At 39.0% G+C, this 72089-nt stretch overlaps 3 protein-coding genes and 3 long non-coding RNA genes across 11 annotated transcripts; 5 read left to right on the top strand and 1 right to left on the bottom strand.

Moving 5' to 3' along the window:
* The first annotated feature begins 15293 nt into the window (after positions 1 to 15293).
* Positions 15294 to 20150, top strand: LOC102080842 (myelin protein zero-like protein 2). 2 transcript variants are annotated; one of them, XM_005464574.4, is made up of 3 exons: positions 15294 to 16125; positions 17767 to 18111; positions 18819 to 20150. In XM_005464574.4, the coding sequence occupies exons 1-3, from the start codon at positions 16062 to 16064 to the stop codon at positions 18971 to 18973; spliced, it is 564 nt and encodes a 187-aa protein (XP_005464631.1). In that variant the 5' UTR covers positions 15294 to 16061; the 3' UTR covers positions 18974 to 20150. The 2 variants fall into 2 exon arrangements, with proteins under 2 accessions (XP_005464631.1, XP_019212410.1); XM_019356865.2 differs by having other exon boundaries at positions 15405 to 16125; positions 18350 to 18926.
* A 2269-nt stretch (positions 20151 to 22419) lies between these two features.
* LOC112846010 (Fc receptor-like B) lies at positions 22420 to 23084 on the top strand (the record flags this gene model as incomplete). The annotated part of the gene is made up of 3 exons (XM_025905209.1): positions 22420 to 22464; positions 22583 to 22778; positions 22858 to 23084. Coding segments are annotated over exons 1-3 (468 nt in total), but the record flags the coding sequence as incomplete, so codon positions are not given.
* Positions 23085 to 23279: 195 nt separating this feature from the next.
* Positions 23280 to 27174, top strand: LOC106097145 (uncharacterized). Of its 4 annotated transcripts, none has more exons than XR_003218917.1 (3): positions 23280 to 23340; positions 23489 to 23582; positions 26775 to 27174. It is a non-coding gene; the product is annotated as an uncharacterized LOC106097145 (long non-coding RNA). The 4 variants fall into 4 exon arrangements; XR_001223466.3 differs by lacking the exon at positions 26775 to 27174 and adding an exon at positions 24995 to 25123; XR_003218919.1 differs by lacking the exon at positions 26775 to 27174 and adding an exon at positions 23795 to 24032.
* A 4939-nt stretch (positions 27175 to 32113) lies between these two features.
* On the top strand, positions 32114 to 34292 carry LOC109201270 (uncharacterized). The gene is made up of 4 exons (XR_003218903.1): positions 32114 to 32207; positions 32338 to 32461; positions 33314 to 33406; positions 33771 to 34292. It is a non-coding gene; the product is annotated as an uncharacterized LOC109201270 (long non-coding RNA).
* A 2888-nt stretch (positions 34293 to 37180) lies between these two features.
* On the bottom strand, positions 37181 to 41167 carry LOC102081085 (uncharacterized). Its single transcript, XR_268015.3, has 2 exons — positions 41023 to 41167; positions 37181 to 37478 (listed from the first exon to the last, which is right to left on the bottom strand). It is a non-coding gene; the product is annotated as an uncharacterized LOC102081085 (long non-coding RNA).
* A 5798-nt stretch (positions 41168 to 46965) lies between these two features.
* LOC102081137 (programmed cell death 1 ligand 1) lies at positions 46966 to 51069 on the top strand. 2 transcript variants are annotated; one of them, XM_005464576.4, is made up of 4 exons: positions 46966 to 47342; positions 47417 to 47568; positions 49086 to 49430; positions 49669 to 51069. In XM_005464576.4, the coding sequence occupies exons 2-4, from the start codon at positions 47505 to 47507 to the stop codon at positions 49767 to 49769; spliced, it is 510 nt and encodes a 169-aa protein (XP_005464633.1). In that variant the 5' UTR covers positions 46966 to 47342; positions 47417 to 47504; the 3' UTR covers positions 49770 to 51069. The 2 variants fall into 2 exon arrangements, with proteins under 2 accessions (XP_005464633.1, XP_005464632.1); XM_005464575.4 differs by having other exon boundaries at positions 46966 to 47568.
* Positions 51070 to 72089: the final 21020 nt, after the last annotated feature.

The raw sequence follows: 72089 nt of genomic DNA, 5'->3' as shown, positions 1-72089 counted from the left end.
CATAAAGGGCTTGGATTGACAGCATTATGAATGAAATGTGCTCTATTTGGAAGCAGCCCACCCTTTCGACAGGTTGTGTGTGAGACTTCAGCACAGCAGCAGCAGTAAGCAGGCGCACCGAGGGTCCTCGCGCTCAGTTTTCCTGTATATGTGTGTGAAGGAATTTAGAAAACACATCGGTGCAAATTATAAGTCTTTATCAGAATGTCTTCTGGTTTTTGTGTTTGTTGTAGGGCTGTCAACGTTAACACGTTAACACCGTCATCACGAATAACGCTATTAAAATTTTTAACACAATCAAACCATCTGGAGCACAGAATGGATAAACTTTGGACAAACTGCCCGAAATGCGTTGACAGAGACATTTGAGGGATTTTGAGTCATTCTGTGCTCCAAATGGATTAATTGCCTTAAAAATTTTAATTGCGTTAATCATGATGACGGCGTTTACGTTGACAGCCCTAGTTTGTTGGTTTGTTTTTCTTTGGTTTAATTTTGCGAGCTGGTTATTAAGTGCCACTCCAGCCCGCCGTCCCGCCCCTCTCCTCCCTGTGCAGCAAGCAGCAGGTGCACCTGGTGAATGGAGGACACCCTTACTCCTTGCAAATGGGCAATAGAAAACCATTCAGTGCCTATGCAATCCCCAAAATGCGCTGGCATGATGTCGAGGCAGCATGGGTGCAAGCAACTTTTTTTCGCCGATACCACTGCAGGGTACATACGCCTTAGTCGCACCATAACATGGACTGCACCCCGGAAAGCACAGGGTACTTGTGCCTTCTTCGTGGGTCATGTGAGGCAGAGCGTTTAGCTTTCAGGCCCAGCTTGGATTTAGGAGACAGACACCCTCTCTTCTTTTAAGATGTGTGTTTTCTGATGCTTTTGGAAATTTTCACAAATTTCACAAAGTCATGTGAAATAATGTGTGACCTTCAGTTTTGAACAATATTTCAAAAGCTGTTACTTCTCCAAAATGTACCAGGACTACTGGCTAACTGATGATAACCATGACAAAGAGTTTATCTGCAAGTCAGGCTTAGTCATGGTCTTCTTGGTTATCTGTTTGTGTTGTTTGTTTAAGAAAACATAAGACAAAGGAAAGATCCAAGCATCAGACATTAATGCCCTTTGTTTTCTGAGCAGTTGTCCAGTGTTGACCTCTTAAAAGATTAGTGAAATGCCTGCAAGGCTTATCCAGGGTATATTAATATGGGACCACTCATAATTAGCTGATTTGTCTTTGAATCATCTTCAAGTCTTGTTTTGTCATTGTGTTATTGCCTGTACAACACTAAAATAGACACAGGTTTGGTATATTAGGAATATTGTTGGTGGATATCCACAAAACAGTACAAAGGTAGGCCAAAATGTCATCAGATGGCCACCTAATCTGGCAGCACCTCCCCATAGGCTTGCAAGATAAACATTAAATGGTAAAATATATTTATATTAAGTACACATTTTTGTATTAGTATTCATATTGTTTTCTCAATATGGTGCTCTATATAGGACTACTTAATGAGCTAGATAATGGAGCCAGAAATTAAAGATTAATAATTGCATACAAATAGTAATTAATATATAATATGACTATATGGTCAGATCCATGTGTACCAATGTTAAATTTACATCTTTTCTCTATATCCATGCTTATCTCCCTGCAGTGAAGCTCAGTGTGGCTGGTGGTGGTGTGATATGGTAGATGGACGTAGACATGGACGCTGTGCTGGACATGGCACTCCAGTATCAACTGGAGGTGGAGGACCAAACGGCAGTGTGGTAGTTGCAGCTCCTGGAGCTGGACCAGACAGTGACTTGGCAGCCACAGATGGAGAGCATACAGTTGCACCGGTTGCGGTGTAGCAGTCGCAGGCACGGCTCTCCAGAGCCCTGAGCAGGAACAGATGCAGGGCCAGCAGGTGAACACAGTGAGGCAGAGGAGCAGGCTCAGAAAAAACATGATTCATCAATTATGGACTTTAAATAAATATAACCTCTTTTCTTCCTTGTCTGTCCTGTCTTTCTTATCTTTCAACTATCTCTGATTGAAGTTATCTCACACTCTTTTGTCTCAATGTGAAATACAGCAGATGGACCTTTTAGTGCTGTGAAATAATAACTTCCCTAAAATGCTTTAAACCAAAAGTAACAAGCCAGTTTTGAAAATGTAAGGAGCAAGTACAGATCAGTACACATTTATCAAAAAAGTGAAAGGTTGTTAAAATTAAGTACCTGAACATTCCTGTCCTGTCTGGCAGCTTTCGCAATCAAAATCATGACCTGAATGTGCTGTTGTGCCAAACATATTTGCTTTTCAAAGACAAGCTCTATAAATTCTCTCTGGACTCTTCTTGTTAGTGTTTTTCCTTTTCTTTTACTTATTTATGCATTTCTATTAACATTTCAGTAATGACAGATCATTTGGAAGAACTGAACATGATTTCTTAAGATAGAGAAATTAATTAATGTTTTTGGCAAGTAGACTCCGGTGACCCGTCATGGGAGAACAGAATCCCAGTGGTAATAGGATTTAACACAGAGTCCCCCAGAGTCTAGATGCTGGTGAAGATGAAGAAGTAGGCTTAGGTGGAGCTCTGAGTGACTCAGCTGAGGAGGAGATGGGGAGGAGGTGGGTTGCACAAATAAGAGTCTGAAAGGGAGAATGACGGAAAGCACAGATTTAAACCACACAAAGTAGAGGCTGATTTGGTGAAAAAAGACAGGCAAGAAGATGATTGCTACAGTGTAATGCCAGTATTGACTTTGACAGTGTGGGAACGTGGTAGCGATGTAAAGAACAGACTAGCAGCGGACACCCAGGAAAGGAGGTAGATGAATGGGAAAATGATAGGAATAAGAAGACAGAGCAAAAATGGGATGAAAATAGTAATTATTTGCATAGCACTTTTTAAAACACAGAGTTACAAAGTGCTTCACAATTTTAATAAAAGCCACACATTAAAGATAAGTACGCTAGATGTGCCAGCTCCCTGTCATTTCAAACCATGTATCTCTCATCCATAAAAAAGAAATCTTTGCAACTATCCCTGCTAGTAAAAGTGTGTTGTTTCCACAACACTGCTTTCCTCCCAAGGTCCACAAAGCAACATGTGTCAGAATGTTCACTAAACTTGCATACGCACAGAATGTTTTTGTTCATCGTGTGGTTTAACTTAGCACAGCTGTATGCTTCCTTTCTATTGGTTGTGCAAAGGTACATCACAACATGCAGTGGTCAAAATTTCAATTTCAATTTTATTTATACAGCACCAAATCACAACAACAGTCGCCTCATAGCGCTTTATATTGTAAGGTTGACCCTGCATAATACATACAGAGAAAAACCCAACAATCATATGACCCCCTATGAAGAAGCACTTTGGCAACAGTGGGAATGAAAAACTCCCTTCTAGTAGTTAGAAACCTCCGGCAGAACCAGGCTCAGGGAGGGGCGGCCATCTGCCGTCACTGGTTGGGGTGAGAGAAGGAAAACAGGATAACAGACATGAAAGCAGTTATTGAAAAGAATTTGACCACAGCATGCACAAATACTGATGCACTTGCATTGTGCTTTGCTCGGCACAGCAGGACACCTTTATTCCGTGAAGCGAACTATAGAAAAGACTGCCATGTCCAGTGTGAAAGGGAACACTAACCTGCAAAAATTAGTTTTCAGCAGTTGTTTAAAACAAATAACAGATTCAGCTGGAGAAGACTGTTCCACAGTTTGGGTGCCACAAATACAACAAAAGTACCACCCTTCTCTAAATAATATTTGCTTTATTTTATTTGTTTTTGTCAGTGCTTATTATTCATTTATTGTATTTTAGTTGAGTTATTTTGTTTATTTCTGTGCAGGGAACTCACAGAGTAAGAATTTCATTGCACAACATAACCGCTGTCTTCTGTGGTGTAACTTCTTGATCTTGATCTTGATGTTTCACTAGCTTTTCAGAATCACTCTGAGAGAGGATGTTTTCAATTTTAGAGATATTGCACAAATGTGAGAAAGCAGTCCTGTGTGTTCAATATGAACACTGAAGGTCATATCTGCTCAAAAATGACTTAGAGATTCCTCAAAGTGTTACTAGAGAAAACTAGCAGTAGCTAACTGCCTCTATTTGAAGCTTAAATTTCACTCATTTTTAATCACTATACATGTTCAAATTTTCTACCATAAAACTTTCATGCACATCAGAGACAGTTGAGCAAAAGCCTGGATTGATGTGGAATGGAATAATGCAGGTGGATGTCTTGGATGTAAGTTATTAGACCCATAAATATGTAAGATGTGGAACAGACTCATAGACCAGTTGGATTCAATGCTTGAGATGTTAATGATGAAGATAAAAAAGTTCAGTGTGGAAAATAAAGATTTACTAATAGCATTCTTTCCATTACACATTCGGTTTGTGCCTATTAAAAGAGACAGTCGAGCTCTAGTTTATGTCACTTTTTGCCTCATTTCAAGCGAAAGAAAAGAAGCAAAGATGTAAAATGAGAAGCAGATTTTTCAAGGTGGGGTATTTGAGATTATTTGCTTCTTCTTCTTGTATCAAAAAACAACATTAACTGAAACCATGATCCATCCATCCATCCATTCTCTTCCACTTATCATTTTCAAGATCGCAAAGGGGCCTGGAGCTTTTCCCAGCTACCCCAGGTTACGAGGTAGGGTATTTCCTGGACAGGTCGCAAGTTTGTCACAGGATTAACACTTAGAGACAAACAATCATTCGCACCTATCGGCAATTTAGAACCAATTAACCTAACTCCAACAACTGGATGTCTTTGGACTGTAGGAGGCAGGGTTTTAATAGTTTTGCAATTTTCATTAGTTTTTATTTTTATTTCGTTTTGACTTCAGATTTTCAATTTTATATTAGTTTTAATTAGTTTTTACTAATTGTTTGCTAGTTTAGTTTAGTTTTTATTTTTTGGAAAATCCTTAGTTTCAGTTTAGTTTTGATTAGTTTCAGTTATAGTTTTAGTTGTGTTTGCAATAAAGTGTAACAAAATCCCAGTTTCATCATATCAGTCATTCTCTTCTGCTTATCCTTGGGTATGTTGCTATTCCAGCTACCATACTCTGCACCCTGCACAGGTCGCCTGTCTGTCACAGGGCTAACACGCAGAGACAGACAACTCACATTCCCACCTATGGGTTCTTTAAATAAATAAATAAAGGCAGATGAACAACCATTGATACCAGGCAACTATAAAATGTATATCTTGGCCCCAATGAGACTATTAACTCTTGCAGCACCGGGTGTTAAGGCAGTTGACTCACACAGTTATGTAGATATCCCAGTCCTGTTGTCTCGGGATGCATCACGCTGCCTTGTCTGGTGTTAGCTTCTGTTTCTGGGGATGAGGGTTGGGCGTGCTCCCTTACCTTCTCCAGGTAAGCTAGGTTAGCCTTCTTGTGTGAGCTTTTCAAGCGCACTTTAAGGTTTGTGGGATTTTTTTCCTTTTAGAAATGTCCCTCATAATTTGTCTCTTTCCACTACAAGACACTTGCTTTATCCAAAACACAGTCATATTCAAAGTAATCCCAAATTGGACTCTGGCGCTTTCTCCAGACTTTTCCTGACATGATTCTGCGCGTGGACGGAGCAGCGACACAGACGACTTGACTAACGTACTGCCACCTGCTGGCATAATGAGACACAGCAAGAAAAAAACCTGGAAACTAAACTTCATTTTCACCCTTGACTATTGTATGACACGCACACATCAACGAAAACTAAACACATTTTTGCTATAAATTCAGTTCATTTTAGTTAGTTTTGTGAACACTCATTACAGTTTTAGTTAGTTTTCCTTTTTTTGTTTTTATTTTATTTCCGTTAACGAAAATGTTTTTTCACTTCTAGTTTTCGTTATTTCGTTAGTTTTCGTTAACGATAATAACCTTGGTAGGAGGAAGCCAGAGTACCTGTAGAGAACCCACACAAACACAGGGTGAAGAGTTCCATCCATCCAAAACCAATGATGCTCCTAGAAAAACAAAACAAAAAGGACAATAATGCATTTAGTACTATGTACATAAATCCAGTATTATTAAAGTACAATGGTTAGATTCATATTTCTAAGTGAAAGCCTTTGTATTATGATCAGTAATATAACCTTTAAGCACCAGAGCCTCCAATCCATGTAACTGTGTATCTGTGTGTGGCACAATATATGACACTTTGAATCGCCTGGTACTCTTGAAGGCTGAGTACAGATGCCAGGTTTGCATGCATGGACTGACAGTGTCTCTACAGTGGCGATCAACTAAAAAAGTAAAATAACATTTTTAAAAAGGCTTTAACTTTTTAAATCCTTTAAATTTAAAACTTTTTAAATAAAGCTGGACTTTATAAAATATTAAAGGAAAGAAACACAGATGGGATAAATGGAAAAATCCAAATCATTGTTTTTACCTGAGGATGAGCCCAATCCAATCGCTTGCCATACCTAGTCCAACCTCAATACTTGCACCAGTGAAATAAGGCTTTCTTCTCAACAAGATGGTCTTCTGAAGTCAGGCAAATAATAATTTAGTAAAAGTGAATAAGGATTTAAAGTGTATATATTTGTTGGTGTATTTAAGATGAGATAAGATAAACCTTTATTAGTCCCCCACGTTGGAAATTTTTTGGTCAAGACAGAAAACACAAGTTAAGAGCAGAGAAAATAAGGAAAAAATATTTTAGCATATTAGTAATATGTATAAGTCCTTGAAATATTTTCTGTTCAGGCCAGATGAGTGTGAACAGTGTGTCCCAGACTTAGATAACAATTAGAAAACAACAGGCTGAGAATTGCTAGCTAATATTAATACAGAAAGGTTAGGGAGTGAGGTGTTTTTCTTTCTCTGTCTTTTTCCAGGAAAAGGAGCAGATGTGAGACGAGGTCTGGATAAAGTGCTTGAGAAGATCCAGTCAGGGACGGATGAACCGGCCACATTGTTTCCCAGCAGAAGATATTCATAATAACACTTGTTTTTGCTGTGGTATAAAACTGTATTGGCCACTTACTGCTGAAGTGTCTGACCTGAGTCTGTGCTCATTCATGGAGATTTTTTTTTTACTTCTGCACCCAAATCCAGGAGACACGAAAACTCAGAATTCATAACAGATGAAAAATAATAATTTGATGTCACTTTTTTTCTTTGCTTTTGTACAGTTACATTTACAGGACTGAAATCTGCTTACAGTAAACAGACAATTTGAAAGAAATTTATTTTTTTTCTAATTTTCTGCAGAGATTATAAGATAAAACTGTGGTAAATTCTTTTGTTCATTTGAACAGAATGAATATAGTGACCTGCGTTTATGTTTTAGTCTGAATTACTCTTACTCTACTCAATCAATCAGTCATTCAATCAATTAGTCAATCAATCTTTATTGGCAGACTTTATGTCCATTGTTTAAAAAAACAACAAGAAAACATAAAATATTTGTAAAGATATGAAACCATTATATATAAAAAAAATATACAATTACCTAAAAGAAAACAATAAATACACAAACACCTCAACCAGTGCTTCCTCAGATTGGATGAGTAACAGGAACCACTCACTGTCTCTGTAAGTGCTAAAATTATACTGTTAGAGCCATAAATGTTAACATTAAATTTCTTAAAAGTACTTTAAAAGTCCAAACACCCACAGCTACAAACATCTGACTGGCACTACCTCCTCTAAGTTTTCTACGAAGGATTCTTATTGCATCATTACATGCAACACGCAGCTTCTACAATTTTAAGATGACCACAAGGGGGCAGTATATAGCGGGGTGCAATACTCTTTAAACAAAGCCAGTTTAACTGGAAGTGAACAGAAGCTGATTTGCAATAGTATTTGCCTGCACATAGAGCTTAGATCGTTGTCTGTATATGTCATCATCATCATTCATTTGATGAGTAATAAATATTTCACCTTTTTATGAACCTCAGGAGTTTTTTGGCACAGTTTAAACACAGAGAAATGTAGCTGTTCATCCTGTTTGGTTCTACATATCAAGACAGAACTTTCAACAGCATTTTACTTTATATCATATATCACACCATAATCAGTACAGATATTAAGAAGCTGCTGTAATCTGGCACTACTTGGACTAAAAACAACCAGGCAGGGCCGGCCCGTGGCATAGGCCGTATAGGCAAATGCTAAGGGCGCCGTCCATCAGGGGGCGCCACGCCAGTGCCACAAATGTTGAAAAAAAAAAGAAAAAAAAGTTGGTACAATTATTTGTAAATACAAAAAATAATCCCACGTTAATTAAAATGCAAAGTAAAGCTTATTTAATAGAAATATTATTTGTTACAACATTACGCCCCCCCCCCCGCACGGTGCGCCCCCTCCCTTCCCGTATCATGGTTCCTTTTGGACGTCACCACATCAAAAAATCAACACAACATGTCAAAACGGCCAAAACTGTCAGGTGCCCAGGGAAGAAAAAGGAGAAAAGAAGAGGAGGAGAAACGAGAAAAAGACAGAGGTAGGTAACGTTAGCCTACATGAAATTATTTGTCTGAATGTGATAGTAACCTAAATTTTTAGCATTAAGCTAATGTTACATGATTCGCTAATTGCTAATCAATAAATAGCTAGTTAACTGTTTTAACGTCAGTTAATATTGTGGAGGGGGCTAAATTGTTATGGAAAATAATAATGTAACGTTAGGTAATTACAGTACTCCCACCTTTCCCACCATTCCTCATTTGTATTCATCTTTTAAGCAGGTGTTTTTTGTTTACATTGTTATTGCCTTCTGGTTAGCTAACGTTTACCCTGCAGGTAATAGTCACTTTTCCACCCCTGTATATATTATAGTTGTAACCCTAGTTGTTAAAGTGCACATCATTAATGTTAATTAAGCAATATCACATGAGAGGGAATGCTGTTTTTTAATACGAGCACTGCTGTGATTCGGTCAAAGATAATCATAACATAACATTCTCATATGACATTATACTGTTACTTTGCATTCTGCTATTCAGCATTTCACTGTAATGATGACAATAAATTGAATCTAATCTAATTTGCATATCAGTTAACATCATACATATATCTCTTTGGTTTTTCATTTATATTATATCATTTCATTTTATTCCTGGAATCATATGTTTTTATTATTAGACTTTAATACTCAGTGGTGTCACATACTCCTCTCTTCAGATGCACTGTTGAAGTTAATAAATCCCACCCCTGGGCCATCTACCACATCTACCGCTGCTGCCTCCACTTCAGCAGCACAACCCAGCCATGATGCAGCAGCATCAAGCGGTCTTCCTGTTGCCTCCACCTCAGCAGCACAACAAGTTTGGAGTACTCCTCAATTTCCACAACTTACAAAAAGAAGAGCTGCTACAGCAGTGCCAAACACTGAGTACTACTCTGACCCATGACAGCCAGCCGGACATTAATGGCACAGAACTTGCAATGGAAATGCAGAATTTCCCACCATTGCCATCAAAGAACATGACAAACATGGAACTCTTGACCTTCCTGCATGAGAAGAAGCTGGCAGAAATTTACCCCAACATGTGGGTTGCTCTGAGAATCTTTGCCGCTCTTCCTGTTACAGTGGCTGCTGCTGAAAGAAGCTTCTCTAAGCTCAAACTCATTAAAACCTACCTGAGATCTACTATGATGCAAGAACGTCTCAGTGGACTTTCCATCATAAGCATAAATCATGTGGTCTCAAATCAGTTGTCATATGATGATGTTGTAGATGACTTTGCTGCAAGAAAGACTAGGAGAGTAAGGCTGTAGCAGGTGATGTGAGGTTGATGAGGGGGTGGTGTACAGTAATTTGTAAGTCATTCTAGTTAATGCAGTATTAAAAAGCACAACTAGAGAACTCTGTAGGATCCCCTTTTTTGTAATATAGTTGTTAAAGTCATACTGGTTTATTTAATATCTTGTTTTGTGCAGTGCCTTATTTATATTGTATTTTTAATTTATTTTATCCAACTTGTTGACACGTTTTATTGTGTTTATGTATGTAAAATTTATTGTATTTCATATATTCATTTTTTATTTTTTGTATTCATTTATTTATTCATATATTTTTTTATCTCGTTAATTATTCTGATTGTGAATTTGCTTTCTTTAAGTAAAAAAAAAAAGGTCAAAGACAAAGCTATTCGGTTTCTTGTGAGTACATACACTACACTGCCGATGTAGGGGGGCGCCACCTAAAATCTTGCCTAGGGCGCCAGATTGGTTAGGGCCGGGCCTGCAACCAGGTCATGATAAGAGGATTTATCAATGTTTAATCTAATACACACCCAGCTGTAAGGAACGCCGCGTCACTATTCAAATGTTTGTATGTGTCAGCATTTTATTGTTGACTTTGATATTTTAATCTCTTCAAAATGAATAAATACAATTCTACTGTCTTGTTAAATAACAAGGGAAGAAAAGCAGTAGATTTTAAAATGTTCTGGCGTGTTGTTCAGTGCATGAGTTGACATTGTGAATGATTAAATAAACCTGAAACTTTGTTGCTGCACATGAACTTTGTAGGTGTCATGTTGATCAGAGTCAAGACTGAAACAGAAAGTACTTTTAACTGCTGACCGTGTTTATTTAATGTGTTCACTGTACTCTGGAATTGTGACCTTGAACATTTATTTATTTCACAGACTTCATCTTCATTTATGGACAGACATGGTGGAAAGACGCCTCTCCACATGTTAGCAGTGAAGGTAGTTACATAAAAAACAAAGAAACTGTCATACATCTGTCACTGTGTTTTATGTCTTGTAGTCCCACCTACGGAATGAGCAGATAAGAAAGGAATGTGGTTGCTAAGGAGGTGTTGCTATGGACACTGCTGTCACACAGGTGCAGGGTGTGGCTGTAGAAAACAGGATGACACGGAAATACAGGTTAGTTTGGTTTGTGGCTGTATGATACAGACGGCACTTTACACGCAGATTTTACTTTTTATTTTTCTCCTTATTTTTGTAACTTTTTACTTGTTTTTCATCAAACTTATCCTGGTAGCCTTTGATTTACAGGAAAACAGACGGATATACCAAAGCTACACTTTCTAGATTTTAGTGGATATTATGTTTTTGTTTTTTTATCATGATGGTCAGACGACTCTTTGAGGATTTTGGAGAACTCTTCAGAACAACAGTAAAAGTAAGTGTTGACACCTTTCAGTTTTTTAGCTCAACAAACTGACACTGTACAGGAAGTGTTGCAGCACACACACACACAAACTTCCTGCAGACTATTTGCTGCTGCTCGTCTTTTCCATGTTTTCTCTGTGTGTGTTTCTGCTGCTTCTTTGTCCTCACTGTATACAGATGTACTGAGAGACTCCTGCACTGATGTTTCATAGGAAAGTCCAAACAGCCTCACTGGTTCTCCATGAAGAACAAAGATTTGCTCTCTGTGGCTCCAACACAACTTAAAGACAATCAAAGGTGGACAAAGTTCTCCAGAACAGCTGTGGTTTTGTGGAGGCTACAGCTAAATGCTGCCTCTACTACTTTTTAGTAGAGTCAACACTTATTTTGACATCACTTCCTTATGAGTAAAAATGGTGGGTCAGAGCTGAGGAGTTCCAGGCTGGTTTACACATAACAATATTTCCCTGAGAATCATTTTCATATTGAATCAGTAGTTCTGTCTGTGTTGGCCACACAAGGATGTAACATGTCGGTGTAATCCAGAAAAAGGAGTGTAGACGAAGGCAAAACGAGGCTGGGTGGAGTTAACATCTGTAATCCAGCTGTGGCAGAGACAAAGAAGTGTAACGTGTGTGTCAGTGTGATGTGTTGTAGTGTCAGGAGTCAGTATACAGCTACAAAGCTTTTTGTTCAGTGTATACAAACAGCAGTAGCTCCATAAAGGCAGCATGCAGAGACTCACAGTGTCTTATAATGAGAGGCTGCTTTCTCTCACACATTATGTTCACTTATTATCAGCACATGTTGTTGTTCTGTGGAAGCTGTAGGAACCAGATTTGAAAACTAAACTGTAGAAGAGGAAAACAACCCTCACTGTTAACCTGCCTCCATCTCATTCACACACGTATTCTTAACTGTGTTCAATGAAACTCATTCCACTTGTACACATATACAAAAACAGGGGGAAAAAACCCACATATAGGCTTGGAAGGAGAATTATTTTTCTTAAAACACATATTAAAGTCCAGTCCCATACAGTAACTTCTTAATAAAGCTGCTGTAATGAAGGTTCTGTAGAAATCACATTATGAATCTCCACTGGGACAATGTGCCAAGGTTTCAAATCATTCATACACACTGTACTGTGTATACACCAGATACATGGAGCCTGGGTGGGGTGATTCTGAGGACCACATAAAAAAACAAAACAGAAAATGATCATATTCCTCACTTCAATCAAAATACAAAAGAAAGTGACAACAGTATTGAAATTGTTAAAACTTTATAAAAAAAAACCCATCAACAACACAGGTTGCTGGCTTTAAATTGCTGCCCAGTCATATGCAAAGTGTTAATGCTGATGTGTGACCAACCTGCCTCGTGGACACAAATTTCAATACAAGGGCAGTAAATTTAGTCCAGGGTAATGAGTAATATTACACACTAACCACCTTCTATTACCAGTTATAATTCACTAAATCCATTTATACAGGTGAGTAAAACCGAATTTCTGTTACTACTGTGAATAAACTAGATAAAATGCACTGGAATATTTGTACTGTGGCCCTGAGAGGCCACTGCAACTAAGGAAAACATCAACAAATGTAAGAGATGCTGAAAAACCACACAAAACATAACAGAAACATAAGAAATCCCAAGCAAACTAAACAAAAAATGCAAAAGCAAACTATTTTTAATTCATGAAACAGCACACAAGAGTTTCTAAGGAGACAATACAGTAAAAGGCTAATCATGTATTTACTGTATTTCAATATTTGTCTGGCATGAATCAGGAAAAGCAGTCCAGGAAGGAAGACCACAAACTCACCTCTAAAGACACCCACAGATATGCCATGTTAAACATTTATAGCGCTAAGAATCAATAATGTCCTGTTATCAATTTAACTGTTCAGAAACTATATGTTTTTTTTTATATTGTTCACAGCGTACAACAGGGAAAGGGTTTGACTTTGTGCTGATACCTTGTCTCAGATAATGACTCGGGTGTGTCCAAACCTTTGACTGATACAGTTACTCATACACAACTAAATACAACAGAAATACTAAAGTAATAAGACTCAGTGATATGAATATGCTATTTACGATTAAAGGCAACTGTAATAAGATCAACACGCTGACCAAAATCAAACATACACTAATGTGCAAAAGTCTTGAGCCAGACTTTCTTTTACTTATTAGTTTAAGTGGTCGACCTCCAGGCTTTCTCAACATTTTTCAAAGAACTTTTTTTGGACCTCAGCTGATTTTTTTGACCATTTTAACAGAAATGTTTTGGGTTTTCTTTTTAAACATTGTTTCTGATTCTTTTTCTCTCTGAAAACTACCAAAGATAACTCAGTTTGATACATAACATTTTTGCACCAACAAGCTGATTCACTCAGAGTTATCAATGGAAAATCTGGTGTGGTGTGCAGTGTGTTATTAAAACACATAGAGTAGGCTGGACAGCAGTAATGTAAAAGAAGTGGTAGGCATAAAAAAGAAAATCTACAGCAGATGAGCAAAATCTGAAAGCTATGAAAAGGAAAAAAAAATCCACCAATGATCCTATCTCAGCTCTTGCTTTTGCTTTATGTGCTCAGTATGTTTGAGATTAAATCTAAATTTCCAAGTTCCCAGATGGAATTTGAATCTGGAATGTTCCCTCCTCAAATCAGATCAAAGTTAAAGAGTCAGAGCAGCCACACTTTTCCCGACTTAACACTAAGAGGGAGGCAGTGAATGTGATTGACGAGGCTTGATCCATAAATTAAAATAAGTATTGTGCTGTGTTACTGTATTTATTACTTATTTTTAAACGTATTTAGTTACTTTATTAGTTTTTAAAAACATGATACACAACCTGAATAGGTAATAAAGCAGTTGTAGACCTTTCAGCCCAATTCTACGTTTTCTGCATAATCCATCATATAAAATGTTATCAAATGAAAAAGTCTCTTTTTAAAACTTGTTTTATTAGTTTGAACCTCTTAACATTATGCACATTGCGTCAAGTTTAGCATTCAAACCTATTTTCTGCATATTCCAGCATATAAAATAAATATTTTGTGTGTGTGTGTGTGTGTGTTTAATCTAACTCTTTCAAATAATTCAAGTAAAAGACAGCAGAAAATAAATACAGCAATGAGTCCTGACGCTCTTATTTTTAGCAGGAGTTGGGCAGGAAGTGGAGGGGAGGTTTGCCTTGGTGCAGGTGTGCCACAGCCGTCATGTCAATGGGTGGATCTGGGTGTTTCTCTGTGAATTTCACATTCCTATGGCAGCGTGCTAGAGGCTTGCTCCAATTTGAAGTTAATTTTTTTTACCATAAAGAGAAGTTTTCTTCTCACGCAGAGTGTCAGCAGACGCTAATGTTTTTGTCACTTTTTACGGAATCAAACTTCAAAGTTTACTTCCAAGCTTTAACCGCTGCATGGTCATACTACATTATCCATTTTTTTTTCTACGTCGCACGCTCGTACGTCATTGTCATGAGACACTCTCACAAAGAAAATCATGGTTTAGTAACGCAGCGTCCTTAAGGGAAAGTAACAGTAATCTACTTCCCTTACTGTACTCTTTACTTGAAAAAAGGTAATCGGATTGCGCGTTAATGCCCATCTCTGGCTATTAGTGATGCAAGAATGACTCTAACTTGCTTGGAAAATCCTGTTTTCCTTCTTTTCTGAACGTTATATTAACATGAATGTCAGATATCGCGGGTGACTCAAGACTTTTGCACAGTACTGTCTTCTCAAAGGACCACTGAGTTACAAAATACAAACCAGAATCCAATGCACTACTCAACACCATCGTCCTGTTAATAATGCATTACATGGATTTAAGAAAAAACACACATCGAGTGTGTTTATAAAACCCAACTTACAGTCACTTCCGCTGGTTTCTTGTGATAGATGTGTGACAGGTTAATATTATGTTTGTATTATGAAACCAAAGAAAGTTCCATGCAGCTACAACATCCGATGTTTTCTCGCTGTTATCTATCAAACTTCAACAGTTTCTTTAATGAAGGAGACTTCCGCTGGTTTCTTGTGATTGGCTGTATTAAACGAGGCGTCACAATCGTTGTGCCAAAAAAATCTGTAGTTTCTAACAATCCTGCGTAGACACCTCACACCTCAACATTTAGCCCAACCGTTCAACCACAGAATCAATGAGTTTCATCGGGTTACCACTGTTAGTTACAGTGTTACGGCGTTGGGAGCGCAAAATATTTCCTGAGTTCCAAAAGACCTTTGAAATGCTGCAAGCCAGTGCTGATTGGTCAAGATGCAACGTCACTAAGTGTGACGTAGGGTCATCTTCGCTCAGTGGCTGGAAGAATTCGGGAATGACGTAACTCCACCGAAGTGTATGGAATGATGCTGCGTTCTCGTTACCTTGAAATTTGTGTCACTACCGTTAGTTGGAGAAACGACACAGAAGGATTTGTTTTTGTTCGTTGCAAAGCGGAGTTGTTCGTCCATTGCTAACAATACAACCTACTGCCCGTTCATTACAGTTAAAAGCTTGTTCACAGACAGCCTGGGCAGGGCGCCTAGGATGAGTTATTCACCGAGACATATCAATAGTCATTGTACAAATCACAAGTTGTACAGTGTTATGCTGTTTATATGCACTGCTGCAGTCTGGGATTGGAAAATCGGGGTTTGTTAGACTTCTCTCAATCTCACTATCGGAGGGGTCGAGCTGAACTCGCGACTTTCCAAAATCTGTTGCGTTCCGAAATGACAGTGGATCGGTGAGTGGGCAGTGGGTGGAGAAGTAGTTCTGACTTCAAACCTCGTTTAAAAGTTAACTAATAAATTATTCAGACTTTAAACTCAGGTTCTGAAATACACCGAAAGTACCAACATCCTCAAACATTTAAGCTAACACCATCAGAAGTTGAAAACACGGAAATGGCTGCTGGAACATCTGCGTCACTCTGCTGGTTGATCTTTGTCGTCGCGTCTGTCTCTGCAGGTGAGATTTAAGATTTAAGAAACCTCTGAGATGAACAAGATTGAAAAAAGCATCGAACTAGTTTATATAAAATTTCCCAAATAAGTATTTTCATAGTTATTCTGTGTGTTCGCGTGTGAATTCAACACGAGGCTGGGTGGAGTCTCCTTCAGCACTTGAGATCCACTCACGGTAGAGTGAGTGTTACACGATATAACACTGAGTGGGAGGTTTTTTGTTTGTTTGTTTGTTATTTTGTTTGTTTGGGTTTTTTTTGAGGGGGGGGGCATCTTTTCGTTATCCCAGAAACACGAGTCTAAACCGTAGCTAGCAGGGTGCTTCTCTTGTAGTGCTTGTTAAAAAAATACCACACCAACCACTTCCCACTTGTGAGCTACCACTCCAAATTGTCCACCATCATAAAGACCAGTATTGTTTATGTGCTAAACCGACTGCAGTGCACCCTGCTGGTCGCCCGTGCCTTTATATTTACATTATAATCCATATCAACAAGCAAAGGAAAGTTTATATAAAATTTCCCAAATAAGTATTTTCATAGTTATTCTGTGTGTTCGCGTGTGGATTCGACACGAGGCTTGAGATCCACTCACGGTAGAGTGAGTGTTACACGATATAACACTGTGTGGGAGGGTTTTGGGGGGGTTTCATTTTTTTTTATCCCAGAAACACCCCTATTTGAGAGTTTGAGAGTGTAAACCGTAGCTAGCAAGGTGCTGTTCTTGTAGTACTTGTTTAAAAAATAAAAAAATAAAAATACCACACCAACCTCTTCCCACTGGTGAGCAAATTCCAAAGCTTACAAATTGTCCACCATCACAAAGACCAGTCTTATTTGTGTGCTAAACCTGATATCATGTTCTTTTTATGAAATTATGTTCGTTTCTCAAAAGGATCATCAAGATGGTTTTTTTTTTTGTTGTTGTTTTTTTGCCAAATGTGAGATGAGCCTTTGTTTTGGATTTTGAACAGGAATGCTTTTCCTTATTTCCCAGTCTCTTTCTTTTTGCTGAATCATGAACTCTGAACTTAACTGAGGCAAATCAGGCCTGCAGTTTAGAAGGTGTTGTTGTGTTTCTTTGTTTTTTACTTCCTGGATGAGTCATCATTGGAGTAAGAGCATGAAGTTTTTGCTAAATTGTTAAGCGTGCTTCACTTTTTCAGACACATTTTATTTAAGCGATTTCTTGATTCTGCTCTGGCAGCAATCAAGCCTGGGTGTGGATAGTGACACTGAACTCGACTTTCTAAAGAAAATGAGATTAATCAGGTGGGCGTTATTATTTATCTATCTTATCTATCTATATTTATCTATCTAAAAGTAGAATGAAAGTCATTCAGCAGCCATACTGGGACTTAAAGATTTCCAGAGGTCATTTGGAAATAAAACCTGCATGTACAGTATATCTGACCCCTCTTTGGCTTAACAAACCTTCATCACCAGTGACAGAAACATATTTTTGTATATTGTCTGGTAAGTATTATTATTATGTGGTTCATGTGTATTTTATTTTAAGTTGTATTAGCTTTTTTGGAATGGAATGTACTGTGATGATGGTTAGAAAGTGTGTGTGTGGTGTAGAAGTGAACAGTTGCACTTTAATGGCCTTTAACCTCTCTGCTCTGTGTTGTTTCCTCTTTCAGACCAGAAAACCATCACAGCTGAGTCTGGACAGAATGTCATCCTGACATGTCAAGTTCCAAACAAAAACATCATAGTTGTAAAGTGGAGCAGAGCTGACCTGGGAGAAGAATATATGCTTTATTACAAGGATGAGCAGTTTATAACAGACAACCAGCATCCATCTTTTAAGAATCGTGTGGATCTATGGGACAGATATATGAAGGGTGGAGACGTCTCTTTGATTCTGAAGAATGTGACGATTAATGATAATGGAACATATGAGTGTCAAGTTGCCCAGAGAGAACAAAACAAGAGACCCAGTTTGAAGCTGATCAGCATCATCTACCTTCATGTTGCTCCTCCAGGTGAGTGAGTAGAGTTGAGTGTGTGTGTGATCAGAGGTGAAGCTGCTTCCTGCTTGTTGATGTTTGTTTCTAAAGATGTTGTTGATGAGACTTTGTAGAAAGCAGCTGGTCTGAGTGATGTGATCAGAGTGCAGTAGATAATGTCTGACAGCAGTTTGAAGAGGAAATGGATTCTGTTCTGTTCTTCACTCATCACCTACCTGACAGCTGACACCTCACATCTGTTTCTCACCTGCAGGTCAGACAGTACGACAAGTGAAGAATAGATCTGTTGGACTGAAAGTTCATATTCCAGTTGTTGTTTTCCTTGTTGTTGTTGTTGTTGCTTTTGTTAGTTGTCTGAACTTCAGAAAAGATAAACCACAGAGTCAGGACTCACATTGTCCCACCACTGAAACACAGATTGAAATGTCTGAGAACTTTCTGAACTCTGAATCTCCTGCTGATGAACACAATGACAGAAATGACCCGGAAGAAAACAGCTGTCACCAACACTCCACAAGGATCCCTGATGTCACTCTGACACTTGAGAATGAACTACTTCATCATCCTATTCCACAGGAAACAGCAGGACTGCTTCCAAACAGTGACATCAGAGTGCAGTAGATAATGTCTGACAGCAGTTTGAAGAGGAAATGGATTCTGTTCTGTTCTTCACTCATCACCTACCTGACAGCTGACACCTCACACCTGTTTCTCACCTGCAGGTCAGACGGGAGGAGACACAGAGGATGGATCTGTTGGACTGATCGTTGGTCTGAGTGTTACTGCTGTGCTTGTTGCTGCTGTTGTTGGTTTTCTGGTCTACAGAAAACCAACAAATCCAGGCTTCTCGTCGAAAATAGAGTGTCAATTGCATTAAGGGACCAGTTGATCAAATCCAGAGTTCTTCTTTAGATTTTAGAGAACAAGAAAAAGAATGAGAGGCTCTATCAGGGTTAGAGTCAGATGAGACCAGACAAGGACATAGAAGCTGGCAGGGGAGATAAGGAAAGGAGAGGGTGAAGGATGTGTCCACCTCCACCGAAAGCTGAAGCAGTAAAAATAGATGAAGTTCTGTGGATTATAAATAATTTGCCTGATGGTGTTCAAAATTGATTGGTCAGCTGAATAAAGTCTTTCAGGTTACTATTATTTTGTATTACGAAACCAAAGAAAGTTCAATGTAGCTACAATGTCCACTGTTTCCTCACTGTTATCTATGAAACTTCAACCATTTCTTTTAATGAAGGAGACTCTTCACACTGTTATTGAATTTTAAACATTTCCAGAGCTGGTCACATATTGTTGATTTGTTTTTTAGATTGTTTTTGTTCATTTTTTTTTCTTTTAAATGTACTAATGGGAGTTTTTCTCTGGGTATTTATTTTTCTAAAGATTTTAATCAGAGGCGTTTTGAACAAGTTGATGCAGATTTTGACTGAATTGCAATCAGTCAAATGCAAAAGTAACAGTATGTAGGTTCTATGTGAATCAATAAAAACACTGTTACGTTGCCACTATGGCACACTCTGTTATCCATGTAACAAGCTTTAACACTGAGAACAAACAATCACATTCAGTTTGATGTTCTGTTTTATTCATTTACTTAGCGAGTGAAATGTCACTGGTTGTAGCTATACAAAATGCGTTGGGGGTTGAGTCAGTCAATTATCTGCCAATTGTTAGTAGGGAGCAGCTGAAAGTTCTTTACAGTTTGTATAAATGTGTAAATGTGGAAGCAATACCCCATCTAGGAAGTAATAGATAAATGCATTAAAATGCTGCTAGATAATGCAAGACTGCACTGAACATACCACTGTGTACAGTTTTTGCCTTATAAATAAAAACTGAAAAGTAACGAAGAGGCAAAGCAAATGCCTCTCAGATATATTGCAGCTGTTGATGTTTGTCCACCAGATGCACTCTGCAACTTTCATGATGGCAAGATGTTTAGAGCGCCACAAATGCAATCATCTGATATGAATGGAATGAGAGCGTAAACAATCCACAACCTGTGTGCAATAAAACAAATTCCTTGTCATGCTGTCTCAGTCTGTTTTGTGTTTTATTCAATTTTATTTTGCATGAAATGAAATATTGTCCGATAACAGATTTTTAAATCACGTGTTAGTATTGGAATTGGTCCTGTATAAATCTGATTCTAACATGGAATAAGCATTCCAAACATCCAAATAATGACATAATGCACTAAATAGCTAGCTTCTGTATTGCTATGATGTGCTGTTCTTTTTAATATTAATATTTAATATTCTTATCATCCACATAATAAACAGGATCAGTAACAGATATACTAGCCTCTGTTGATCATTGTGTACATAACACAGCATCGAGGGGTTGTTTGGAGAAACCGGTTACAGTGAAGAGTAACTGAGAATCGTTATGGAAAAAACACCACGGAGCAGCTCTGTAATCTGAACCAACCTACTCTGCTTTGGTGAAATCATGTTTAAATTACTAACTAGTTGTTAGACATTAGCATATTTCCTTATGCTGACAACAGCTAAAGCTTGATCACAGAGTTATTGTGCTAATTAAAAAAAAGTATGTATAGAATATAAAGTTAACTTATCTTTTAAGGTTGACTTTGAGTTGATTTCATTATTAACACTGTCAGAATACAGTCCGTAGGCAGAAAATACTTTTTTTTTTCTTCTGACGTGCTTATTTGAATTGAAAATTGTATTTTAATTATTTTAAAGCATAATTAAGAGACATCTGAACACCCACAAAGTTTGGGCAATCTCTTTAATTTAAAACCAGTGACCACCCTTTTTATGACTTAAGCATGTTAATATCAATCTCTGGAAGAATCGATGACCTTCTTACATTTATGTAAAGTCCAACGTCTCCCTCTAGTGGCCAAATATAAACCATGTGTGAGGATGGTGTTAATGTAAAATGTGAATCATAGTGTTCCAGTCAGTCATCAGTGTGTCTCTGCACAGCTGTAATTAAAATGTGTTCAGAGGGCCTCAGTGTCTGAATGGTTCCAGTTCAGCTCCATAACAGCAGCGTCCCTGGTTTGATTCCTGTGTTTCAGCTCATATCTGCCTCTCTCACTGAGGGGGACGTAACTACATGGAAATAGATTTGTTCATCAACCAAACTACAGATCACTGAGAGGAAAAAGTTTGTGAATGAACTTTTATATATAATGTCAGTAGGACGAGCTTGATTGTCTCATAGAAAACTCATCCTCTAGATTAAAATGCCATGTAAATGTCTCAGTTTAACCTTAAATGACATCAGAACAGTGTTATTTTCTTGAACTTAGACACGACAATGGGCTTGTAATTGGCAGTAACATACACACATGTTCATAGCCATGTGTACGTATGTGTTACATTTAATGTACTCTAGCTCTGCACTTTGTACTAACAGAGGAAGAAACCGACTCAGAGGAAGAGGGCGGGCTTTACTTGGTGTCAGTGAGAGAAATGAAAAAAAGCTCAAATGAGTGAGAAGGACGATGAAGGAAACATCTGTGCTGTGTCTGCTCTGTAAGTAGAATCTCTGTGTTTGTTTGAATTCTTGTACTTTGACTGTCTGCTCTCCTGATGACTGATGATGGAGGAGAAGACATGAAAAACAAATCAGGCTGAATTCAAGTTCAAAACACCACGAGGACCAACTGCAGGTCTGAACTGACTCTTTATCTTTGCTCAGGAGTCGAGGAAACACAGCAGGCAGTGAAAAGATCAAATCATTCACTCATTATATCAACACAGCTGCACAGTGGACACATGACTTTACTGTAATATTTAAATGTAGTGGAGAGTTTGTATAAAATCACACTGTAATTTTTGCTCATAATTATAATGATCACTTTAATAGCTGTTTTTTATATAAAAAGCATGATGAGTTCAAACTGTATGGATACATTTATGTCACTAACAAATATAAAATAAAAGCTTGAATGCTGTTATATGATAATAAAAAGGAAAGGTTACTAAATCATATCTAACAGTACAGGTGTCACAGAGATGCAGTGGTTAGCATCCGTGTAGGTTTCCTCTCACAGTTCAAAGACATGTTTGGTAAACTGGTGATTGTAAACTGACTGTAGGTGTGAATGTTAGTCTTTTGTTGTCCAAACTGTACTTGAAAGATGTTGCTGACATCTAATAGAAAATGAGCAGATATATCAGAGAGAGATGAGTTTGTGTGTTTGTTGGCTGTTTGTGTGGAGTTGTTCTTTATGTTCACCTCAAATCAACCTGAGTGTCATTTCTCTTTAGTTTTGATCTCACTGCTGAGCTGCTCAACAAACCAAGGTCAGTAACCTTCTTCTGTCACAGTTTAAACATGAGAAACTCTGACAGATTTTACACATTTGGATTCAAACTTTCAGTAAAGATCTTAAAGACGTGAACATCAGTTTTTCATTTTAACCCTCACAGCTCGTCTGACTGTGAGTCCCAGCAGCTCTCAGTTCTTTGAAGGAGACTTTGTGTCTCTGAGCTGTGAGGAGGACGACAGCTCTGCTGGATGGACTCTGAGGAGAAACACAAGCAAACGACAGAGGACTCAGTGTGGAGATGGGTGGGGAAAACCAGCTGGTTCTTCCTGTAACATCAGTTACACTGACCGATGGGACAGTGGAGTTTACTGGTGTGAGTCCAGAGAGGGTCCCATCAGTAACATGGTTAACCTGACAGTCACTGGTAAGCTGAGTGTGTGGAGTTAGTGTTGATGAAGCTGTGTGTAAATGGATGAAATGCTGTAGTTTGTCTCTGTGTTGAGGTGGATCAGTGATCCTGCAGAGTCCTGTCCTCCCTGTGATGGAGGGAGATGACGTCACTCTGCTCTGTAAAACAAAGACCCCTCCCTCCAACCTCCCAGCTGCTTTCTATAAAGATGGCTCCCTCATCAGGAAGCAGCCTACAGGTCACATGACCATCCAGCATGTTTCCAGGTCTGATGAAGGCCTCTACAAGTGTGACATCAGCGGTCATGGAGAGTCTCCATCCAGCTGGATCACTGTCACAGGTGACACACTCACCTGTCTGTGTTTCTGCAGCTTTCAACATTCACAATGTGACGACAACTTAATGACTGTTTGCTTTGTTTTAGGGGAACACACCACCACACCTCCACCTACATCCACACCTCCACCTGGTTCCTCTCTCCTTCCCTTTTTGTCATGTGTTGGATCAGTCTGTGTTGTGGTTCTGCTGGTGTTACTGGTTCTGCTGGTGAGACGATGTGTTCACAGGAAACCTGAAGGTGAGACTCAGACTTCCTGATCTTTCATGTTTGAGTTTGTTTAGTAGAATAAAGTTCACATTCATTATGATCACAGTAACAACTTTCTTAAATATAATCTCAGTTTAGATATTTAATATATATCGTTGTTCATGTTCGATCATTTCAGCAGATCAAGAAGAAACTGGAGAAGATGACATCATCACTCATGTCATGTACAGTTTCATCAAATCATCAACAACAGCCAGTCAGACGAAGCAGAGGTGATGTTGTGTTTTCTTCATATTGTTATACTGTGAGGACATTTGTGGAGATCAGGGGTTCCATTATGTTTATATATTTCTTTTCATTATTGATTGATACTGAAAGTTAAAGAAACAAGAACACATTCATCATTTCGGGATGTTTTGAGTTCAACAGATTTTCTGGGATCATGTTAGCAGTGTTCAACTTTTCCTTTTTGTCTCCTCAGCAGGAAGTGAAGCAAAAGAGCAAAAGGATCTCAGTCCCCTTCCTAAGATCCAGTAAAGCATCTCCAGTCCTCTAAAGTTTCTCTCCTTTGGCTTTTAAATGAATCCTTGATCTGAATGATTATCTCACTTGTTATCAGTTTGCCAAAACTGATGGCATGCTAAAAAAGGGGGACTCAACTATTTGAATCAGTTGTATTGGAGTAGTGATGCATCTAAAAAGTAAAAACAACCAGTTGGGGAAACATGGGACTTTGGCTTATGTTGAGTTTTAGCTCATTCGTTACTATGTAAAAAGGTAAAACATGATGGCTGCTAACATGTTTGATTTATTTTTAAAGGGACATTAAATTGATATTTAATTTATATTATTGTTAATTTTAATCTAAAGGACTGAGGGCGCATTGAAATATAAAGTTTATGTGTTTGTCTCCTTTGACTACAGTTTGATTAATCAGATGTAATCATGTGTCTTTCCCTCTGTACTTACTAAGTGTTGTTCACTGTGAGCTGGACTGTGTGTTTGTGGTCTGTGGTTAACTGAAGTTAACACCTCTGCAGTCGTCCAGCATCCTGTTTCTGATAGAAAGAAAACACTTCAGCTGCAGGTGTTTCAACACAGAGCTGTTCATTTTAAAGTCAGGAAGAAACATCATTTGGAAAAGCATCTAAACTCAGCACACAAGCCATCAGTTCATTTAAAGAGAAAATTATATTGAGAAATTATTTTAATATTATTCACATTTTTTTTCTTTAAATTCACCTTTTTTATATTTAATTATTAAAATTCTATCTATGTGTCTCTGCTGAGATCCTGAATCTATAAAGTTTATATATTTATAAGTTTATAGTTTCTGTGACATGTGTGCTGGTTTGTCTAATAATAGTGTTCATGCTGTGAGAAAATGTTTGCTTTCTGCTCTGTGGTGAAGTATTTAAAGAAATGGCAGCTTTGTGGTCGTCTGACTTCTTTATCACAGAAACACCTCCAAGTTCTTTGTGGTCACTCTGAGTTTCACAGCAAAGATGTGAAGATGAGAACATTTTAAAAAGCTGCTGTAGTTTATTAAAATGATCTCTTCATGAAGGTATCAGTAACAGATAAATAAATCAGCCTTTTTACAGCCATATTGCTAAGCTGATGAAAAGTTTGACTTGATCCTGTTTGGTTGAGGCTAACTGATGCACTCCTCTCTTCACTGCAGGAAACAACAAACATTAAACCACAGAAACAGCAGCAGCATCGTTTAGTGTTGGAGAGAGAAGAGTTTCTGTCTTTGTCCTCTAAATTACCCAGAAACCAACTAACAATTTATTTTTCATATTTTGTTAAATAAAACATCAGAATTTATCTTGAATCTTTTCTTTCTTCTTCCTCTGTGAAACATTCATTGTGTCACACTCGATGTTTCAGATGAAACAGAACTGAAGTGTTTTAGTGTCTGAAACTAGAAACTGATGAACTGGACTTGCTTCAGAGCTCATCCTGCTAAACCTTTCAGTGAAGTTAAAATGCACCTGAATCACATTTAATGTCTGCTCCCATCTACTGGTGAAACTGGGTATTACAGCACATCTGGAACCCTCTAACATCCAGCAGGTCACTACCTAAAGGTGGGTTAGAGTTTAATATCAGGCTGATAGTTTGACAAACAGGAAGATGTCCTTCTTCAAATCAGTTCAGTTATACAATTTCCCTTTTGTACATTAAATAGACAAAAATCCATATAAAGATTAAACATGAGCCTAACTACACCCACAACTATCTGCTGGTGATGTTCAGAGGTTACAGGTATGAACTGGAGTCCCTTTATATCTCATCTGGTCTCAGGGTCTCTCAGGAGGATGGAAAACATCACTGTGGTAAAGATCATGAGGAAAACTCTGCCACTGTGACACGACTATGGAGTCGATACATTGATCCTCAATGTAGTGCTGGAGGCCATGCAGAGTAAATATCTCATTAAACACCATGTTTCTGACAGTTTAATGAAATAACTTCAGCTTTGTCTCAATTTAGACAAAAGTTACAGCTCATAAAAATCTTTATGTTTTAAGACCCGACTGAGATTTAATTCATATATTGATTTGTGTCATCAGTTTATACAAGAATATAAACTGAATATCATTTTGTAGCAAAAACATTAGTAAAATAATGAGTTAATCCAGGTAAGCTTGTTTATTTTACACACATAAATTACACTGTACATGAGCGCTCCATCCAGTTTTGGGCACTTATCTCGACATAACCAGAGTACCACCAACACCAGTTTATCATATTTTAACACTTTTACTGAGGACATATCTTTCCCAACTACAACATGAACTGTGTACAAAATCTCCCAGCCAACAATACAAATATTGAGCTCACCATAACCATGAATACATGAAGTGGAATCAGAAATCTTTCAGAGCCTCTTCACTTGTTTCAGGCTGACGCTACAGTTGGTTAGATTATTTCACCCTCATGACTCCACACTCACATCTACACTGACCAATACCAAATTAAAACCTCAATGCATTTTTTATTAATGCTTAAACAATGAAAAATAACAAGTAATTGTGTTAAATGTCAGGCATGCACTCTTTGGTCCTTCTGCTCCTCCCCTCATCACGTGACTCAGTGGGCACATGGAGGCTACAGCCAGTGAGAAAGTGGAACATGGTGTGGAAATATTTCACTGCTGTAAATGAACAAAAGTGCTTTTCATTTATATTTCAGCTCTCTGAAATATATCCAATTCTCTGATACTGACCCTGTAATTACTTATTTACATATCTGACTGGTGCCAAATGTTGCAGCACTAGCAGAGAGCGAGTACACATGAACGACACAAGACATTTCTACACAGACACGATTCATTCAGCCTGAGCTCGACAGGTTGCCATTACATTTTCTAAGTTCTAAGTTTTTCATGGTTCTGTCTGTTTAATCATAGTCTGAATTTATTTATTCATGCAGTGAATATTTTCCTTCAAATGTAGAAGCTGCTCCACTGGAAGAGATTTCTGAGTGAGGATTTCTGTGAATGAGTGAGCTTCATCCAGTGACCCGTCCAGTCTGTGAGAGCCTGAGAATAATGGACTTCTTACTTTTGTTCCATGCTCACAGACATTACAGGTGTCTTCATGTTTCTTCACTGAGGTTACATCTGTGTTGGGTTTGTGTTTTATCCTGCTTGAAGAAGATGGTGTGAGTTCAAAGTTCAACTTAAATTTAGGTGACTTCAGGAACTCTGACTGTGGTTGCTGTCCATGGTGCTGATCAGCAACTGGAACGATGCTAATGATTATTCCTCATATTGTTGTTGCACACTGTGATATCGTGAAGTCAGTGTTAGATTCAAATAACTTTTACATTTTTTGCTGTCTACAAATTGTAATATGCTGATAATTTCTTTCTTTTCTAAATTAAATGAATGACTGAACTTAGTCGTTTTAATGAGTGCAGTTACAGACTTCACACACAGACATAAAAGCTTCTCTCTCGCTCTGCTGCCTGAATGACTGTTAGCTGGTTGGTAAATATTCCCTGGACAAAATTCCCTCGGTGGTGTTGTTGATTATTTTTTAACATCAAACCTCCAGAGCTCTCTGTCACCACACCCACAGTGCTGTGTGTATTGCTGTGGTCTCTTGTCACTGTATGATCGGACACACAACACACAGAGTCAATCTGTACCAGTGACAAACACTCACTGCTGAAGCAGTTTGAGCTGCATATACAGAGCTGCTCAGCATCCAATAATTAATTAGAAAGTGATCTTGATTTTAAAGTTCTTTTATTGGTTTTTAAATGTCTTAATGGTCTTGGGCCTTCTTATCTCTCAGATCTGCTTTTACCATATGAACCCTCGCGGACCTTGAGGTCCTCTGGTACTGGCCTTTTGATTGTCCCTAAAGTCAGGACACATACTCACAGAGAGGCAGCTTTTCAGTGGTATGGTCCTCGACTGTGGAACAGCCTGCCGGAGGAGCTCAGGGCCGCAGAGAACGTTCATGTTTTCAAGAACAGGCTCAAGACCCACCTTTTTAATTTAGCTTTTACCTAACGTTTATTTATTTTATGCTTATTTATTCTATCCTGTTATTCTATTTATATTATTAATTTAGGTTTTACCTAATATTTATTGATTTTATTCATTTTTTATCTTCTTACTCTATTTATATTTATACTGTATCCCATTCTTATTTATTTTATCTTTTTATCCTGTATATATTCTTATTAGGTCATATCTCCAGTGTTTCCTCGGAGGGGGTTATCTGCACAGGGGCTGTGATCGACCGTGGCTGCTGTGGCTCTGTGGGTCTTCTCAGCCTGGCTGGGGGGCTTCTTTGCCTCCCTCCTGCTGTGTGCCCAGCCTGGAGGCTGTGGTCTGTGACCGGCTCCTGGTGCAGACGACTCCCTGTGATAGTGTTTCTTGTTGTTGTTACTTGTTGTTCTTAGGGTAATTAAAAGTAGAATGGGAGGGAGAGCCTTCAGTTTTCAATTCAATTCAATTTTATTTATATAGCGCCAAATCACAACAAAAGTTGCCTCAAGGCGCTTTATAGGTACAGAGAAAAACCCAACAATCATATGACCCCCTATGAGCAAGCACTTTGGCGACAGTGGGAAGGAAAAACTCCCTTTTAACAGGAAGAAACCTCCGACAGAACCAGGCTCAGGGAGGGGCGGGCATCTGCTGCGACCGGTTGGGGTGAGAGAAGGAGGAGAGGATAAAGACATGAAAGCAGCAAGTGAAAAGATTTTGACCACAGCATGTGCGAATGCTGATACACTTGCGTTGTGCTTTGCTTGGTACAGCAGGACACCTTTATTTCATGAAGCGAGCTATAGAAAAGACTGCCATGTCCAATGTGAAAGGGAATGCTAACACGCAAAAATTAGGTTTCAGCAGTTGTTTAAAACAAAAAACAGATTCATCTGGAGAAGACTGTTCCACAGTTTGGATGCCACAAACACAACAAAAGCACTACCCTTCTCTAAATAATATTTGCTTTATTTTATTTGTTTTTTTTCAATGCTTATTATTCTGTTCATCTGTTTAGTTTATTTCTGTGCTCACAGAGTAAGAATTTATTTATTTATTTATTTTTGTCTGTCCCATTTGGTTCTTTAGCCGTCAGAATTGTTGTCTGAAGACCAACAAGGATACCAAATGGATTTATTCTGCCAAATGGATCATCATGGCATTGCCGTATTGGTCCATTTGATCAACCTTTGTTGTTATTATTTATTTTATTTTCAGTTGTTACAGATGGGACAGACATGACTGGGGGATAGGAAAGGGAGAAAGAAAGAGAGGAAGGAAAAGAAAAACAGAAGGGAAGAGGGACAGTGAGAAAGGGCACTTACAAAGACAAAGAGAAAGAAAAAAAAATCTCCTGGATCACCTGTTGAGAGAAAAAGAAGAGAAGACAAGCAAAAAAAAAACCAAACAAAAACACAGCAACATACTAAACACAACACCATCACGTTAATCTAGCTAAGTGTGAACAGCAGTAAATACTAAATATTGAAAGTTGTTGTGCAGCACGCAGGACAGACAGCGCACAATGTGCTTTGAAGTAGCAGCTAAGAAAGGTGTAGTTTATGTCTACGAACAGTGAACACCCTTGTGCACACCTGTGTGGATCAACGCGCTTGTATACAAAAGGTTTCCCCATGTAACGGTCTGCTAGAGGGTGTGGAGGCCCATAGCCCCGTCCCCCAGGGCATGAAGCAGGCATGGAGGAGATCCAGGCTCCAGACATCCAGAGGCCCCAGAGTGCGAGAGCCCAAGGAGAACCACCGGAGGGGCATCCGTGCCACCTTCCTGGGAAGGGCTGAGGAGATCCCCAGACGAGGGGTCACCAAGTAGCCACGGAGCAGAAGCCAGAGGGGGCTGCACTGGCGTGCCCGCCGGCTCTGCCGGCAGCCAGCTGTGCCAGAGTGAACCGAGTTGCAGGCCCCGAGGCCGGAGGCCCGAGGGCCCCCTTTGCCCCGGAAGAGGCCTGACCGAGCGACAGGCACCAGGCCCCGCCAAGTAGCCACCGGGAGTGAGCTGGTGCATACCTGAGCGCCCAGCCCCGGACACCAAGAACCAACAATGCACTAACCCCTGAGGGCATCAGTTACCAGCAGTGAGTGTGGTGAGGGGAGATAGGCCTTCACACTTGGAGGGCCTGGGAGTACCCAGGGAGGTGGAGTCTAAGACCCGACCTGACATATAGACACAGACAAACAGGCACACACAGACATAAACATGCTTTCCCACCCTCATGTACACATATACAAACACTCAGCACTCACCCAACGTAGGGATAGACATACATAGACATGTACACACAATCATACTCCCCAAACATACTCTATGCCCCGGGTCCAGGTACCCTCGCCCCCAGAGGGGGAAATGGCACCCAGACCCAAGAGATGTGACCCTTTCCCCCGGGGTGGAGGCAAGCAGACCGCCCCAGGCTCCTCCTCCCAGCCCCCCGCCCCGATGGCTAGTAGAGAACGGGGGAGTAAGAATTTAATTGCACAACACACTGAAAAAAGTCTAACATGCAGTCATTCATTCAATCTAATAAGTGCCATTCAAAACAGAATAAAATCATTGATTTGATTGTGAAACCCTTTCTTTTTGCATTTTAAAATACCACTTTTGATTTGGATGAAACTAAATATCTGTACAAAGGACACAACGCAAAGTTTTTGATTTCTCTCAAAACATATATTTCTTTCCATGTTGAACAGATAATATCTTTAATTTGAGTCAAAGTGATTTGCACTTGAACACGCCCACCAGAAAGACTGGGACCCATTTTTATTCTGCATGGCTGCTGGAAACATCGTGTCACATCTTTGATTAATTTCATCTGAAAATAAACGTAAGTAAAGCCAAGTGTGTTACAAAAGCTTTTATAATTTGTATTGCCAAAATTGCAGAAAATAACCCCATTTAAGCTGGGTCGACAGCCACCCCCAATTTTTGCATGATTGTAGCTGCTAGCTACAAGTTAGCTAGCTATCCGGCGCGACGTTAGAACTGGTTACCAGCAACCGACCATCACAGTCGGGAATGCAAGTTAGGCAAAAAGCCGTTTTTTACCAGTATACTAACTAGCTAGCGTTACCACGATGCATCGGTGGTGGATACAGCTAGCTAGCATAAGTTCATAGTTCATAACATTCATAGTAGAACTCCGTGCTCTGCTTCGTTTGAATTTTTCTGGTGAGCTCGCGGTTTCTAGACACAAGCTTGTGTTTGTGCGCGCACGTTTGTCTCTGTCTCTCTTCATATAAATATCTGTGTGTTATGTGTGTGTACACCGAGCGCAAAAGATAATTATTAATGTGCATGATTTAGAGACAGAAATAACACGCCAGCATATAAGATCAATGACATAAGACTAATTCCTTCAATTGACTTTCAGGCGCGGCTCGGAAAAATGTGCATTTTCTGAAGAAATTTTAATTTTAACAGCAAAAAATTGACCCTATGCCAAACTTAGTCGCTAATGGCTGGTCTGTAGACTGTTTGGTAAACCTAAATCAAATTATAGTACTAGCTTTTTATAAGGATGTGTATGTCATGTTACGTATTTCTTGGTTTTTCTATGTTATGTGTTTTATAGAGAAGTAACATTATTCTTTTTTTTCTGTATGCTTTCAGAACCACAGATCGCTCCATCCATTCCATGGCTGAAGCATACATTTTCATTTAATCTGAACAGGTATCATTTTGCATTTACACTGCACATCCTTTTTAAACATTTCATAATAATCTAGACCCTCCCTCATTATCCTCTCATTCACCTTGCTGATGTGTTGGCACTATTGTGTGCAATAATTGCTCTCTCGGCTTCACCCAGGTGTGTGTTCAGTGCTGGTTGTGTAGGGAGATGTGCCCCATTTCCCCTTTTCTAGTCTTCGTAATTGAAAAGCACTCTGAAAATCACTTTTGTAGTAGTAAGTAATATTGCTATTGCATTAGTTACATCCGTTGTGTGAGTTAGTAAGAGATCCTTGTCCACTAATTTCCTCTGTCCAGTTATAAATGCAGCAACATTTTCTATGGAGGGCAAAGGGAACATTTCATTTTGGTTGTGTCCTGTTATTTTGGAGTGTAACTACTTAAAGAGTAACTGAAGCCTAACAACTTGTTTTGCTTAGAAACTGTTATAATGGGTTTTTACAATGTAATCTTTCAGTTTTGGGCAGTTTTTGACATTTCTGTGTAAACTTGTTAAATTCTACCCTTTTTGGTCTAACTCTTACACATGGTTTACATTGGCCACAGGAACACTTCGAAGTGGTGCGCTTAGGAAAATCATACACTGACCTTCGAATTCAGGAGGAAAGAGGTTGTGGATAAGAAGCCTGACATCAAGAACCTCTTGGAAAGATGGCCAGGTCTATTTCAGATGGAAGAGGTATAACTTTAACTTTTTTGTACTAATGCCTTTTATCATAGTTTGGAAATGGGAAATATATGTTTTGACTTTTTCTTGTTGAAAGTTGGTCTTTAAAAAAATGTATTGTACACTGTCTACTCATGTACAGATTAATGCAGAGTTTCTGCGGGTTACTGCAGTTCCCCTGCTAACCAGATTCATGGCCCAGCTGGACAAGCACTCCCCACAGCTACTTAAAATAATCAGAAAGAAAGGAGGGACAACCAAAGCAGGTAGGGTGTATATAATTAACTATTAACATGACAGTTAGCATTTTAACCCCTGTATCTAATGAGAATTTGTATCCTGTCACAGTTTTATTTTGGTAACGTCAGTGATTATGGCTGTGACCTTTTAAAATGTTGAAAGGAAGTGTGGGCTTTGTCCTTGAATGAATGAAGAGATTTATTGTCATTATACAAGTACAGAGCACAACTACAACAAAATTTATTTTGGAGACACATTTTCACTCTCACTCGCCAGATACACATACATACATATATACATATAAACTTTTATTTAGGGACAAGAAAGCATATGCCGCTTTTCCACCGACAGAACACGGTGTGGCTCAGTTCACTTTAGCCCCCTGCGGATGCTTTTCCACCGCCTTTACACCTGATTGGCCCGGGTGTGTGTAGTGCCCACGTGATGTGATATAGAAGCGCTCCCACAAAAGGCTTTAAAAAAACTCCCAGCAACCATACTCCATTGACTTTGGACCATGGCGACTTCCTCCACAAGAACCAAAAATCAAACCAATCAAAATGAACCACAGACAGAGCAAAGTACAAAAACACACATATATCGCGATTGTTGTTGTTCTTCGGGCTGTGACGTTGCGGACAAAGACTTTTGCGCGCGACTTTTCATAGCCAGATGGGTTCGCCCCTGTTCCCAGTTACGTCCGCTTTATGTTTCCACCGCAACAAGCGAGTTCATCCGCGCTAAACTGAACTGCTCTCAAGCGCACCGTGCCGATTTGGGGCATTAGTCACCTCATGAGGATAGAGAGGTGAAAAAAAATTCCTCTCATGCAGCATACTCACCATATTGCATAGTAACAATTTTAACTGTTCCTGCAGGATGCTGATGCTGACATTAGGAGGGAGTGTATACTTAAATCTCTCATTATCTACCTTGGAGAACGTGTTGAGGACTTGATAAAAGAATACATGGTATGTCCATATCTGTTCTGTCTCTACATGAGATGCAGTCTCTTGATGTAAATTTGACAACTCTGCTATTAAATGCAGTGGTTAATGTAGAACAGCAACGATTAATCAACTCATCAAGTTAATATCTTAGGGTTCTGTATTGTTTTGTTTTTTTTCTTGGGCTTTGTGGAACATTTATGAAAATGTTCCACCATTGATTTAATTTAATGATTATGCAATTCACAATCTGATTAGTCAAATAATTGTTCTAATAGTCTGTGACCAAACAACTATCAAAATAGTAGTTTATTAGGGTCAAAGATTTATCAGGTGTGCCAGATTTCAGTTCTTCACTTGTACATTTTGTTCCATATTTTACCTCAAGATATCCCAGAAAGATGAAGCTGAGGAAGAGCTGCAGAGTACCACAATGGCACTCTTCGTCTTCAGGGACAACTCAAGCCTCCTACATCAGCCTCGAGACATCGGGATAATCATTGATGGTGTGGAAGTCTTGAATGATTTGCCTTCTGTGGCAGCTGGAGTGGCAATGGTCTTTGGACTCTGTTATGCTCTTAATATGGAATATCCACGAGGATTCAGGTTCACCTTTGAGGCTCTTCAAAAGATTATGATGGAGCTTGACTTTAAGAAGATGACCTCTAAGATTCGCAAACTTAATTGTGAACTTAACACTGCACAGTAGTGTGTTTGCATGCATGTGTGCATGTGTATGTGGACATGCATGTGCATGTGTGCTTGGTTATTTTGCTTGGTTGGCCTGCAGTGGTATTCTACATTCAAAAATTATAAGAAGACCCATTTGAAAGGGAGATTTAAGTTGCTTTCATTGATACATGTGTAGATTTTTTTTACATTGTACAGGCACAGTGCACATATAAACATTTTTGAGTACTTGCAAATTGGTTTAAAAAGAGTTTAAACCATTATAAAAAAGTTTTTATAATGGTTTTATGCCAGTTTTAGACAGGTTGCAGGTTTTATACCAGTTCTAAAAAGAGTGCAGGTTTTATACTGGTTTTCAAAAGATTGCAGGTTTTATACTGGTTTTCAAAAGATTGCAGGTTTTATAAAACAAACATTTCTCTAATCATTTCTGCCGTAGCACTAAATCTGTATATTACTAATTCTCTCTATTGATTATAGTTAAAATGGTTTGGAACAATAAATAATTTTGAAATAATTGGTTGGCCAACTGTCTTGTTTTTTATAGGAAATGCAGAGCATTTTTGAACTGAAATAAAATGAAATGTAAAAAATATAGTTTGAATATATGTAAATCAATTACCTGGCTTCAACACAAACATATTAGTTCATGTTAATTTGGTTCGATGTGAATATATTAGGTTGGTTAAATTTCAATATATTAGCTTGGTTCAATAATTAAAATATGGTTCTATGTAAAAAAATCAATTTGGATCAATGCAAAAGTTTCAGTCAAGTCTAGTAATATTGTTTATATCAACATAAAAGTATCAGGTCATATCAAGTGACTCAATTTGGATTCTATGAAGTCAAATATTTTGGATGTGACCATTGGACATCAATTTTTTTTTATTTGAATAGGGTTTTTCTTTTTACAGTGCATAACTGCTGTCTGCTGCGCTGTAAATGACAATAAACCTCTTGATCTTGATATTGATGTTTCACTACTTTTTCAGAATCACTCTGAGAGAGGATGTTTTCAATTTTAGAGATATTGCACAAATTTAAAATTAACTTTGTGTTCAATATGAACACTGAAGGTCATATCTGGTCAGAAATGACTCAGAGATTCCTCAAAGTGTTACTAGAGTGTTACTAGAGAAAGCTAACAGTAGCTAACTGCCTTAAGCTTAAATTTCACTCATTTTTATTCATTGTTCATGTTCAGATTTTCCACCATAAAACTTTCATGCACATGAGAGACAGTTGAGCAAAAGGCTTGATTGATCTGAAATGGAACAATGCAGGTGGATGTCTTGGATTTTAGTTATTAAGCCCATAAATATGTGAGATGTGGAACAAACTCATAGACCAGTTGGATTCAATTCTTGGGAAATAATAATTTAGTAAAAGTGAATAAGGATTTAAAGTGTATATATCTGTTGGTGTATTTAAGATGAGATAAGATAAACCTTTATTAGTCCCCCACGTTGGAAATTTTTTGTTCAACACAGAAAGCACAAGTAAAGAGCAGAGAAAATAAGGAAAAAATATTTTAGCATATTAGTAATATGTGTAAGTCCTTTAAATATTTTCTGTTCAGGCCAGAGGAGGGTGAACAGCGTGTACCAGACTTAGATAATAAGTAGAAAACAACAGGCTGAGAATTGCTAGCTAATATTAATACAGAAACGTTAGGGAGCGAGGTGTTTTTCTTTTTGGTCTTTTTCCAGGAAAAGGAACAGATGTGAGACGAGGTCAGACGTGGATAAAGTGCTTGAGATGATCCAGTCAGGGACAGCAGGACTGGCCACGTTGTTTGCCAGCAGAAGATATTCATAATAACACTTGTTTTTGCTGTGGTATAAAACTGTATTGGCCACTTACTGCTGAAGTGTCTGAGGGTCTGTGCTCATTCATGGAGATTTTTTTTCTTTTTACTTCTGCACCCAAATCCAAGAGACAACACAAAAACTCAGAATTCATAACAGATGAAAAACAATCATTGGATGTCACTTTTTTTTGTTAGCATTTGTACAGTTAAATTTACAGGACTGAAATCTGCTTACATCAAACACACAATTTGAAAGAAATGTAATTGTTCTAATTATCTGCAGAGATTATAACATAAAACTGCAGTGGATTCTTTTGTTCATTTGAACAGAATGAATATAGTGACCTGCCCTGCAATTATGTTTTAGTCTGAATTACTGAATACTGAATACTCTACTCAGTCATTCAATCAATGAATCAATCAATCTTTATTAGCAGACTTTATGTCCATTGTTTAAAAAAAGTGCTAAAATTAGACTGTTAGAGCATAAATGTGAACATTAAATTTCTTAAAAGTACATTAAAAGTCCAAACACCCACAGCTACAAACATCTGACTGTCACTACCTCCTCTAAGTTTTCTACGAAGGATTCTCATTGCATCATTACATGCAACATGCAGCTTCTACAATTTTAAGATGACCACAAGGGGGCAGTATATAGCGGGGTGCAATACTCTTTAAACAAAGCCAGTTTAACTGGAAATGAACAGAAGCTGATTTGCAATAGTATTTGCCTGCACATAGAGCTTACATCGTTGTCTGTATATGTCATCATCATCATTCATTTGATGAGTAATAAATATTTCACCTTTTTATGAACCTCAAGAGTTTTTTGGGACAGTTTAAACACAGAGAAATTTAGCTGTTCATCCTGTTTGGTTCTACATATCAAGACAGAACTTTCAGCATTTTACTTTATATCATAGAGCACACCAGAACCTGCTGTAATCCAGCACTGCTTGGACTAAAAACAACCAGGTCATGATAAGAGGATTTATCAATGTTTAATCTAATACACACCCAGCTGTAAGGAACGCCGCGTCACTATTCAAGTGTTTGTATGGGTCAGCGTTTTATTGTTGACTTTGATATTTTAATCTCTTCAAAATGAATAAATACAATTCTATTGTCTTGTTAAATAATAAGGGAAGAAAAGCAGTAGATTTTAAAATGTGCTGGCATGTTGTTCAGTGCATGAGTTGACATTGTGAATGATTAAATAAACCTGAAACTTTGTTGCTGCACATGAACTTTGTAGGTGTCATGTTGATCAGAGTCAAGACTGAAACAGAAAGTACTTTTAACTGCTGACCGTGTTTATTTAATGTGTTCACTGTACTCTGGAATTGTGACCTTGTACATTTATTTATTTCACAGACTTCATCTTCATTTATGGACAGACATGGTGGAAAGACGCCTCTCCACATGTTAGCAGTGAAGGTAGTTACATAAAAAACAAAGAAACTGTCATACATCTGTCACTGTGTTTTATGTCTTGTAGTCCCACCTACGGAATGAGCAGATAAGAAAGGAATGTGGTTGCTAAGGAGATGTTGCTATGGACACTGCTGTCACACAGGTGCAGGGTGTGGGCTGTAGAAAACAGGATGACACGGAAATACAGGTTAGTTTGGTTTGTGGCTGTGTGATACAGACGGCACTTTACACGCAGATTTTATTTTTCTCCTTATTTTTGTAACTTTTTGCTTGTTTTTCATCAAACTTATCCTGGTACCCTTTCATTCACAGTAAATCAGACGGGTATACTAAAGCTACACTTTTCTAGAATTGGATTTTATGTTGTTTTTTTTTGTTGTTGTTTTTTTTATCATGATGGTCAGATGACTCTTTGAGGATTTTGGAGATCTCTTCAGAACAATAGAAACAGTAAGTGTTGAAACCTTTCAGTTTTTTAGCTCAACAAACTGACACTGTACAGGAAGTGCTGCAGCACACACACACAAACAAACTTCCTGCAGATTATTTGCTGCTGTTCATCTTTTCCATGTTTTCTCTGTGTGTGTTTCTGCTGCTTCTTCGTCCTCACTGTATACAGATGTACTGAGAGACTCTTACACTGATGTTTCATAGGAAAGTCCAAACAGCCTCACTGGTTCTCCATGAAGAACAAAGATTTGCTCTCTGTGGCTCCAACACAACTTAAAGACAATCAAAGGTGGACAAAGTTCTCCAGAACAGCTGTGGTTTTATGGAGGCTACAGCTAAATGCTGCCTCTACTACTTTTCAGTAGAGTCAACACTTATTTTGACATCACTTCCTTATGAGAAAAAATGGTGGGTCAGAGCTGAGGAGTTCCAGGCTGGTTTACACATAACAATATTTCCCTGAGAATCATTTTCATATTGAGTCAGTAGTTCTGTCTGTGTTGGCCACACAAGGATGTAACATGTCGGTGTAATCCAGACAAAGAAGTGTAATGTGTGTGTCAGTGTGATGTGTTGTAGTGTCAGGAGTCAGTATACAGCTACAAAGCTTTTTGTTCAGTGTATACAAACAGCTGTAGCTGCATAAAGACAGCATGCAGAGACTCACAGTGTCTTATAATGAGAGGCTGCTTTCTCTCATACATTATGTTCACTTATTAGCAGCACATGTTGTTGTTCTGTGGAACCTGCAGGAATCAGATTTAATAGCTAAACTGTAGAAGATGACAACAAACCTCACTGTTAACCTGCCTCCATCTCATTTACACACGTATTCTTAACTGTGTTCAATGAAACTCATTCCACGTGTACACATATACAAAAATGGGGGGGGGGAACCACATATAGGCTTGAAAGGAGAATTATTTTTCTTAAAACACATATTAAAGTCCAGTCCCATACACTAACTTCCTAATAAAGCTGCTTGTCAGTGTTAGTATAGGTTTGCTCTTCATCCTAACGAAGTCTCATCTAAGATGACAGGTTTACAAGCAGGTCAAGTGTCTCTATGCACCTGATTAGTGTAGTTATTTCCTTATTTTCTTCATCTCATATATCATTGTACTGAGTTTGAGCAAACCTTGAGCTTGAATCAGACTACTTTTAACAATCTTCCACCTCACATCATAACTGACTGAGGTGCCCCTTCTTATTAATAGTATGTCATTGTTAATGTTATCATTGTATTGTTTTTCCTTTTTTATAACAGCAATAGTATATTACAATACACTACTTCACTACTTTACTACTAATATACAATAGTATATTAGTTTATATTTTATTATGTATCCATCACAGGTCTGTGTGAATCTGCAGCTTCACACCTTCCCAAGCTGGAGACATTTTCCTTGGCTGAACAATGACACAGCCTTAATATACCTTATGCATCTCTCTTTCTTATTTGATATATTTTGTGTGAATTATCTGGTTTCACGCATTACTACTCATTCAGCTTGGTTGTCTTCCCAATTTTGTTTCATTGTTAATACCAGTTTACAGGTTGTTAACCTTCCTATTATCTCCTATTATCATGCTTATTGCAGATAAGCTCTACTTTAATTTAACCTTAATTTAACCTTTTGTTTATTCCACTTCATTCCACTTTCCATGCTTTAAAATATTACAACTCTTGCGAACGTTTCCCTTTCTTTTTTAGGTTTTTTGTTTCTGCTATTTCTTTCAAAAGAGCTTCCCTCAGTTGTGTTAATGCTGATGGGCTACATTTACCTTCCCAAGTGGGACATTTTGTTTTCTTAGGATTTCTCCATCTACATGCACTAATTTGTCCGGCGCCTGGACATTTTCTCTCTAACCACTGCTCGTCAGCAGTGAGTTTTGAGGCTTCGTTACCCATTTTAATCCTTTTAATTTTAATACTTTACAACTACACAACTGCGGCACCTTCTCTGGCACGAGAATAGAGAGAGGTAGTTGACACGGCCTTCTACTTTCAAGCTATTCTTGAAAGCAGTGTCACCTTTACATGATAAAACACGACCTGTTTCTCTCTTTTCACCAGTACTTGGGTGGCCAACAGCAAACAAAATAGTGGAATAGTTCAGCCTCCTTATTGTGCTGTAAAATCAACTTATTCCACCAACAAAAATAAAACAATACAAAACAAAACAGTACTTTTATACGCGCGCTACCTTTACCCACTACGGGGGAGCTACCAGTCCCAGACGAGCTCAATCTTTATTTTAAACGCTACCAGCCCCTCTGGGCGAGCCTACTTTACCCACTACGGGGGAGCTTCCAGTCCCAGACGAGCTCTATTTTATTTTAAAATGCTACCAGCCCCTCTGGGCGAGCCTAAACGTTTTACGCGAGGTGTCTGAGTGTTAATATTCACCTGGTTGCTGATTCACTGCCGGTCTCGCAGGTCTGCCTCATCGATCCCCACCGCCGTGGACCACTTATAAGAACGCTGGCCAGAATCCGAATTCACGTCTCTGGACAGGAGCTGTCGACAGACTTCAGCGCGGGCTTCTCACGACGGCAGGACTTGATGAGGCTTTCCTGTGGGGTCACACAAAAGTGCTGTGTCCCATCCGGCTCGAAGGACCAAGAAATGTCAGGAGTTTTCCTGTTATGCAACTCAGGTCAGAATAAAACGCTCAGACAGGTTAACGTGTACACGGGGAGACTCAGAGAGACTCTCCTCGTGCAATAAAAAGAAAGAGTCTTTATTCAGAGAGCACATACAGGAAGAGAGAAAATAGAACTGCAGGCTTCCTGTGTAACTTCCCCATTTAGGAGCCTGCACAAAGTGTGACTTACTGAAAGAGCAAACATAAAGAGCAAAAGATAAAGTAATAAAATAAAATAATAATACAAATACCAAAATCCTGAAATCTTTTGACACTGCTGTAATGAAGGTTCTGTAGAAATCTGTAGAAAAAAATATGAATCTCCACTGGGACAATGTGCCAAGGTTTCAAATCATTAAAAAAAAAAAACATCAACAGCATAATCTGCTGGCTCTAAATTGCTGCCCAGCAATATGCAAAGTGTTAATGCCGATGTGTGACCAACCTGCCACTGGGACACAAATTTCAATACAAGGGCAGTAAATCTGGTCCAGGATAATGAGTAATATTACACACTAAGCACCTTCTATTACCAATTATAATTCACTAAATCCATTTATACAGGTGAATAAAACTGGATTTCTGTTACTACTGTGCCCCACCTGCAGTAGCTTTGCAGTCCACCAGGTGTCGTTGGCCCACACTTTGGGAATAAAGCAATAAGGAAATACATGGAGAAGCAAATATAAACACTAAGCAAGTTAAGAATGAAAAGGAAAATGTTTAAAATAAAATAAAAATTTGTAAGTCGACTAAGAACCATTGATCAAAGCTCCAATACCATGATGATCGTGAGGGTCATGATGGGCCAGCAGAGCAACAGTCTCTCTCTCTTTCCATAAAAGACTCGAACAGACAGCTGCAAAAGCAAAGAGACAACGTTTTGAGCACACATTGCAGGAAAACAACATGTGCTGACATATAGCTTAAAATCACGTGATACAACTGACATCTAAATTATAAAAATCTAACAACATGTGAATAAACTACAATGCACTGGAATATTTGTAGTGTGACCCTGAGAGGCCACTGCAACTAAGGAAAACACCAACAAATGTAAGAGATGCTGAAAAGCCACACAAAACACAACAGAAACATAAGAAACCCCAAACAAACTAAACAAAAAATGCAAAAGCAAACTATCAGAGTCAAACCCTTTGACTCTCTGCTGTTACCTTGTCTCAGATAATGACTCGGGTGTGTCCAAACCTTTGACTGGTACAGTTACTCATACACAACTAAATACAACAGAAATACTAAATGCATTTTTGCAGTAATAAGACTCAGTGATATGAATATGCTATTTACGTGTAAAGACAACTGTAATAAGATCAACACGCTGACCAAAAGCAAACATACACTAATGTGCAAAAGTCTTGAGCCAGACGTTCTTTTACTTATTAATTTAGGTGATCTTGAGTGGTCGACCTCCAGGCTTTCTCATCATTTTTCAAAGATGTTTTTTTGGACCTCAGCTGATTTTTTGACCATTTTAACAGCATTAAAAAAAAAAAAACCCAAAAATTGTTTCCGATTCTTTTTCTCTCTGAAAACTACCGAAGATGACTCAGTTTGACAGCATTTTTTCACCAACAAGCTGATTCACTTAAAGTTATCAGTGGAAAAAGTGGTGTGGTGTGCAGTGTGTTATTAAAAAACATAGAGTAGGCTGAACAGCAGCAACGTAAAAGAAGTGGTAGGCATAAAAATCTACAGCAGATGAGCAAAATCTGAAAGCTATGAAAAGGAAAAAAAATCCACCAATGATCCTATCTCAGCTCTTGCTTTTGATTTATGTGCTCACCGTGTTTGAGATTAAATCTAATCTAAAGAGTCAGAACAGCCACACTTTTCCCTACTTAGCACTTTAAGAGGGTGGCAGCTAACGTGATCGACGAGGCTTGATCCATAAATTAAAACTAGTACTGTGCTGTGTTTTTAACAGTGTTGGTCAAGTTACTTGAAAATACGAATTAATTACTAATTACTGATTACTCTTCCAAAAAGATAATCATGTTACTTTACTTATTACTTATTTTTAAACTTAATTAGTTACTTTATTACTTAGTTACTTCTTAAAAACATGATACACAACCTAAATAGGTAATAAAGCAGCCTTTCAGGACCTTTCAGGACCTTTAAGCCCAATCCTACGTTGTCTGCATAATCCATCATATAAAATGTTATCAAATGAAAAAGTCTCTTTTTAAAACTTGTTTTATTAGTTTTAACCTCCTAACATTATGCACACTGTGTCAAGTTAAACATTTAAACCTACTGTCTGCATATTCCAGCATATAAAATAAACATTGTGTGTGTGTGTGTGTTTACACTAACTCTTTCAAATAATTCAATTAAAACACAGCATAAAATAAATACAAGCAGCAGCACGGAGTTCTGATGCTCTTAAATCTATTTTCAAATGTTTAGCAGGAGTTGGGCGGGAGGGGAGGTTTGCCCTGGTGCAGGTGTGCCACAGCCGTCATGTCAATGGGTGGATCTGGGTGTTTCTCTGTGAATTTCACATTCCCGTGGCAGCGTGCTAGAGGCTTGCTCCAATTTGAAGTTTATTTTTTCCATAAAAAGAAGTTTTCTTCCCACGAAGAGTGTCAGCAGACGCTAATGTTTTTGTCACTTTTTACGGAATCAATCTTCAAAGTTTACTTCTAACCTTTAACCGCTGCATGGTCATACTACATTACCCATTGTTTTTCTACATCGCACGCTTGTACATCATTGTCATGAGACACTTTCACAAACAAAATCACGGTTTAGTAACGCAACGTGCTTACGGGAAAGTAACAGTAGGCTAATCTACTTTCTTTCGTTTTTGCAATAGTAATCCCTTACTGTACTCGTTACTTGAAAATAGTAATCGGATTATGCGTTACTGGGCATCTCTGACTAAGAATGACTCTAACTTGCTTGGAAAATCCTGTTTTTCTTCTTTTCTCAACGTTATATTAACATTAATGTTAAGCTGGGCAGACACTGTGCGATTTTTTCAGTCGCGTTATTCAGCTTCGGCTCAAACTGTACGATTGACTCACAGGGGTTAGAAGTTCATAGGTCACGATGCAGGGTCTCACACTATACGGATGCTCTGTTGCGACCTGAGTGCTCACATTGTGCGTCCATAAAAATGAAGGTTATAACAGAAAATCTGTCGCTCACTCTCCCTCTCTGTCTTTCACTCACACAGACACTCACACCACCACCACCAACTTTGCTAAATTGCTAATGAAAAACTGATCAGGCAGCTGTGATTGAGCAGCAGTGTAAATCCAACTATTTACACGGTTGTTGTGGTCGTGATAATTTTGTGAGGCTACATCGAAAAGGCTCAGATGAGCTTTCCAAAGTTCTACAAGTTGTGCCTCCATCACTTGTGTCCAGATCACACGCTGCACTGCCGTGCTGCTCCGTCTTTTTGTTTGTGTGTTTGCGCGTGCGCAGTGTGAGCGGCTGCGGCAACACCCTCACGACGGTCGCGATTTCAAACAGGTTTGAAATCCTCCCGACCAAGCGATTGATGATCAGGAGCTGGTCGTGAGGTGTTAATCGCTTCTCGTTACCCCACGTATACTACACGATTCACGACGCACGATGAAGGCCAAAATCGGGCCGATCGCCAAAACGGTGGCACGACTCAAAAATCAGCTCAAAATGGGCCAAAAATCGCACAGTGTAAGCCCAGCATTAGATATCGCGGGTGGCTCAAGACTTTTGCACAGTACTGTCTTCTCACAGGACCACTGAGTTAAACAATACAAACCAGGATCCAATGCACTACTGAACATCATCGTCCTATGTTAATAATGAATTGCGTGGTTTTAAAAAAATCATAGAGCGTGTTTATAACACCGGATTTACTTTCACTTCCACTGGTTTCTTGTGATAGGTGCAAGGGCGTAGATTTGGCATGGACGGAAGGGACATGTCCCCGCCAATAATTTGATCTCTTCAAGTAAAGAAAAACAAACCTGTTAGAAAGAAAAAATCGATCTGTCAGCGTCTCAGTCACCCAGCGGTGCAGAAAGAGTTAAATTACGTTCTCTACTGGAGTCCCATATCATGTGACAAATATGGCCAATGTGATTGGCTGTGCCTTTCAGGGAGCTCTGTTTAGTTTTAGCAGCGGCAAGCCTGCGCTGCGAGGAGGAGAGGAGGATGGCAGCAAAGAGGAAGAACCTGGATATAAGAAAGTTTTTTTTGTTTTTTTTTAAAGAAACCTGTAAGTCACTTAAAGTCAAGCTCACTCATAAAATGTGTCCGTCATAATAACGTTACAGGCTATGCTAGGCTTTGGTCCACATCAGTCTAAAATTGTATGCAACCATGAATAACGTGTTTAGGAAACTAACTGCACAACAGGCAGCACTATTAGTTACCTCAGTCTCAGAGTAGCATTTCTAATTTTGATTGAAACTGTCAGAGAAAACGGCAGCCTCGAGCAAGTCAGGATATTAGTTTACAGAGGCTGTAAAAATTATATGTCTAACGTTAAAATGTTGGTGACACAATAATTTCATCCTAATGGTACTGACATGTTCATAGGGTTAATTTTTGAAACAAAATATCATGAGGTAGTCATGATTTTGCAAATATTCCACCTTGTAGTGCAGTTTGCACAAATTGTTTTAAAAATGCACTCACCCTACAAACATTACTGATGAGTCAAGATCTGCACAAAGTGACAGAAACACTGAAGCAGCTCCACATTTTATTCTTATTGTCATGTTTGTCCTATTTGTCAGATGACAGAAGAACCAACACAAAGCTCAGAGAGTAATGGTAACACAAGATCACAGGTGAAATTGGATGATGACTTGATGGTTCATGACTGTATTTGAAGCACATGTGTGACTGCATGTATTTGGAATGTCTCACTGTTATTTATCAGGTGACAGAGGCAGCTCTGCCATGTTGTAGCTCAGACAGAGGTGAAGAGGCGAGGTCACAGGTGACTGACTGATGATTTGGTGCTATAGATTAACAAGAGGTGAAAACATTCAATTCAATTCAATTCAATTTTATTTATATAGCGCCAAATCACAACAAAAGTCGCCTCAAGGCGCTTTATATTGTACAGTAGATAGCACAATAATAAATACAGAGAAAAACCCAACAATCATATGACCCCCTATGAGCAAGCACTTTGGCGACAGTGGGAAGGAAAAACTCCCTTTTAACAGGAAGAAACCTCCGGCAGAACCAGGCTCAGGGAGGGGTGGCCATCTGCTGCGACCGGTTGGGGTGAAAGAAGGAAAACAGGAAAACATGTGTTTGGCTCCTTCACATAGTGGACATTGAGTTGTTGTGTGGGGCACCAGTAGTCCATGTCTGTTGCTGTAACAGTAGTTCATGTTTAGAATAAAAAATCCCATCTCACTGATTTGATCGGGGCAATAGTGCCTAAAATGTTGCAGAATTTTGCTGAGAGATCTTTTACTTTGTGGTAATCTTAGATGAGTAGTTTTATGGACAAAAACCACCAGGTCATTCAGTGTTCCCTTAGTGCTAATGTATCAGAGATGTTGGTGTACTATAACTGAAGTTAAGTCATTATGCAAATGTACTGTTTATAAGATTTGGGGAAACCTGCAGTCAGCTGAGACTGAAGAAGTCACTTGGATGAGTGACGAAACGTTTCTCCCACAAAACGCTACGTCCAGATGAACAGAATCAAGTTTTGGAAAATTAATTACCTGGATGATTGAGCATGCAACTGAAGTAATGTTGTTAAGTCCTTAAAGTCATATTTGGTCTCATGACTGTATTTGAAACTATTTTTATTTTTGTATGATACCTGATTTATATGGAATATGGCTGAAGTAAACTAAAGCCTAAAATACTTAGTCAATCATTTGTTTAATAGTAATTTAACATTATATAATTCACATAGAAAACTATGAATTGTAATTTTAAATGGTTTAAAAGCTTGTAGAATAGCATATGTAGGCAAGTATATTTCTCCTTTTTTTATCAAGAAGCAAAGACAAAAAGGGAAAAAAAAAAAAAAGAAACAGGGCAGGGTTCGGTGGTTGAATCATCCGTCCCCACCAATGCCAAAACCAAATCTACGCCCTTGGATAGGTGTATGACAGGTTACCATTATTTTTGTTTTATAAAACCAAAGAAAGTTCCATGTAGCTACAGCATCCGATGTTTTCTCACTGTTATCTATCAAACTTCATCTGTTTCTTTAATGAAGGAGACTTCCGCTGGTTTCTTGTGGTTGGCGGTACGATAAAACCATGCGTCACAATCTTTATGCCAAAAAAATCTGTAGTTTCTTACAGTCCTATGCAGACACCTCCCACCTCAACATTTAACCCAACCGTTCAACCACAGAATGAGTGAGTTTCATCGGGTTACCATTGTTAGTTACAGTGTTACGGAGGTGAGAGCGCAAAATATTTCCCGAAAGACATTTAAATGCTGCAAGCCAGTGCTGATTGGTCAGATGCAATGTCACTGTGACGTAGGGTCATCTTCGCTCACTGGCTGGAAGAATTCGGAAATGACGTAGCTCCAAGTGCATGGCACTAATGCTGCGTTCCCGTTACGTTGAAAATTGTGGCACTACCGTTAGTTGGAGAAACGACACAGAAGGATTTGTTTTTGTTCGTAGCAAAGCGGAGTTGTTCGTCCATTGCTAACAATACAGCGATTAACAGTTAAAAGCATGTTCACAGACAGCCTTGTCAGGGCGCCTAGCATGACTTATTCCCCGAGACATATCAACAGTCATTGTACAAATCACAAGTTGTACAATGTTATGCTGTTTATATGCACTGCAGCAGCCTGGGATATGAAAATCGGGGTTTGTTAGACTTCTCTCAATCTCACTTTTGGATGGATCGACCTGATGTCGCGATTTCCGACCGAAGGGAACGCAACAGTCAAAAACAGTGGATCGGTGAGTGGGAAGTGGGTGATAAAGTAGTTCTGACTTCAAACCTCGTTTAAAGATTAACTAATTAATGTATTCAGACTTTAAACTCAGGTTCCGAAATACACTGAAAGTACCAACATCCTCAAACATTTAAGCTAACATCATCAGAAGTTGAAGAATACGGAAATGGCTGCTGGAACATCTGCGTCACTCTGCTGGTTGATCTTTGTCTTCGCGTCTGTCTATGCAGGTGAGATTTAACCGTAGCCCTCCGAGATGAAGAAGATTAAAAAGCATCAACCTGCTTAATTTCCCAAAAAATTATTTTCATAGTTATTCTGTGTGTTCGCGTGTGAATTCAACACGAGGCTGGGTGGAGTCTCCTTCAGCACTTGAGATCCACTCACGGTAGAGTGAGTGTTACACGATATAACACTGAGTGGGAGGTTTTTTGTTTGTTTGTTTGTTATTTTGTTTGTTTGGGTTTTTTTTGAGGGGGGGGCATCTTTTCGTTATCCCAGAAACACGAGTCTAAACCGTAGCTAGCAGGGTGCTTCTCTTGTAGTGCTTGTTAAAAAAATACCACACCAACCACTTCCCACTTGTGAGCTACCACTCCAAATTGTCCACCATCATAAAGACCAGTATTGTTTATGTGCTAAACCGACTGCAGTGCACCCTGCTGGTCGCCCGTGCCTTTATATTTACATTATAATCCATATCAACAAGCAAAAGAAAAGAGAAGTGGCAAACATTCAGTGGATCACATTTTGCAGAAATGTTTTTGCACAAATTCACAGAGAGCTCTCCAACCAGCAATCAACTGTGATGTCATAAATAATCAGACACCAACAAAACAGCAACAGCAAAATGTTAAAAAACAAATTTCACTTTAAAAGTTCACAACTCTACAAGCCAGTGTACTAATGCTTCGTCCCAATCCAGCATGAAAGAGGATGAGTAGCAGGAGGTCAGAGCAGCTATGACAACGATGAAGAGAGGAAGGGCTGTTGGTAGCAACAGCATGTGGAGGAGAGTGCAGTGGATTGTTGAACCACATTGTTTAACACAATCTCCAAGGTGAGTGGCTGCCTGAAGAAAGAAGAAGTGTGTGACATGTACTTACTAAGAACAAAGGTGATTTGTAGAGCTGTAAAAGCTACACAAGGCTGATGGGCCAGACCTTGAAACTATGGGACATGAGGGTTGTTAAAGGTAAGAAGAGCGGTGTGGCTTCATGAAAAGAAAGGGCATTACAAACATGATATTTGCTTTGAAAGTGTTGATGGAAAAGTTTAGAGAAGGTCAGAAGAAGCTTCACTGAGTCTTTATGGACATAGCAAAAGCACATGATAGGGTGCAAAGAGAGGAGCTGTGGTACTGCATAGTCTGTGTGGCAGAAAAGTATGCAGTAACATATAGCAGCTGCTGTTTAGTTGGTTTTTATTTGTGGCCCATTATGAGAATAGGCGAAAGACAAAAATGTGAGACAGCGAATTGGCCGCAGGAAAAATGTTAACAAGGATAATGCACCACCTGCTAAACGTAGCCGTCGTGGACACTATTACAACATTGTTAAAGTGTTTGCAAAAGCAAAAAATTAATCGTTAGATTCATCGATGCATCGAAAAATAAATCGCTAGATTCATAGATTAGGAAAATAATTGTTTTGCCCAGCCCTAGTGTGTGTGTGTGGCTGCTATAGATGTGAACAGTTGCACTTTGATATCCTTTAACCTCTCTGCTCTGTGTCGTTTCCTCTTTCAGACCAGAAAACCATCACAGCTGAGTATGGACAGGACGTCACTCTGACATGTCGAGCTCCAAACAACAACATCATCGCTGTCAAGTGGAGCAGAGATAACCTGGGGAAAGATTATGTCCTTTATTACAAGGATGGGAAGCCTGTTCCAGATGACCAGCATCCATCTTTTAAGAACCGGGTGGATCTGCAGGACAGACAGATGAAGGATGGAGACGTGTCTTTGATTCTGAAGAATGTGATGATTAATGATGCTGGAAGATACGAGTGTCAAGTTGCCCAAAGAGAACCAAACAAGAGACCCAGTTTGGAGCCCATCAACAACGTCACACTGAGTGTTGTTCCTCCAGGTGAGTGAGTAGAGTTGAGTGTGTGTGTGATCAGAGGTGAAGCTGCTTCCTGGTTGTTGATGTTTGTTTCTAAAGATGTTGTTGATGAGACTTTGTAGAAAGCAGCTGGTCTGAGTGATGTGATCAGAGTGCAGTAGATAATGTCTGACAGCAGTTTGAAGAGGAAATGGATTCTGTTCTGTTCTTCACTCATCACCTACCTGACAGCTGACACCTCACACCTGTTTCTCACCTGCAGGTCAGCCAAGAAGATCTGGAGTGGATGGATCTTTTGGGCTGAAAGTTTGTCTGACAGTTTTTAGTCTGCTTCTTCTTGTTGCTGTTGGTTTTGCAGTCTAGAGAACAACAGACCCTTCCTGCTGAACAGCAGCTTGTTTTGAAATGAACATTTCAAGAGCTGGTCACATATTGTTGATTTGTTTTTTTGATTATTTTCTTTTGTTCATTGTTTTTCTCAGGGTATTTATTTGTGTAAAGATTATAATCAGAGGCTTTTTGAACGAGGTGATGCAGATTTTATCTGAATTGCAATCAGTTAAATGCAAATGTAACCGTACATAGGTTGTACGTAAATCAATAAAAACACTGTTACGGTGCCACTATGGCACACTCTGTTATCCATGTAACAAGCTTTAAAACTGAGAACTGATTGTCACATTCAGTTTGATGGGCTGTTTTACACATTTACTTGGCAAGTGAAAGGTCACCGGTTCAGTTCCAGGTATACAAAATGCTTTTGGGGTTGAGTCAGTCAGAGTTATCTGTCATCTCAGAAGTAGTAGATAAACACATGAAAATGCTGCCTTTAATTTGCATTTTAGATGGCACTCTGTCTGTTCTGTGTACGAATATGTACTCACTATATGGAACTTATATATCATGCCTCTGAAATATGTTACAACTGTTGGTGTTTGTCCACCAGAGGGCACTCTGCAAAATATAGCAGATTTTTAAATTGTTAGTATTAGAATGGTTCCCAAAAAACATTGTATAAATCTGATTCTTAGATGGAATAAGCACTCCAAACATCCAAATAATGACATGATTCACTAAATAGCTAGCTTCTGTATTACTACGATGTGCTGTTTTTTTGTAATATGGTGTTTGATCCAGCCTGCCTTTATGGGCTCAAATTGCAGTCATAAATATTTTGTACTTGTAAATCAAATGTGTAGTTGTGAAGTGAGTTTTGTAACCTTGTAAACCAAAATATGTGAAAATTTATGTTTGTGCATCTATAGATAAGAATTTATGTGTGTGTGTAAAAAAATAAATAAATAAATAAATAAATAAAAAAGATTTGTAAGTTGACAGTCACACACAGCCAGGGAACCTAAGCGCAGAGTTTTACAATTAAGTTTTTGTTTTGTATCTGTAAGCAGACATTAAGAAATAAAATTTGTAACTGGTGTAAATATTTTTTACAAGCACAAATCTTTTTTTTATACACACAAATTGTCGTCTATAGATGCACAAACATAAAATTTTCACGTATTTTGGCTTACAAGGTTACAAAACTCACTTAACAACTACACATTTTATTTACAAGTACAAAATATTTATGACCACAATTTCAGCCCATATGCCTGTCCTGATGTGTCTTATTATCCACATAATAAACAGGATCACTACCAGTTAAACTTACCTCTGTCCATCATTGTGTACACAACACAGCATTGGGGGGTTGTTTGAAGAACTCGGTTACAGTGAAGAGTAACTGAGCATTGTTATGGAAACAAAACACCATGGAGGAGCTCTGTAGTTTGAACCAACCTGCAGCATGTGCAGTTGAAAAGATAACTAAAATAACACAGGAAACATGCTCACTGGGATGGTCTAACTCAGCAGTCCCCAACCTTTTTTGCGCCACGGACCGGTTTATGCCCGACAATATTTTCACGGACCGGCCTTTAAGGTGTCGCGGATAAATACAACAAAATAAAACTAGTACCGGTACCGAAAAAAAGAAGTTTTAGTCATAACACACGTGAAAAGACCCAGGAAAACTGAGTTAACAATAAAAACGATAACAAAATAACGCTGAAAACCGATAAAAACCCTGAAAACCATACATTTCACACCTGAGCCTCAACTCTCGCGGCCCGGTACCAGTCCGAGGCCCGGGGGTTGGGGACCGCTGGTCTAACTAACAGAGCAATGAACCTGAGATTTGAGTCTGTCCCTGTAACAAGACACAAAAAGCTGGAGGATTGTTCACAGAGTACAAATAATTTCACTCTTGCAGTGTTTCACTCTGAACTAAAATGGGATTTCAACAGAACAGAACAAGCACAGGTGGGATCAAGAAACAGCCCAACAACAAGATGGTTTTCACACTGAGGTTGTGCATATTCAGACGTGTTTCTTTTGGCTCTATCATATGCCTGACCAGTGAGAATTAGAACCTGTTAGCCTGAGGCCGAGTTCTTTTTTGGGAACAAGTGGTGAGCATATTTGGATGAGAGGCACTGCACAGTAAACAGTATAAAACATGGGCAAAGCATCCAGTTCTGAAAACCGAAGTGAGTGCAGAAGTGTCTTAAAGCTGCATTAACATGAAAACCACCAGATGGCAATAGCAGTAGATGAAAAAAGACTTCTAGTCCTATAGAAGTTGGTGTGAAAACAGCTTTCTAAAGTGACCTTTCTCAAAACACTTTCCTCCTGAGTTTATGGACTCAGTCACTTATTTCGGGTCATAGTGAATAATTTTTTTTTTTATCATGGTCTGTAAACTTAGTCTTACAATGTTGGAAAAAGGAGGAATATCAGGTTTATTTTGTTTGCTAACTGACTGATGGCCTCTCAAACTAATTTTTTGCATGAGCAGTTTCAGACAGTCCCCTTTCATCACATTGTGTTTTTTGCAACCAAGATAGTGTACCAAAAATTGCATTTTTTTGTACATCAGGGAAGAAGAATGATGTGGATGAGGCCTTGGTCCAGTAGCCCTTCACTACTGGGGAGGACAACAGGTTAAGAAAGGTTGTTAAAGATATAAACCCTACCTATGTTCTCCCCACCAGGCTGGTGTGTATCTGAGTGCATCAACCATTTTCCTCCATATTTGCCATTCCAAGTGTTCTCTTCTTTCCTTTAGGTTTTCAAAGCTATGGTGAACCGTATGAAATTGTTACAGAATGTCTAAAAGTGTTGTCAAAAGGGTGTCAGGATAAAAAGTTATTCCATCTTTATCAATGCTATACCATGCACTGGAGGAAAGAAACTTGGGAATTGTCCTAATTCCAGCTGTCAAAGGTCAAAGACAAGGTCTGCTGTTTGTTCTCACACCATGTTAGTCTGGCCACATGATTTTATTTTTTTTTATTATATATATATATTTTTTTTTTTTTAATTGTAAGGCACATCAATCTATCTCTCCCATATCTAATGGGATGTTAGTGTCAGCGCCGAAGCTACTGTATTTCATTATGCAGACAACAGCTAAAGATTTATTTTACAAATGTCCAAAAGTTGAATCTGTTCATCTGGACGTAGCGTTTTGTGGGAGAAACGTTTCGTCAGTCATCCAAATGACTTCTTCAGTCTCAGCTTTCTGCAGGTTTCCCCAATCTTATAAACAGTACATTTGCATAATGACTGAAACCAGCCCACTGAAGGAACAATGGACTGTGAGGTCAATCATTATGCAGTCAGCTGAGACTGAAGAAGTCATTTGGATGACTGACGAAACGTTTCTCCCACAAAACGCTACGTCCAGATGAACAGATTCAACTTTTGGAGATTTACTTTCCTGGATGATTGAGAATGCATCAAGATATTTTACAAATGTTTCACAATAAAAGTCTTGTAAAAAAGTTCACTTATCTTTACTTTGCTTTACCAACATCTCCCTCTAGTGGCCATATATAAACCATGTGTGAGGATGGTGTTAATGTAAAATGTGAATCATAGTGTTCCAGTCAGTCATCAGTGTGTCTCTGCACAGCTGTAATTAAAATGTGTTCAGAGGGCCTCAGTGTCTGAATGGTTCCAGTTCAGCTCCATAACAGCAGCGTCCCTGGTTTGATTCCTGTGTTTCAGCTCATATCTGCCTCTCTCACTGAGGGGGACGTAACTACATGGACATGGATTTGTTCATCAACCAAACTACAGATCACTGACACCAGAAGACATTAGATTGTTTTAGATTTCTAATTTTACTTTTTGCTTGTGTGAAATGATGGAAGGGGATGATAATTTCTTCTTTAAATTTTTTGTGCATGAGGCACAATGAACTTTAATGCTTACATGTTACTGGTCTTGTGTTTTGTGTTTCAAAGAAAGGGACTGTAATGTGGCTGTAAGTAAAACTTTAGTCCCCCACCTCTGTGTTTGAACCAATAGAAAAGCTCCTCCTCAGAGGAAGAGGGCGGGCTTTACTTGGTGTCAGTGAGAGAAATGAAAAAAAGCTGAAATGAGTGAGAAGGACGATGAAGGAAACATCTGTGCTGTGTCTGCTCTGTAAGTAGAATCTCTGTGTTTGTTTGAATTCTTGTACTTTGACTGTCTGCTCTCCTGATAACTGATGATGGAGGAGAAGACATGAAAAACAAATCAGGCTGAATTCAAGTTCAAAACACCACGAGGACCAACTGCAGGTCTGAACTGACTCTTTATCTTTGCTCAGGAGTCGAGGAAACACAGCAGGCAGTGAAAAGCTCAAATCATTCACTCATTATATCAACTGAAATGACTCTTTAAAAAACAAGAACAAAGAAAGTGGAATAGAGAAATATGAAGAGTCTAAACTGTCTGGAGACTTAGAAGACAGTATTTTAACAATCTTTCCAGCCTTTTGTTGTCCAAACTTTATTTAATAATGTTGCTGCCATCAAGGGGAAAACAAGAAAATATATACCGGAGAGTGGAGTTTGTGTGTTTGTCAGCTGTTTGTGTGGAGTTGTTCTTTATCTTGATGCATCTGAGAAACTATCATTATAAAACCGAATTTGTGAATAGTCTTTTTCATTTGTCCTGTAAAGAGGCTCATGCACCTCTCAAATGGCTGAAGTTATGACAGAGAGGACCTTTAGCATGGTTATAAGCAACTGGGAACATCATCTCAAAGTCGTGAATTCATAAACCTAATTATTTGGAAAATTTGCAAACTTGTTATTTTGGAATGGAAAACAAATCCCTTTGTTGCTTGATTTGAACTTATGGACGGAAGCTTTTTTTTTTGTCATGATGCATGCTCAATCATCCAGGTAAGTAAATCCCAAAAAGTTAATTCTGTTCATCTGGATGTAGCGTTTTCAGTGGGAGAAACATTTCTTCATTCATCCAAGTGACTTCTTCAGTCTCAGCTGACTGCAGGTTTCCCCAATCTTATAAACAGTACATTAGGCCCCAGCATCCAACATCACCATGGAGGAGTGGAAGGCGTTCACACCACTTAGTAATTACAACAACATCATCCTTCCAGCAGACAAGGGTAGGTGCACAGTATTGCTAAACCAGAAAGACTATCATGAGAAAATTTTGTCACTACTCAGTGATGAAATTACTTATGAGCGCCTGAAACGAGACCCAGGAAGTGGTTACAGGAAGAGGGTCATAGACTGTCTGAAGCACTTAGAGCAAGAACAGGCTATTGACCGGACCTCATACCAAAGGCTGTACCCAGGGGACTCTACACCAAGTCTGTATGGTTTACCGAAGTTACATAAACAGGGTGCACCTTTAAGACCATTTGTCTTTATGATCAACTCAGTCACCTATAACATCTCTAAGTTTCTGGCTATGATCTTCAACCTGTTGTTAGGCAGCTCTGAACACCACATCCAGAACACGTTGGATTTTGTTGAGGTGAGAGATGTCATTATGGAGGCAGATGAAACAATGGTCTCGTATGACGTTACATCTCTCTTCACTTGCGTTGGAGGTAGTTTGTAAAAGATTACAGGATGACACCAACCTCAGCAGCAGGACCACTCTCAGCATCGACCAAGTGTGTTTGCTTTTGGAACTGTGTCTTCATTCCACCTACTTCACATACAAGGGTCAGTTCTACAGGCAGAAACATGGGTGTGCCATGGGCTCCCCAGTTTCACCCATCGTGGCCAATTTGTACATGGAAGAAGTGGAAAAGAGGGCTTTGCTATCCTACCCTGGAACACCACCAAGCCATTGGTTCAGATATGTGGATGATACCTTGGTAAAAATCAAATCTCAGGACGTACCACATTTCATGGATCACATTAACTCGGTGGACCGACACATCAAATTCCCCAGGGAGAATATGAAAAGTGGCAGGTTAGCCTTCTTAGACTGTGAGATTTCCATCGGTAATGGGGGACATCTAAAAGCTGACGTGTACCGTATCGCAACAGTTGAGATGCCTTTTTTCTAAACACAGAGATTCTGTGGCTTTTAAACCCCAAAGCACACAGCGCCAAAAATTGGTCCACCCCAAGGATTGGGTCCTCCGACACAAACAGAGTAACATAGTGTACGCTGTTAAGTGCCAGGAGGATTGCCAGGATTTATACATCGGAGAAATCAAGCCACCTCTGGCGAAGCGGATGGCACAACACAGAAGAGCTACCTCGTCAGGCCAGGACTCTGCAGTCTATTTACACCCACAAGCCAGTGGACACTCTTTGAAGGATGAAGATGTACACATCCTGGACAGGGAGGAACGCTGGTTTGAGCGCGGAGTCAAGGAGGCCATTTACGTGAAAAGGGAAAGACCATCTCTGAATCGAGGAGGAGGTGACAAAATGTTTCTCCCACTGAAAACGCTATGTCCAGATGAACAGAATCAATTTTGGGGAGTTCTTCTTTATGTTCACCTCAAATCAACCTGAGTGTCATTTCTCTTTAGTTCTGATCTCACTGCTGAGCTGCACAACAAACCAAGGTCAGTAACCTTCTTCTGTCACAGTTTAAACCTGAGAAATGCTCACTGATATGACCTGATTGGGTTCAGAATGTAAAGTAAACGGATCATCAGTTTTTCATTTTAACCCTCACAGCTTGTCTGACTGTGAGTCCCAGCAGCTCTCAGTTCTTTGAAGGAGACTTTGTGTCTCTGAGCTGTGAGGAGGACGACAGCTCTGCTGGATGGACTCTGAGGAGAAACACAAGCAAACAACAGAGGACTCAGTGTGGAGATGTGTGGGGAAAACCAACTAACTCAGCTAATTCTTCCTGTAACATCAGTTACACTGACCAATATGACAGTGGAGTTTACTGGTGTGAGTCCAGAGAGGGTCCCATCAGTAACATGGTTAACCTGACAGTCACTGGTAAGCTGAGTGTGTGGAGTTAGTGTTGATGAAGCTGTGTGTAAATGGATGAAATGCTGTAGTTTGTCTCTGTGTTGAGGTGGATCAGTGATCCTGCAGAGTCCTGTCCTCCCTGTGATGGAGGGAGATGACGTCACTCTGCTCTGTAAAACAAAGACCACTCCCTCCAACCTCCCAGCTGCTTTCTATAAAGATGGCTCCCTCATCAGGAAGCAGCCTACAGGTCACATGACCATCCAGCATGTTTCCAGGTCTGATGAAGGCCTCTACAAGTGTGACATCAGCGGTCATGGAGAGTCTCCATCCAGCTGGATCACTGTCACAGGTGACACACTCACCTGTCTGTGTTTCTGCAGCTTTCAACATTCAGAATAAACTAATGATTATATTTTGTCTATTTAAGAGAAACCTACAACCACATCTCCATCTACTCCCACACCTGTATCTACATCCACCTCTATCCCTACATCAGCCTCTCCCCCTGGTTCTTCTGTTCTTCTTCATGTGTTAATCTCTGTTGGATCAGTCTGTGTTTTGGTGCTACTGGTGTTACTGGTTCTGCTGGCGAGACGATGTGTTCACAGGAAACCTGAAGGTGAGACTCAGGCTACGTCCACACGTACATGGGTATTATTTAAAACAAAGATTTTCTGTTTTCGTTTTTAAAAAAATCCTGTCCACACGTAAATGCAAAAACTGGGTTTTTGAAAGTCTCCACCCTGGCAGGAGTTTTTAAAAACCTCCGTTTTCAGTGACCAAAAACAACGTTTATGTGTGGTCGAGAGGTACAAATGCATAGAAATGATGTTGCAGTTTTTACATGTGTGATTTTACTGAGATTAGATTTTATTGCTTTACTTTGCTTCATTCTTTAAGAAATCTAAACTCAAATTGTAAATCTATGAGTTTTGAAATATTTCAGTTTTCCATTTTTGTAGCGACACTTTAACAATGTGACAAGTTCTTTGGAAAACAAATATCATAAAAGATGTGGAACAAAAGTGAAACAAACATTCAGAGGAATCTTTGTTTTTTAATAAACCAAGAATAACCAAATTTGAATAACAGGATGAATCATCTAATTCATCAGCTACTATGAAAGCCTGCTAGATAGCGTTTTTGTATTCACAGACTTTATGGGAGCATAACACAGTCACAGAATCATGCTAATTACTGTTAAGGAGCATCCAAATGCAATGTTAGATTTTCATTGGCTAAAACTGGAGCACAGACTTCTCGAGTACTCTTATTCACACAGGAGCTGTATTATCTGTAAGATAATCGCATTACAAATGCTCCAAAACCACAAAGAGATTCAGTTCTGGGACTCCAATTGGCTTAGTTGCAGCTGAGCAGACAGAAGAAGCTGTGATTTCATGTAACTTGGTACTATCTAGAAGCATCAATAGACCGTTCAAAAATTGTACAATATTATATTTATTATTATGCATGCAATTTAAGTGTCCCATTGTGAATTATGTCTCTCCCCATGCATTTAGACCATAGCTTTTTAACAACTGCCAAAATATGTAGCACATATCATTTCTCTGCAAGAGCTTTAATAAAAATTGAAAAGAGCAGGAAAATTTTGGGAATTTATCTCCTCAGCATTACAAAAAGCTTTGACATTCTAAGAGTTTGACTTGATTTTACTTTGGTGGAAACTGTTTTTGATTGTGGTTGCACTGGAGCAAAAAGCTGAAACAATCCTTCAAAAGTGTAGACATCTAGGTAATTGGCTGTTTGGATGAAGCTTCATCTCATTAGCCACATGAATTTTAGAAATGTCAGAATGTTTCCATATTTCTGTCTGTGGATTAATTATTTTCTTTGAAAACAGCTGTTTTACACCAGAATTTACACCAACAGATTATAAGCAGGTCAAATTTAAAAGCTAAGGTTTTCTGTTTAAAGTAAAAGAATAATAAAATGATTCATGTGTTATATATTGCTAGAGTAGTTTGATGACAGTTGCATCCGTATGGTGCTATGCAGGTCGACAGCCCACCCCATTAACAGCACATTGACACATAAACTATTTTCAGACACATAACATTCATCTGGTGTTAATTTATTACCATGCAATTCAAATAATTTCATGTATTTGATGGTTGGAAACTTTAAACTTGCCTCAACTCTCCATGTTTACACATATTAAACATGTTCAAAGCTCATTGATCAACAACCACTGATCAATGGCCATGAGTACCATTCACAGAGAGTTGGGGAATGGCTGCAATCTCAGCATTGTAAGATCGTGAAAGATGTACCCTTAGGCCCCCTCCTCGATTCAGACAAAACAGGATTACTCCTAAAAGTCTGCAAATGAGCTCTTCAGTTAAAGGCTTCCGGGCAACAAAAATCCTCCAGAAGGCACAGCATCAGTTGCTTAATGAACGGGTGAGGCAAACAAATCTTGTTGAAAAAAAAAAGGTCTTTCCCTTTTCATGTAAATGGCCTCCTTGACTCCTCCTTGAGTCTTTGATTAATGATCAGTGGCTGTTGGTCAATGGTTATGACAATTTGCATAATTAAGATCAAGGAACTGACCACCTAGCCCATTGTTCCTTCACTGGTGCTAGTTTCAGTCATTATGCAAATGTACTGTTTGTAAGGAAACCTGCAGTCAGCTGAGACTAAAGAAGTCACTTGGACGAGTGACAGATGTTTCTCCCACTGAAAACGTTACGTCCAGATGAACAGAATTAACTTTTTGGGATTTATTTAACTGTACTGCTTTGCATTTATGGGATATCAGTATTTATAATTCCATCTCAGTGATGTCCTCTGTGCATGTTGTATTTTGCAGAGAATGATCCAGCTGCAGAAGATGTCAGTTATGGACAAATTATGGTCAAAGAGAAACACAGTGAATTAAAGATGAGAGGTACAACTACGTTTCTTCATCTCCATCATGGTTTAATTTTATAACCAGACACTAAGGAATAAAAAAAATATTGTTCACTATGTGAGTAATGTGCTGTCATTTCCTGATAAGCATGCGGCTGATGGGAATATTAAGAGTTTCACTAATTTGTTGTTGCATCAGTGCTGTCAAGTGATCACCACCAAGTGATGAATTGATTAAGATGGTGGGAAAGGCTGTCAGGCATACCTGGAAAACATAAAGATTAATGAGAAGGAATTGGGAATAACTAGCAGAGACCATGGGGTCTTTAATTCCTCCCATGTGAGGAATGCTTTTCCTTGCATCCTGGTGGAGGTTGAGAACATTTGGTCTAAATGGATGACTTGGAGGTCACAGCTAGCAGGAGCTGTGGTCACAATGTTGTTGGTGCCTCTTGATGCCCAGATTACATACAGTGATGCGCAAAGCAGAGGAAAGGGGCGATTAATTAATCTCTGCCTCTAAAACTCTTTCAGTATCCACTACCTGAGACCATTAATGCTCTGCATCGGCCTAGATATCTTATCAATCTCATATGATTTGATACATAAAATCTCATTACAGCAAATAAGTGGTAACTATTGTTAGTGCTAATAAACTATCAGGTAAGTAACATCCGATATCATTCTGTGGCAACTGGCTGCGGTTTGTGGCTCGGCTGTAAGAGACAGAGGTGGGGCAAGATTTCTGGGGCTATAGTCTCATGTGATCATGGCCACAGTGCTGGAGTCTTTGAGTCACACTTCTTCCACCAGCCCGAAGAATTTTGCATTTGGATAGAGGGAGGTATGGTTCAGGGTACTACTTTGGCAGTGAACAGATGCAGACTCACATGGCAAGGTATGGTTTGTGGATCTGGTGTAGGGAGGAGTTGGGTTGGATGACTGAGGGCTCAGTGCCAGCAGCTACAGCGGTACACCTTGTGTGTGATATTATGTTCTCTTCCTTAGATTTGCAGCAGGAATGGAGGAGTGATTGGGTTTCACAGGGGGAAGATGATATGAGTGGAACAAGCTGGGCTGTGTGCGAAGACAGTGGAGCTGCAACCAGACAAATTCTTGGAACTGTGTTGAGTTGCAAATACTGTAAATAAGGCTCATTGCTTACCGCGGTCACTAAAAACAACCTGCTATTAAAAAAAAGTCTGCTTCCAGCAGGCCACTTGTGTGAATGTCTATTGTCAGATTGTTAGTTGCTAGTGCACTGGGTCCTGGGTTCCTCCTGGTATGCAACAATGCGTTGCCTCATGTAGTGAGAGTGTGTGAATGTGTGTGTGTGAATGGATGAATGACTGAATGTAGTGTAAAGCGCTTTGGGATCCTTAGGACAAATACAGGCCATTTACCATTTACCATTTATCCAGGGGGTTCCTTGAAGAATTAAGGAATTGATACCATTGATTGGCCCTGACACTCACCTGACCTAAATCCAACAGACCATCTCTGGGATGTTATGTTTCAGTCCATCTGATGCTTCATAGTTGCATCTCAGACTGTCTAGATCTTAAGTGATGTCCTGAACCAGATCTCCCAGGATAGAATCTGCAGTCTCATTAGGGGCATGCCCTGACATTGTTAGCAATACATGGAAGCACATGAGGGCCATACAAACTGAGTTTCAGTATAGATGTCCAGCATAATTTTTTTAATTAAGTTTTTAAGTTATTTTAATTAAATCACTTGAGTTAATTATTGATTGACAACCACTTGATGTCAAGCACTTGTCATCTACCCTGTTGATTGTCAGCCTGGGTGGTGACTTCTCCTTTTTAAGAAAAGAGGCCCATAGCATGTGATCACGCTTCTAACCTCCTCCAACACCAGGGCACCGGAGAACAGAGTCTATCTGTTGGTTCAACCTGGAATTCCAGAGGAACAATGTGTTTTTGATTGTTAAACATTGAATAAATTCTGTATCCTATTTGAGCACTTGTACTTATAATTAAGAGGCATTTCTAAATATATTTTAAAACTCTTTTAATCATTTTATTAAATTATTTATTTTAATTATTTAATTTTGTTCTGAGTGTTTGTGGAAGCAAGATGGAGAGTAAATCATGACTACAAGATTACAGTACATGTTCATAATGAAGGATTTGACAGATCAACAGTGGGACTCAAGTGTTTCAGGAGGACATAAAGAGACTGAACACACCAATGAGTCAGTACTGACTTTTTAAAATTCTGTTTAAAAACCACACAAGCTGCTTCCTCATCAGGCAGTAACAGTGTTCATTTTGTCAGAACAAGTTTGCTTTTTGCTATGTGGTGAAATATGTCAGCCTGAAAGAAGACAGCAGCTTTGTGGTCGTCTGCCCTCCTTTTTATGCAAACATCCCCCCAAGGTTCTGTGTGGTTACTGTTTCACAGAAGAGCTGCTAAGAAGGGGGGAAGAAACTATGCAGCTATAAAAAAGATTATTACTTAATCTCTTCATGAGGAACAGGACAAATATTTTGCCATAGCTGCAGTATAGAAAATAACAGTAATGTTATGTGTGTAAATTCTTAATTTCTGCATTTTACTCTGCAGAGAGTGATTCAACTACAATCTACTCAGAAGTGAGAACAGCCGACGTCTGCTATGGACCAAAAACCACCAGACCAAGGAGGCCCAAAGGTACAGCTGCTTGTTAACTTTGTACAGAGCCGAGCAAACCACATCTTCACTGAAGCTCAGTAAATCTAATCTCTGTCAAAAACAATACTGTAACGTTGTTTGAACTGTGTGTGTTTGTGTTCAGAGTTTAAACCAGAGCCAGACACCATCTACTCTTTACTGAAGTAGTCCACCAGTCCAACCACTCATGTCCAGCTGCTGGTCTCTAACTGGTCCCCCCAGCACCTCAGACCAGAGGACATCCACACAGAATCATTAAGCTCTGGTGGTGTTCAATATAATGATGCATATGGAGCAGCAGTGCAGTAGCTTCTCTGAGTAACTACATGTCATTCTTCTGTTTTCTCATAACGAATGACTATAAGGAATCATGTTTCATCGTTTTTGGATAAATTATGTGGCTTAAATATCACATCCTATTTATAACTGGTGCTTTAACTGTGTTTGTTACAAAAATCAGCAATGATAAATCATATAAATATGTTCATGTGATTTGTATCTTTGATAACTTTACTGTTATTTATATTGTATTCATGTTTGTCGTCTCCTGCAGCAGTGATGTCATTTCTCCGAAGGACTAATAAATGTTTGCATCACTGTGTTTTTCTCTCAAGGGTTCAAAAAGACATTAAATGGAAAACTTGACTTGTTAGTTGTGGCTAACTGATACACATCTCTCTTCAGTACAGAAAAAAATTAATAACCACAGACTCAAAACAGCAACGAGTGGCTGAAAACTGCACAGAAAAACCCTTCAGTACAGGATGTGCGTGTTTGAGACCAAAGCAGCCCTAGCTCTACTTTTAAGATTTCACTTAAAACGTTCCTTTTTGCTAAAGCATATAGTTACGGCTGTTTAATTTACATATTTATTTTTATATCACCCAGAAACCAGCCAGTACTGGCTCACGTGGTAAAAAAAAAAAAAAAAAAATGTTCATGTTTGTTATTTTTTCTAACCAAAAACACTGAAAAATTCTCTCATGGCAACTTCTCAGCACAGACATGAAGCGTCCGATTCACTAAACCTCATGAACATGTGACTCACACCAAACTTCTCTCTGGTCATGTTTCCTGATCCATCTCAGAGCTCCTCCTGTTAAATCTGTCAGTGAACTTTGAAATGGTCTCAAATCACATTTAAAGTCTGCTTCCATCCATCGTTAGTCTGTGTACCTGTAAACAGAATGTGAAGCCACAAAGGGGTCTGAACTAATGTTTAAACAGTATTCAAAAACTGTTTGTCTTCAAGCTGCAGAGTAACTGTACAAGTGCTGAGTGGGTTTGCTTACCTTTGTCTCACGTTGAGGCAGCACACTGTCCTAAATTTAACAGCAGGAAATAAAAGAGATGAGCTCTGCAAACACATGAATAAGAAGAACTAAACTAAACTTGTCACCACAGATGTTTAGTATAACAGGCCACTACAAAAGCCATCTAAGTCTTTAAGATGGGGCTCCTGTCACATGAGTTCACTGCTGGTAACATTAAACTGGGGCCTCTGGAAACACTTACCTTCACAAACAGGAGCCACCACACAACTCAGGACTCGAATGTGAGACTGAAACAGGTGTGGGTCATAGAAAAAGAAAAAAAAAAACATCACATTTTTTATGATTTATAAAGCTGCTGCTGTTTTCTTCCTGTTTAAAACGAGTTCTTTCTTCAAACGGGCACTAACTGCTGCTCACAGGGGATTGTCTGATCCTTGTGGTTTTCCTTTGGTTTATCTACAATATACAGATGCCTAGAGATGGCTGCTGTTGTTAATTAGTGATATAAAAAAAAGACAGAATTAACATGAATACCTAGATTTTCTTCATTATAAAGTGCATTCAGTTATTTTCTATGAAGCTGTAGGCACTGGGGGACACATTTAGTGTGGGGTTTGAAGCATCAGACGCTCAATTTTTCACATTCTGATGAACTCTTTGTAGGTTGAGCTAATAAGTTATGACAATTAAACACAGAAGTGATGAGTTAGCAGCTCCCTTGCTTGAATCGGAAGTTTGGATTGGTTATAGATCACCTGGCTGAGGATGTGACCCAAGCACCAAGAGCCAGAGTCCCTGCTGCGGCAGCCTGGGTTTAAATTGTGGCTGGGGTGTTTCCTGCAGATTGTTCCCTCTACTTTACTGTCCCAGCCAATAAAGATAAAAGCAAAAACTTGGATGCCACAGACAAACTGCTCACCCATCAAAACTTCATCTCTCTGGCCTTGCTCTCTGAGTCTTTGGCAGCATTGCTCAGATCCAGTCCCGGTGGTGAACGCCCCATTTCTCTTTAGCTCTCTAAGCATTTAAAATGTTGCTGCCATGACAAACTACTTGATAATAAACTGTCTGAAAAACAAACTGTTGTACCGTTAATGTCGACAGGTTCCCATACATTTTGCACAAATGACAGGGAGCAAGGTCAGGAAGTACAAGTGTTTTTTTAATAAGCCCTTTATAATCAGCAGCAATAATTTACTCTGGAGAAAATATTTGCAGCTTTAATTTAATTTATAAGCAAAATGTATGGTGCATAACTAAATGTAGGCTTTTTGTTTACAAGTTAAACTCATGACGAAGCTCTTATAAGCCACGGAGCTTTAAAGCCAGGTTGCTTCTAACTTCTCCTTTCTGCACTGCCACAGCTTCCTCATAGACGTTCTGCTTTTGGCTATGATATTTCATAATCGATTATATCTTTAGTAGTATTGTGCAATACTAGAAAACTTGAAACTACCCCGATACCAAGTAAATACAGGACAAGTATGACCAATAAAAGTACAGATACTGATATGTTTATTTTATGAAGGCAGATTATGTCAGTGAGATCGGTGTGTCATGGTCCTGGGTCGTTGGGTTTATGAAGTGATTTATGTGCTGCTTCTATGTTGTTTAGCCCTTTGGTGTCATCTTTCCTGTTTCTCTCTAGAGCTCCTTTCTCTCTTCTTTATAGAGAAGGACCCAGATCCATGCCAATCAACTTCTCCCAGTACTCAACTCCAAATAGGTGCCAGCTGGACTAGAGTGGAATCTCCACTAACACATGGGCGTGACCTATACCTCACACAGAAACACAACAAACCAAAAGCATGCAATAATCGAAAAGGAGAAAAATCCCAACGTAATGTTTATTTGGACATTCTCTCAATTATTCCACCACGCCACTTGTAGTCAGCCTTGTCAACTTCATTTGTCAGAGTCTCTGTCTCTGCGTTATATTTCCTGTTTTATTGTGATAGTCTTGTGTACTTTGTGTTCCTCAATCTTGTTGTTTCTTGATTTGTTCCAGCCGTGTTTCCAAACTGAGTATTTATTATTTAGGCTATTTACACCTGACTTTCTGTATTTTTGTGGATTAAAGCAATAAAGTTTAAGTTTGTTTAAGTTAACTTCTTTTCGCTGCAGTGTTTTGTTTGGGTTCACCTTTTGTCCAACACGCAACGAATCCTGACACTGTTTGAATTCTTGTACTTTGACTGTCTGCTCTCCTGATAACTGATGATGGAGGAGAAGACATGAAAAACAAATCAGGCAACATGGATGCCGAGTGGTTAGATTTGCTTTTAGCTGAACTTTGGTGGATCTTTATATTGTAGAAATATTTCTGGAAAGTAGGAATTAAAATATTCAAGAAAAAAACATGTGACACTGCCCATTACGAGAATTTATTATGAACACATTTTCTCACCTTTTCCTCTTGTAATGTCTCAGACTGAGATTGATATGGAAGTAGAATCAGATTTAGCTTCATGAAGATTGTTGCTGTAGTAAGATGGATTATGAGGACATTACGGAGCATGTGGGGGATGATCAGCAATGTATAAATGTGGATTGTTGCAACAGTAAAACATTACAGTTTGATTGGCACAGTCACATGTGTTTACCATAAACATGTGTGTTTAACTCTGTACTTACTGAGTGTTGTTCACTGTGAGCTGGACTGTGTGTTTGTGGTCTGTGGTTAACTGAAGCTAACAGCTCTGCAGTCGTCCAGCATCCTGTTTCTGATAGAAAGAAAACACTTCAGCTGCAGGTGTTTCAACACAGAGCTGTTCATTTTAAACACAGGAAGGATCATGGAGACATCATCTGGAAACTCTGCACACAAACTATCGGTTCATTCAAAGTTAATGATGAATTACAACAAGAACTTATTCAAATATTTTTCATTATTTTACTTTATAAATACACCCTTTAGACTTTTCATATTAATTTCACACCAACATTTACATTTTTTTCTCAAACCATATTCTGAATCTGCTGGAGGGTGGTTTGTCTAATAATAGTGTTCATGCTGTGAGAACATGGTTGATTTCTGGTCTGTGGTGAAGTGTTGAAAAGATGATGGCAACTTTGTGGTCGTCCACCTTGTTTTTCACAGAAACACTCACAAGTTCTTTGTGGTCACTTTGTGTTTCACAACAGCGATGTGAAGGTAAGAAAACTGTGAGAAGCTGCTGTGGTTTATTAAAATAATCTCTTCATGAAGTTGCATTAAAAATACAGCTGAAGACGTCAGTTATGAACAAACAAGGAGGCCCAGGTACAGCTGCTGAAGATATATTTATGGTGTTTTTCTTTTCACTGAAATAGACTCAAACTCAAGAATCACACGGGTCCTCAAAAACGTCATTGTTATTTACACTTTGTTTGTGTTTCTTGTGGCAATAGTTTTGTTCTCACGCACACTTCTGCCACCGTGATGTGACTATGGATAAGCAGTGTAAATACATTGTTCCTTACGGTAGTCCTTGAGGCCATGCAGAGTAAAAACCAATTAAAATATGTGCATTGTTTTCTAATAATATAAAGATAATTACCCATACAGGAAATGAAGGTATTGTTAGTTTAATCTAAAATTCACATAAACTGTAATTAACCCCTATGTTATAAAGTAAAAAGTACAGTCGTGATGTTTCCTGATTCTGCATCATTAGTGAATCCAGATGTGCTTGTCTACTCCATGGCTACTCCATCCAGGTGGTGCACTTATCTTAGCCTAATCAGAATACTGCTGCCACCAGTTTCAGTCAAACGAGATACTTTTGTCATATTTTTAATTAGTTTATAGATGACATATTTACATGCGTATATAATGTAAATTTGTTCATCTTAGTAATATAACAAATAAGTTATGGCACTGCCAATATGCAGTGTATATAATATCCTCCACTGGGGTCCAAGAATAAAAATATGGAGCTTACCCAAAGTAGGGTTTGATAAATGTGTCTGGTCCCCTGAACTCTCACTGTGGTTGCTGTCCATGGTTCTGATCTCCAACTACCTCACTGACAGACCACAGTACGTCAGGCTGAAGGACATCACGTCTGACACCGTGGTCAGCAGCACCACAGGGAACTGTGCTGTCCCCTCTTCTCTTCACCCTGTACACCTCTAACTTCTGCTGTAACTCTAAATCATGTCGTTTTCAGAGGTTTGCGGATGACACAGCCGTCATGGGGTGTATCTGGGATGATCAGGAAGAGGAGTACAGGAGTCTGGTGAGGAACTTTGTTACATGGAGTCACACAAACCACCTGCAACTCAACACCTCAAAGACCAAGGAACTGGTTGTGGACTTCAGGAGGTCCAAACCAGGTTCACTGCCAATTCAAATAGAGGGGGAGGAGGTGGCAGTTGTCAACACGTACAAGTACCTCAGGCTGTGGGTGACAACAAACTGGAGTGGTCATACAACATGTAGCACCTGAATAAAAAGGCCAAAGCAGACTGTATTTCCTCAGGAGACTGAAGTCTATGCTATGTTTATGCTTATATTCACAATGTCTTGATTTTTATTCTTACTTCTTTTCTATGCAAATGTCTGTCTGTGTTTTGCTACTGGAAACTGAATTTAACAGAGTTCTATCTAAACTGTAGTGACATAAAACAACTGTAACAAACGGTGCTGAAGAGAATAAAGAATGAATGGAGATGAAGCTTGACATGTAAATAGTTTGTGTTTTTGTAGTGAAACACTGTTGGCAGTTATGTGGTGTGCCTGTGTTATGTGATCATACAAACCTGCATAATCCCGACCTTGCTCCCTGTTATTGGTGCAAAATGCTTAAGAACCTGTTGACATCAGTTATGCAACCATCTGTTCTTCAGCAAGAGCCTTAAAGAGGAGTTAGCCAGGATTTGAGCAGTGTTTTCAAGGACTTAGCTGATGTGTGAGCAGGTTGTGCGTTTATTTTGAAAAAGTAAAATGTACAACCTGCTGCACTGGAAGAGATTTCAGAATGAGGATTTCTACAAATGATTCAACTTATCACAGAATTGAAACTTGAAACTTTTTAGTGTGGCAAATGTGCAGTTGCAGTCTGACAATGGCAAATGCAAAAATTAGCCTGGAACATATGAGGGGAAGTTCACAGACTTCATGACAAGTGACAAAACGAAATGGAAACTATACAAAAAAAAAAAGAGCTAATTGGGGGAAATACTGGTTGCTAGGTGGAATTAATTTAGGCTAAAAATTAAAGAAAGTAAAAATAAATACTAGACATGAGGAACAAAAGAATACCAAAATAAAACAGGAAGTGATATGAGAAGCAAATTAATTATTATAGCATCTACCTTACAATATAAAATGCCTTGAGGCAAGTCTTGGTGTGATTTGGTGTCATATAAAAAAACTGATTTGAATATGAACACCTAACACAAAGATGGACTTTTGAAAACTTAGGACAGAACACTAAAGAGGAATGAATCAGCTAAAAGACAAAGAATCAGATATAAACACTGCACAGAAACAAAAATTCCAAAACATCAACAAGTACTAACAAGTTATTTGTGGAAATATACAGAAAATCAGCACCAGGGTTTAACGGAGTACATTCTTCTGGACAGAGATCTCAGATTTTGTTCCTTGGATTTGCTCGCCTAGTGTGGGGATATCTGCACTGAGTGATCTCAAGCTTTTCGCCTTCCTTCTTCCTGATGTTGTTATCACTCGATAGAGCTACTACTATGTCCGGTTGGTAAGCCAATATATAGAAATATATAGAAAAAGTGGCACGAAAATTAATTTCGTGCAACTTTAAAAAATATTTATTTTATTTTATTTTATTTTTATTTACAAATGTTTCCCCTGCTATTCTCCAGTCACACTGCAGTCCAGAAGGCAGTGATAAGTTGGCCGACCAACCCATAGAAAAAGACGAAGAAGAAGAGGAGGCGGAGGCGGCGGAGTAGGAGGGCTCAGTTAGATCGCTTCCTCATGTAGGACGGTCGGGGCAGCCTTACGAACAAAGATTAAACAATCCGAGATGGAGGCAGTGAATTTAACATTCATTAAGCTAAATCTTTTCATCTGTATTCCCACTGTGGTGTATTTAGGACTTGCTAAATAACCCGTGCACAGAGCAGTGACCAAGCTCTATTAATGAAGAACCGAGGAAGAACAGAAATTTTTTTACCCACAACAAAGGTAGCATTGCACCGCTCTGCTACTGATCAGTGAATGGCTTTAGCTTGTAAAGAAGTAAAATAAAACTCCTTGACAGAGCTGTCGGATGGCGAGAGTACCGTCAAACCTCCGAAGCATTTAAACGCATCACACCATGAATGTGGAAGTGTTTGTCAAAGCTGATTTCCTGTTACGACTGCGATGGCTGCTGAAAAGTATCTACCGTTTTACTCGACTTTGCTGTTTGCTGTCGTTTGTGCAGGTTACATTTAGTTGTTATAAGGTCAAACATGTTTTAAAGCTGCTGTTTTTTTTAATCCTGTTTGTAACAACGGAAAGTAGCGTTTGGTTTAAGAGTGACTCAGTTACTGGCATCTCTGGCGGCACCTTTAGTTGCCACAACTTACAGCAGCTTTGTCAGTAATGCGTTAAAGAGTGATGTTGAATTTAACTCCAGAGTAGGGCCGCAACGGTTCAACGAGTATTTCAAACAATTCAATTATAATAAAATTATCCACACATAACTGTTAACTTTTAAATTATAAAGCAGGCGGACTGCAGCCGTCCTATTTTACAGGGCATGACGTGTAGATCAGATTAATTTCAAAGCTTTTGTAACATTTTTCAGATTTGAAAGTGAAACAATATAAAATACTGTCTCAATTAAATTGCGTTAGTATTTAAAAACGTAAAAATAAAAGCTTTTTTCACAAGTAAATAAATAAGGTTGGTTGAGGTGATGCAGGATGTAGTGCAGTCCCATACTGATGCATCCTCAGCTGACCGGTTTGCTCAGTAGTGAACCTGCAGGGAGTCCAGCAGGGGCTCTCATGTCCTTCAGGTGGCTCAACATGAGTCTTTCAAAGGACTTTATGACCACAGACATCAGGGAGACAGGCCTGTAGTCATTTAATCCTGCCATAGTGGACTTCTTTGGGACTAGCAGATTACAAATATTACATTTTTACTACTGTTGTCATTCGCTGCAACAATCTCAGAGCTCTTTCTCTGTTCTGTGGGTGGTGCATGGCCATTGTTAATTAGTGGCTCAGTTGGTAGAGGCTCATTTACCAACTGGAAGATCAGTGTATCGATCACTGGCTCCTGTAGTCTGCGTGCCAAAGTATCCTTGGGCAAGTATTTTCTTCTCAGGATACTGAACCCTGAGTTGTTCCTGATCAGAGTGTGAGAGTGCAAATCGTAGAAAACGCTTAGCCGTAGAAAAAAGTTATGACTGTGTGTGAATGATCAGCTGATAAGAAGGTTGTTATTTGAGTAACAGTCGTATAGAAAGAAATATACTGTGTATGTATCAGATACACATCTGGATATCAGATAAAGAATAACCTATGCAGTTTTGGTTAGTCTGAAGTTTGCTGACTGGTAATTATGTGGTGATGTAACTCATGCCATGTAATAGAGTAACACAGAAGTAATGTAACTAATAATAATGATCCCAATACTTGTGTGATGGCAGCATGGACCTGGGAGGGCTCTAATGAACTATTTGACAAAGAAGTGTAATGTGTGTGTCAGTGTGATGTGTTGTAGTTTCAGGAGTCAGTATACAGCTACAAAGCTTTTTGGCTACGTTCACACTGCAGGCAAAAGCTCATCAAATACGACTTTTTTGACCCTATGCGACCCATATCCGATCATGGTATGACAGTGTGAACGGCACAAATCCGATATTTTCAAATCCGATCTGGGTCACTTTCATATGTGGTACTGACTCCGATACGTATCTGATGTTTTAGAAAGCAACTGCTGTTTGAACGGTCATGTCGCTGACACAAGACAGACGCCAATTATCAGCGCCCGAGAAGACATTGTGAACGCTTCCTGGGCATCCAGTGTAGATGTCACTGAAACTGTTGGGAAGACAACGTTGGAGAAACGTGAACATTTTATTTGTACTGTATAATCTGCAGATTCTGACAGAATTCTGCAACTATCCTTTGAAGCACCGCTCCTCTAAAACAGCAATAAGGATCATTATTAGGCCATATGTAAATAACTTTATAAAAAGCAAAATTGGGAAACATAAAGTCCGAGGCAAGTCTTTATACTAAGGGCCATCAATCAAACAGCAGTGTTTGGTCTGGGTCTAAACAGAGCGCGTTGTGTGTGAATAGAAGAAAGGCATACTCAAAGCTCTTCCTCCACAGCTCTTAATCTCTCCCTGTTTTTAGTTTTTATGGCAGCCATGTTCGAAAAGCTTTGCTCACATATGTTGTGGAAAATGGGAGCAATGTCAAAATGGCTCTGTTTGCCAGAATGGGGAACTCCTTGGCACCAGTCAACCAAAAACTGTCCAAAGATAGATCAGCAAAGCTCAGCTTTAAACCACGGTCTTGTCTCAGTTCAGTTAGTTCCTCCTGTTCCTGCAAAGTCATATCCTTTCCGAAAACTGCTGCTGAGCTATATGGGTCCCTTACCCAGTCAAGGCATTCAGTGGAGACTGAGGGGAAATAAA

The sequence above is a fragment of the Oreochromis niloticus genome, linkage group LG3 (assembly GCF_001858045.2).
Source record: "Oreochromis niloticus isolate F11D_XX linkage group LG3, O_niloticus_UMD_NMBU, whole genome shotgun sequence".
NCBI lineage: Eukaryota > Metazoa > Chordata > Actinopteri > Cichliformes > Cichlidae > Oreochromis > Oreochromis niloticus.
This window is presented reverse-complemented; position numbering and strand designations above follow the sequence as displayed.

Coding starts and splice junctions, on each gene's coding strand:
- LOC102080842 (XM_019356865.2), top strand. CDS start 16,062: ATGGCTGCTGGAACATCTGCGTCACTCTGCTGGTTGATCTTTGTCGTC. Junction 16,126..17,766: donor CGTCGCGTCTGTCTCTGCAG/GTGAGATTTAAG, acceptor TTCCTCTTTCAG/ACCAGAAAACCATCACAGCT. Junction 18,112..18,349: donor CCTTCATGTTGCTCCTCCAG/GTGAGTGAGTAG, acceptor TCTCACCTGCAG/GTCAGACAGTACGACAAGTG.
- LOC102081137 (XM_005464576.4), top strand. CDS start 47,505: ATGGCTGCTGGAACATCTGCGTCACTCTGCTGGTTGATCTTTGTCTTC. Junction 47,569..49,085: donor CTTCGCGTCTGTCTATGCAG/GTGAGATTTAAC, acceptor TTCCTCTTTCAG/ACCAGAAAACCATCACAGCT. Junction 49,431..49,668: donor ACTGAGTGTTGTTCCTCCAG/GTGAGTGAGTAG, acceptor TCTCACCTGCAG/GTCAGCCAAGAAGATCTGGA.